At 42.2% G+C, this 51,288-nt stretch overlaps 1 protein-coding gene across 2 annotated transcripts; it reads left to right on the top strand.

The window, feature by feature from the left end:
• The first annotated feature begins 7,125 nt into the window (after positions 1-7,125).
• PNPT1 (polyribonucleotide nucleotidyltransferase 1) lies at positions 7,126-44,306 on the top strand. 2 transcript variants are annotated; one of them, XM_066626082.1, is made up of 28 exons: positions 7,126-7,306; positions 9,184-9,244; positions 9,470-9,544; positions 9,916-10,021; positions 10,929-10,978; positions 11,430-11,493; positions 11,584-11,631; positions 12,025-12,138; positions 13,007-13,193; positions 17,620-17,671; positions 20,659-20,716; positions 21,908-22,004; positions 23,245-23,347; positions 28,057-28,127; positions 29,574-29,610; positions 32,881-32,947; positions 33,038-33,127; positions 33,814-33,867; positions 33,978-34,087; positions 35,157-35,228; positions 35,320-35,383; positions 37,201-37,284; positions 39,952-40,035; positions 40,876-40,982; positions 41,362-41,417; positions 42,482-42,560; positions 43,202-43,249; positions 44,008-44,306. In XM_066626082.1, exons 1-28 carry the CDS (start codon positions 7,128-7,130, stop codon positions 44,161-44,163), a joined length of 2,373 nt encoding a protein of 790 aa, XP_066482179.1. In that variant the 5' UTR covers positions 7,126-7,127; the 3' UTR covers positions 44,164-44,306. The 2 variants fall into 2 exon arrangements, with proteins under 2 accessions (XP_066482179.1, XP_066482188.1); XM_066626091.1 differs by lacking the exons at positions 41,362-41,417; positions 42,482-42,560; positions 43,202-43,249; positions 44,008-44,306 and adding an exon at positions 41,204-41,352.
• The last annotated feature ends 6,982 nt before the right edge of the window (positions 44,307-51,288 follow it).

Below are 51,288 nucleotides of genomic sequence, written 5' to 3'. Positions count from 1 at the left end.
GGTGGGCCTATGGCCTGATCCAGTGGGGCTGTTCTTATGTTCTTAACTTAAGACAGGGGGACAACTCAAATTAGGAAACCACATTGCACTGGGAGAAGTGATCTCCCCCCCTTACATGCACATGCAGACACAAGGTTGCAATCCCAACCCGAATTAACAGTTCTTCTGCAACTGTAGTTTTAAAACACAGGTGATTTTGATCATAGATTTTCCATATCAGGTCTGACAGGGCCTTGTGCAGTGGTGCTCCCAGAAAGGGGCAGAGGGCTAATTTTGCAGGGCATCTCAAGGCGCCATGTGGAACCATGTTGCGCTTGCTGCCTAGAATGGCTCCAACAGCAAGGGGGAGGGACGCTTACAATGAGTGTTGAGGCATCCTGCAAAACATAGCACTGTACCCCACCTCTGTGAATGCCACTGAACAATGGTTCACAGATATGAGATGTAGCTCCCCAAGGGAGCCTCTGTATCTTTGCAAAAAAACCACCACTCTATACAATGTATAGCATTAAAACCCTAGTGGGGAGCCATGGCCAATGGCCCAGTAGGTCAAGGGAGCCATCAGTAGAAAATGTTTGGGAAACTCTGGCCTTGAGAGACCTGTGGGAGGATAAACTGTGGGAGGATAAACACTACCATCGGAGCCATGCTCTGTGTATTGTTTAATCTGCTGTAAGCCACTTTAGAGAACATTTGATCAACAGGTGGGGAATGAATTGTCCAAACAACAGAGATTAAAGGTGTTCCTCCTGCCTTCCATACCTTATTCTTGTCTGGGTTCGGTTCATCTAGCACATCTGCATCCAGTCCCCAGGACCACATGCAGAAAGGTTTTTGAAATCTCAGTTAGCAGTGAAGACAACTGAATGAAGTTAATCAACAGAGAGATTACCTGCAGGCAGTGATACTTTTTTCTTTCCCAGGCTAGATCCAATTAAACCAATATCACAATGGGTGAGATTGACATGACCTCATTGGTCTACCATTAACCAGTGAGCATTTAAAGCAGCCTTTCTATTCTGCAAATGTACCTTATTGATCTCCAAATGTTTTTTACCCAGTACATGGTAGATGGTCATCAGCTTGGATTCCAAGTTCTGCCCTGGAATAGGATTTCAGAATGTGGAGCTGTTGAACTCTGAAGCTGGACAATCATATGTCATTGGGTGGTTGAAGACAACAAAGATCTGCAACCCTCTTAGCGAAGCTGTGAGAAATATCCATCCATGCCTTTCACATTTACAGAACATATATAACATTTCTAGGTGAATGCTATTCTGTCAGAGGAATGATGCTGATCTTGCTTATTCACAGGCAGGCAGTTGAAAAAACACTGTCTATTCATACACATTAGTGAAGCCAGAGGTTGACCACAAGGAATAACATCTAGTGAAGCAGTTCTCAAACTCACAGGGAGTTTGAGAACCAAGATAAGTCTTGGTGGTGGCTGGGGGATGGTGAAGATGTGATAGGAACAATTGTGCCACCAATGGGGACATAGGGACTTTTTTTTTTAACTTATCCCTGTTTGCAGCAGCCTCTGCAGGGCTGCCTGCACTTCAAAACATTTTTTTAATGCTATTGTAACCCATTTCCAGTTTTACTATTGCTTTCCACCCCTGGTCTAGTGGTTAACACTCACTGCATCCCTTTCTGCTCTTTACTTAACCGATTTACTGGGTCAGCATGCAGGGTGACCAGATACAACAGAGGACAGAGCACCTATACCTTTAACCATTGTATAGAAGTACCGGGTAGATGGGACTCGTCAGCCTAGGAAGGCAGCTCATCTAAGAGAAGGAAACTCTGACCTCAAACCTCCACTGCCTTGTGGCTACATCCAGTTCTGGAAAAGGCTTCAGGAGTCAACCTCGAGGCAAATCAGGAGCCGGAGTCCCTGCGGCAGTTCATGGCTGAACACAGTCACGTTCTGGCAACTCCTGCGACGCCGCTGGAACCAACCGTATTGGCTTCTGCCTTTCCATTGGACCATTCCAGCGACGTGGAGAGGGGGGATTTGCTGCATGGGTAACAGCCTATCCTCCATACCTTCTTTACCCAGGCTTCGCGCACTGGAGAGGACACTCCAACTTCGCCATACGGCGTCGGCACAACACGGGAAGCAGCAGTTTACCGGTTATAAGTCTTTGCTCGATTGGCGTAGAGCATGACGCCAGGGGCTGCTTCCGACAGTGGGAGAGATCATTGCATCTCATTGGGCAGCTACCGCCCGCCTTAAGCTGGGCAGTCCCCAGCCAGTAAGGTGTTGCCTCGCCACGGTCCGTTAACCTCATGGGGTGCGTGGGGTTTAGGGTGAAAACCGACAAGCGGATCGACAACTCTGCACCATGCAACAGAAAACAGAAAACTACTGCCCTAAAGCTGGGCACCTGGAACGTTAGGACAATGACACATGGCTTCTCTGATGACCTGCAAGAAATAGACAACGCACGCAAAACAGCTGTCATCGACATGGAGCTGAGCAGACTGCAGATGGACATCGTCGCCCTTCAAGAGACTAGGCTGCCAGATTCCGGATCTGTCAAGGAGAGAAATTTCTCATTTTTCTGGCAGGGAAAACCACCAAACGAAACCAGGGAACATGGCGTTGGCTTTGCGGTCAGAAATACCCTGCTGAAATCCATCATCCCACCTACTGTGGGAAGTGAAAGAATTTTGTCCCTGCAGCTCCAGTCATCAGCAGGACCTATCACTCTCATCAGTGCTTATGCACCGACTCTGTCATCTCCAGCAGAAGCCAAAGACAAATTCTATGATGACCTGGCCACCACTGTCAAGAAAATCCCTGTAAAAGAGCCATTGTTCATCCTCGGCGATTTCAATGCTAGAGTTGGTGCTGATAACAGTTCATGGCCCACTTGCTTAGGTCAGTTTGGCACTGGGAGGATGAACGAAAATGGCCAACGCCTGCTAGAGTTTTGCTGTCATCACGGTCTCTGTGTCAGCAACACATTCTTCAACACAAAGCCCCAACATAGAGTCTCTTGGAGACATCCAAGATCAAAGCACTGGTACCAGCTCGACCTGATCCTCACCAGACGCTCCTGATCCTCACCAGACCTGATCCTCACCAGACGCTCCAGCCTTCCCAGCATCAAGATCACACGCAGTTATCATGGTGCTGCCTGCGACACTGACCACTCCCTGGTGTGCAGCAGAGTGAAACTGCAAACAAAGCGACTGTATCACACAAAAAAGGAAGGAAGACCTCGCATTGATACCAGCAAGACCCGGGATCAGAGAAAAGTGGAGGAATTTGCACAAGCGCTTGAGGAATCTCTTCCAGGCCCGGCCGACGCAAACGCATCCAACAGATGGGAACATTTCAAGAATACCGTTTACAACACCGCCTTGTCCATATTCGGCAAGAAGACCAACAAGGTGGCAGACTGGTTTGAAGCCCACTCTGAGGAGTTGACACCAGTCATTGAGGAAAAGAGGAGAGCTCAAGCAGCATACAAGGCCTGTCCCAGTGAGCGCAACCTGCAGGTCCTCCGAACTGCTCGCAGCAAAGTCCAACAGACTGCCAGGAGATGTGCTAACGACTACTGGCTCCAGCTCTGTTCCGAGATACAGATAGCAGCTGACACGGGCAACATCAAGGGGATGTATGATGGTATCAAGCAGGCCCTAGGTCCAACACAGAAGAAAATTGCCCCTCTGAAGTCTGCCACAGGCGAGGTCATCCAGGATCGGGCGCAGCAGATGGAACGCTGGGTGCAGCACTACTCTGAGCTATATTCCAGAGAAAATGTAGTCACCGAAGAAGCACTGAACAACATTGAGTGCCTGCCTGTGCTGGAAGAGCTTGACAGTGAACCAACCCTAGAAGAACTTCACGTGGCCCTGGACTCCCTTGCCTTTGGCAAGGCACCTGGAAAAGACAGCATCCCTGCTGAAGTCCTAAAATGCTGCAAAGAGATCATCGTCACTGAGCTGCATGAAATCCTCTGTCTCTGCTGGAGAGAAGGTGGAGTACCTCAAGACATGAGGGATGCGAACATCATCACGCTGTACAAGAACAAAGGTGACAGGGGTGACTGCAACAACTACCGCGGCATCTCTCTCCTTAGCGTTGTAGGAAAGCTGTTTGCCCGAGTTGTACTAAAGAGGCTCCAGGTACTTGCAGAGAGCGTCTATCCAGAATCGCAGTGTGGATTCCGAGCCAACAGGTCCACCACTGATATGGTATTCTCCCTTAGACAACTGCAGGAGAAATGCAGGGAACAACGACAGCCACTCTTTATAGCCTTCATAGATCTCACAAAGGCTTTCGACCTGGTCAGCAGAGACGGCCTCTTCAAGATTCTCCCCAAGACTGGATGTCCACCCAGGCTCCTCAGCATCATCAGATCTTTCCACAAGGACATGAAGGGCACTGTTGTCTTTGATGGCTCCACATCAGACCCTTTTGACATCCGAAGCGGAGTGAAGCAGGGCTGTGTTCTTGCACCAACCTTGTTTGGGATTTTCTTCGCTGTCCTGCTGAAGCAGGCCTTTGGAACTGCAACAGAAGGCATCTATCTCCGGACCAGATCAGACGGAAAGCTCTTCAACCTCTCCAGACTGAGAGCAAAATCCAAAGTCCAGCTGAAATGTCTGCGTGACTTCCTCTTTGCCGACGATGCAGCTGTCACTACCCACTCTGCCAAAGATCTCCAGCAGCTCATGGATCGTTTTAGCAAGGCCTGCCAAGATTTTGGACTGACAATCAGCCTGAAGAAAACACAGGTCATGGTTCAGGATGTGGACTCACCTCCCTGCATTACAATCTCTGAGCATGAACTGGAGGTTGTCCATGACTTTGTGTACCTTGGCTCAACGATCTCCGACACTCATTCTCTCGATACTGAGCTAAACAAGCGCATCGGTAAAGCAGCTACCACGTTTTCCAGACTCACAAAGAGAGTCTGGTCCAACAAGAAGCTGACGGAACATACCAAGATCCAGGTCTACAGAGCTTGCGTCCTGAGTACACTTCTGTACTGCAGCGAGTCATGGACTCTTCGCTCACAGCAGGAGAGGAAACTGAGCGCTTTCCACATGCGCTGCCTCCGACGCATCCTCGGCATCACCTGGCAGGACAAAGTTCCAAACAACACAGTCCTGGAACGTGCTGGAATCCCTAGCATGTATTCACTGCTGAAACAGAGACGCCTGCGTTGGCTTGGTCATGTCGTGAGAATGGATGATGGCCGGATCCCAAAGGATCTCCTCTATGGAGAACTCGTGCAAGGAAAGCGCCCTACAGGTAGACCACAGCTGCGATACAAGGACATCTGCAAGAGGGATCTGAAGGCCTTAGGGATGGACCTCAACAAGTGGGAAACCCTGGCCTCTGAGCGGCCCGCTTGGAGGCAGGCTGTGCAGCATGGCCTTTCCCAGTTTGAAGAGACACTTTGCCAACAGTCTGAGGCTAAGAGGCAAAGAAGGAAGGCCCATAGCCAGGGAGACAGACCAGGGACAGACTGCACTTGCTCCCGGTGTGAAGGGATTGTCACTCCCGGATTGGCCTTTTCAGCCACACTAGACGCTGTGCCAGAACCACCTTTCAGAGCGCGATACCATAGTCTTTCGAGACTGAAGGTTGCCAATATATATATGTATAGAAGAGGGAATTTGGGCAGGTGTAGCTTTTTAAACCCTTTCATGTTGAGCTGCACCTGCTAAAATTCCCTCTTGTGTACAGTGGTTGAAGGTATAGGCACAGTGTACTCCATTTTATCTGTCACCATGTCAGTAGGGGGAGGGCATGGGGACTGGTAGAAATATCTGCCATCACCATCCCAGGCTAACGAAAGCAGGCAGAGGAAGCTACCTGGGAAAAGTCTCCCTCCCAAGGGACCACAGAACTCAGTGGTCCTTAGTTAAAACTAAACTGCAGGAGTGTCTGTGAGTGATCGGAGTCAACATCTGAGTTACTAGCGAACATGGACTGGGCAGGTGAGAAGTCTAAATATAACCAGTTTATTAAAAAAGAAAGAAAAACACTTTTAAAATCATGGTATACAGTCTAAAACACAGGTCTTCAACAGGTGGGTCAGGACTTCATGACACTTTTATAAGGCAGTGATGGCAGGGCTGGCCCAAGATCTCCCAGAACCTGTGACCCCATTTTGATCCAATTTTCCAGTGCCAGTGCAGCTGTGCCAATGGGGTGTACACTGCATCTTGTGGTGGAGAAGCAGTCACAGAGGTCTCCTCCAGACAGGGGAATGTTTGTTCCCTTATCTTGGGGCTGCATTGTGGCCACACTGGTGCTAAAAGGTTTGGGCCCTGAGATGGTGTACGAAATACTGCCCCTCTTACTGGTGATATACCAGCCTGTACTCCCTCCACAGTTCAGACTACCACTCTCCTCTCTTCTGCTTCATCTCCCTTTTTCCAATCCAGGGAGTAAGAGGAGGAGGAGTGAAGGTGAGCAGGTGGAGGCGCAGGTGCAACCCCCACCAATTTGCTGCCTGAGGCAACCATCTCCTTTGGTCTTATGGACCATCTCCATTGGCCATCTCCATCGGCCAGCCCTGTTGCACAACGGAGGCAGCAGAAGCCAAATCCACCACATTATACTTTGTGTTAAGTGGAGGACTTGGGGTCCAGTCCTCCTATCCAACTTTCCAGTGCCGGTGCAGCAGTGCCAATGGGGCGTGCACTGCTTCCTGTGTTGGGGAGGCAGCCACAGAGGCCTCTCAAGGTATGGGAACATCGTTCCTTTAACTAGGGGCTACATTGTGGCTGCACCGGTGCTGGAAAGTCGTTCAGGATTGGGCCCTCAGTGCTTTGCACCCCCTCTGGTTACGCCACTGGCTGTGGCCCTGAGGGTGGACCTGGAAGACAAGATCAACGGCCTGATGCTCATTCGAAGTTTTCCCTTAGCCCAATGTGCGTTTCCCACGGTCGGCCACTAGGAGGCGCGCACGCGCCACCACTGCCGCGCTCCCTCCGAACAGCCTCGGAATCGAAAGCGAACCTTCACCTTAGCCCCGCGTCCCGCCTTTCCCATGACGTTCTTTCTCAGGAGACTAATCGCTCTCGAGCTTGTTGCGGAGAGCCAATCAGCTTGTGCCTTGGCGCGAGGGGCAGATTGGCCGGTTGACTCTGGTGTCATGGCCGCCGCGTGCACGGGTTGCTGTCGGTGGCTGCGCTGGAGGGGAAAAGCGGCGCGGGCGGCCGTGGCGATGAGTCCTTGGCTGGCAGGGTCGCGCTCCCTCTGGTGGGGGCCGGCCAGGGGCCTGTGGAGCTCTCCCGGAGGCCGTCAAGCGGTGTCTGTGGAGGTGGGGAGCCGGTAAGAGGCGGGTAGGGTCTGGCTTCCCCCTCGCCTGCAGGGGGCCTGCCTGGGAACTCGGGCTGCAGCCCTGGCACGCTTACCTGGGAGTGAGCCCCGTTGACTATCATGGGACTTACTTCTGAGTAGACACGCAGAGGAGTGGGCTCTGAGGCTGCACTTCTAGCCACACTTACCTGGGAAGAAGCCCTGTTACTATCATGGGACTTACTTGTAGGGTTGGACTCTGAGTCACCTACACCCTTGGAGCCCAGGAAGGCAGTAAGTGGTTCCTGACCATGTGCAGAGTGACTTCATGCTGAGCCTGCTGGTAACTTGGCAATAAAATCGCCTCTGAGCATGTGCAGAGTGTGCATTAGGATGTAGCCAGTACCCTGAAGGTGGTTCCCAAACTGTGACCAAAAGTGTCACACTTTTGGGGTCACAAAAGTGACCCCACTGGTGTCACTGTGGGGCACCAAAAGGTGATGGAAAAATCAGATGACTAATTACCTCAAACATTCAGATTATTCAAAAAATTAGATACTGTAGTTGCTAATTACCCTGCAAAGAGCTCAGCTCCTACAGTTTGCAAGATTGCTGCTAGATGTCTGACAAGAAGCTGAGCTCCTGAAGTTTGCAAGCATATGTAAATATAGGAAGATAAATGTTTGAGGGTCTTTTTTCTGTTTATAATTACTTAGAAATACATTACTATTTCTTTCTAGATCTCCTTTCTTAAAAATCTGTTAAGCCTCAGTGTGTCCTGATAGAGCATTGTTTAAAAAAAGTGGTCCTGGTGCTAAAAAGTTTGGGAACCACTGCCCTAGTACAGTGGTTCCTAAGCCTTTTAGCACCAGGACCCACTTTTTAAAATGACAATCTAAAAAGAAATATTGTATTAATAGTATTAATAATAAAGTATTAATTTATAATAATTAGAGTCCTATGCTCCCAAGGCTGCTAGAGAACTTACATATAGCGTGTGCGTGTGTAGACATTTGCTAGATTTTCCCTAGAAATGGAGTTCAAGAACTGTTCCCCAAAACCTTTACAGTCATTCCAGGGTACCCAGAAGGCTGAGCTGGAGAGCCTTCCAAACCAGAGAAAAGGCTGAATCTGATTCACAAGTGAACTATGGCCCACCAATTACTAGAGAAAATGGAAAAATGTGGCATTTTAATTTGGGGGTATGAACCTCATACCACTGGTTAGCATTCCAGCTAAGAATTTTCTTCTGCAAACCAGGCAACGGCGCTTGCGAAAGTTTTTTTTAAATGTTTCAGAAATTTTTTGTAACCCACCCAAAATTGGCTCACAACCCCACTGGTGGGTCCCAACCACAGTTTGGGAAACGCTGCCCTAAGATCTCTGAGTTTGCTGAAAAGTTGTATAGATCCTTCCCCCACCTCACCAAAACAAAGCAAGAAGTGTTGGTTTTTAAAAAAAAAAAAGTTTTAAAAGTAATATCTGCATCTTTGTATGGAAAGTAGACCTCATTGCAATATCTGGACACAAGCCCCATTAAAATAGTAGAGCCAACTAGAGTTTGTGTTAGGACTCCTTCAAGTGTTTTGTTTGTTCTGTAGGGAAAGAACTTGCAAGGGAATAAAATGTAGGTTATCACATGTGGTGATTGTGCATGTGGACACGCGGCAAAATGCAATGCTTGGAGTTTGGAATCGGAGGCACATACAACAGTGTATCATGCCATTTTTGTTCTTGCGCTATTCTCATGTTTTATAATATAACCTGTACATAAATATTGTTTGTCTGAATGCATTTCCATTCTTTTCTGGAACTGTCTCCCTGTCAGCTTGTACTTCCTTTCTGCTTTCCTCTTGAGGTCAGCTAGTTTGTTCATCCATAAACTTAACTTCTTTTTATTGTTGTTCTAGGAAGTTGGAAATTTCCTCTGGAAAGCTGGCAAGGTTTGCAGATGGATGTGCAGTCGTACAGGTAGCAAATTTCTGTAAATTCCATTTGTGCATACCACTGAGACACAATTCAATTGGGGGTGTGTGTGTGTGTGGGCTGTTTTTGTTTATCTTCAAAGAAATAGAACAACTTTAAAATCAATTGCCATCTCCATGATTTTGCTTGGATAAGTCTGCACTGAGCCAGTAAGATTAAGTCTTTGTCATTTACTTTTCCTCTTTTTTCTTTCTATTTTTTAAAATTAAGCTAGGTGACACATCAGTGATGGTAACAGCAGTTAGTAAAACAAAACCTTCTCCATCTCAATTCATGCCTTTGGTGGTAAGTGTCCTAATGAGTGGCATATAGTGTTAAAATATGTTGTGGGATGTTTTTGGTGAGAGATGCTCAGTGTTTAAGTGGTATGTTTCTGTTTTATCTTGAAACAGAATGACTGTATCTTGTGCACAGATACATAATTCCTATTAACTTTAATGGGGCTTATGAGTATGCAGCCGTACAGGATTGCACTAGTTGGTTGTAAAGCAGGTAGCATGTACACAATGAAATTTGTAGACAAAGACTAAAAAAATGATTTTATAGTAAGTGTACTGGATAAATTGGAATGCTAACTCATATTTTGCAATATAGAATACCTGTCCTAATAAAATAAGAGGAAACAATACTTATACATATCTCTTTAATTGCATAAGGTTGACTATCGGCAAAAAGCTGCTGCTGCTGGAAGAATTCCCACGAATTATATGCGAAGAGAACTTGGTTCCACTGATAGAGAAATTCTTGCAAGCAGAGTAATAGGTATATACACTGTAAAGGCTTTGCAAGCATCCTTGCCTGGTTTGCAGAAGAAAATCTTTAGCTGGAATGCTAATTTGGGGGTACAACGATTATCTCATGCTACAAGTTAAAATGTCACATTTTCTGATTTTTCTCTAGTAATTAGAGTGCTGTAGATCACATGTAAACCCAGTTTCAACTGTTTGTCTGACCTGGAAATTCCTAACTGCATATCTTGCTCTCCACTTCAGACTTCTGGGTACCCTGGAATTGACTGCAAAGGTTTGGGGGAACAGTCTTTAGAGCAGTGGTTCTCAAATGTTAGCACCAGGATCCACTTTTTAAAATGAGAATTTGTCGGGACCCACCGGAACTGATGTCACGACCAGAAGTGACATCATCAAGCAGGAAAATTTTTAACAATCCTAGGCTGCAGTCCTAGGATTGCAATCCACACTTATCCAGGAGTAAATCCCATTTACTATCATTGTTAAAAGCATATACAGAGTAGCCTGCTTAAAAGTACAGATCTGTGACATTTCCCCAAATGTGGTCACATCCCATGGTGGCATTAAATCTAATGTATTTTAAATAAAATTTTGAAATGAAGGGGGACCCAGCAGAAATTGGCTTATGACCCACCTAGTGGGTCCCCACCCACAGTTTGAGAAACAGAGAGTTTCGAGGGGCTCCATTTCTATGGAGAGTCTAGCAAATGTCTGTACACACACGCTATTCATTTGTTTTTTAACACCCTCAGAAGCACAGGATGCCAATTATTATTAATTTATAGTAATAATTCATTCTTCTTTTTTTTTGCCTCATGGGTCGTGATAAACTGTTAACTGTTATTAGTGTGTCCTGGTGCTAAAAAGTTTGGGAAGGACTGATACATGGCATTTTTAAATATTTAAATGCTTTTTTGCAGATCGGTCAATTAGGCCACTTTTCCCAGCAGGCTACTACTATGATACACAGGTGGGTCCCTCCTTACTTCTAGCCTAGACCCTAGCTTCTTTTAGTGTGGAATTACTATTAAATGGGTGCATTGCATACTGCTGTTACATAAGCAGTCACTGGTCATACTTGCCTCCTTGTGAGAAGCAGTAATATTGAAGGGATCATTTTGCTCTTTCCTCTTCACGGTAGATGTAGAAGGTGATGATTAGGTCTAGAAACAACAACTGGGCAAGTTCCATTCTGCAGTCTTGTAAATTTCATCAAGTGGAACCTATTCTTCACTTTCTGTTGAAGATGACATTCTTTGCCATGAAAGATTTTATTTCTATTGTGTGTTCTTGCCCTTCTTTTCTTACCCATCTTAGTGTTGTTGAAATTGGTTTCTATCTTTTCTACGAGTATAAATGTATTTAATATTTTGAATACCATTAAACTAAACTATCACTCATCTTTGTCCTTCTTGCACTAGATCCTTTGTAATCTTTTAGCTGTAGATGGTGTCCATGATCCTGAGGTGCTGGCCATCAATGGAGGTATCTATTTTTGTAAATAATTTTCAAAATATTTAGTGTTCCACTAAACATTATTGCTAGTGTCAAGTAAATGAATCTTATTACTTTTAGCATCTGCAGCCCTTACACTGTCAGATATTCCATGGAATGGTCCCATTGGTGAGTAATGTTAAAATTCATGTATTCTTATGTTAAAGTTCATGACAAAAGTTCAAGAACAAGTAAACAACCTGTTTATTTAAAGTTAGTGTGCTTAAAGGCAGAATAGTCTAGAATTCATAGTTGTTTGAAACCTTAGAGGTCTAATGACACTGTTTCTTATCTGTTAAATCATCTTTCGGTACAATGACAGCTTCCCTCCAAGGGCTAGTAGTAGCTGTAGGGGGTGGTGAGATGGGCTACTTCATTTATTTAAAAGATTTATATGGCATGTCTCCCCTTGTATACAAGGCCTTCAGGGCAGTGTACAATATAAAATAAATGCAAAGCATAATTTTTTTGGATGAGTTTTTTCTTAGTTGCAGACTGCTGTCTGATGGAGTATTTTATTAGGTGCTGTGAGAGTAGGTCTGATTGACGGGGAAGTTATTGTTAATCCCACTCGCAAAGAAATGTCTTCCAGTACTCTGGATATGATTGTCTCTGGAGCACCTCGTAGTCAAATTGGTAAGTAATGAACAATTTTTAAAAAATTAATAAAATGCCCAAAGAATTATTTGAAGCCATAGAATGCTGTTTTAATGCTAAGTGTGTCTCAGCCTGGTTAGTACCTGGATGGAAGGCTACTTGAGAATTCTGCATAAGCCACACTGAATGTTGGATCAGACATGCTGCCACCAGTTTTGACTCATTGATGTGAATTGTTGATCATGCATCAAAACATGTAACTTTCATGTTGTGTCAAATCTTTGTTGTCAGCCTCTGGTGCAGTGTAAATGCAACTTTAAATTACCTGCTTAGTTGAGCCATAGTCTATGTATAGAAGCCGAACCCCTCCATGACGAATTTGTGTTCTTGAATACTCTTAATGTACTATAAATTAGTTTCATGGTGATCTGCCACCAAAGCCAGCCAGACCTTATTCCTGTGTGTTGTGCCTCAGTGCATCCATAGTAGTGGGTGAGTGTATCCAAGTAAATACTGCTGCCCCCGCATGATTTAAGTACTATTTTATATCCATTTTTGTCCAACCTTTCTCTAAGGCTCTGGTGTCTCAGCATTTTGAGATTCTTTGGAAAAATGTTTCTGGTGTATAAAAAGCATGTTCGAACTCTGTAGCATATAACAATTTTTAATTAATACAGTATGTCTTCTGACTGTGAATAGACCTTATTTCCACAGTGTGTTGTGTTTCTACCCTGTCATAATTAATCATGTAATTAAATTATCAGAGTTCATTGTCTAAGGAGTTAGCCTCTATTTATAAAATATATTCCAGCCTCTTTGGGTTCTTCTACAATAAGAGTCAGTAGATACAGTGTAGCCATTGAAGATCATAACACTGGTTGACTTTGGGCTCTTTGTTTGACTCTAGTTATGCTGGAAGCAGCAGCAGAGAATGTGTTACAGCAGGATTTCTGCCATGCCATTAAAGTGGGTGTGAAACACACCCAGCAAATAATTCAAGGCATACAACAACTGGCAAGAGAGCAGGGTGTTGCCAAGAGAACAGTCCAGAAGCTATTCACGGCTCCAGAGGAGATTGTGGAATGTGCAAAGCAGTAAGTACCCTCAAAATTGTCAGATCATGGGACAGTGGCTGAACACGCCTATTATTTATCTAAAAATTCAAGCTCCACCTACACAAATGGTCACACAGTTCTCAAAACATAACTAGGACAGGGGACCCAGTGCGTAATCTGGAAGGTAAGCAGGTGCAAATTAACCAGTTCCCTAAATGGAAAGTTACTGGGAGCTCCCATGTGAAAGTAGGATAGAAAGATAACATTTTTAAAAATATAATTAGGACCAAGTATACGACAAATGATATTTATAATATACAATAAGCAAACAGTATGGATATGTGTGTATATAAAGCTTCATACCAGTAATGTGTTCAAAAGAGCCCAGTTCTCTGTTTTTCTCTCATATGCAGTATGCAAATGTACTTATGCGTCTCAGTGGCTCTGTTAGATAACAGTTGCAGAGAATTGCAGGCAATACAATTCTGTTATAGTCTGGGTGTCTATAGAGGGCTGTTATAGTCGCAGTGTATGTGGTCACTCCCCCTCCCCCATGCTGCCATGATTTCTGGTCAGTTTAGGTGTGCAGGTTTCTTTAGTGTTTCAAGGAGTACCTGGGAAAAGCTAAAGCTAAATCCAGCAGTGCACCTGGCTCTTCTGTATGTTTTGGTGTGACTGACGATTGGATAGTGGCCTCTCCTCTGCCTCTTACTGCTACCAGTCCCTGCCTGAACAAATGTTTGGTACAATTTTGGATTAATTAGGTACACAGTTAACTTGACCAAAGATGCTTTCAATGTGGTCTAGTCCAGTGCTTCCCAAACCCCTACTAGGGAGTTGGGAGCACTGTAAGTGTGTATGGGGGGGGGGGGATGTTGGCAGCAGTGTGATCCCCGGGATTGTGCTGCTGCCAGGGATGGGAGGAGGGGTTTCACTTGCCAGCACTAGAGTCCTAGGGGGTCCTCTGCAGGTCTCCCCACACCTTCAAATGTGTAAAAAAAGAAAAAAATACCTGCACGTTTTACCGCTAAACCAGAAGTGCCTTTTTTCTTTTTTTTACATGTTTAGAGTCATGAGGAGCCCTGTGGAAGGCTACCCAAACCCCCAGGACTCTGGCTGCAGCTGCCAGTAAGTGGGGGGGGGGGGGGAAACGCTTCCCATCCCAGCAGCAGCAGCTTGATCCTAGGGATTGCGTTGCTGCCTCCCCACCTCTTAAAGTGGAAGGGACAAGTGCTTCCCTGTCTGGTGGGTTGTGACCCACCTGTTTGGGAATTACTGGTTTAGTCAGTTTCTCCATATCATTCCCTCTTGTGGAGTTTAGAGAAGCAGCTAGAATTAGGAAAGGAATTTTCCCCACTCCATGACCTTTTTTGAGTGTGCCTATTTTCCCCTCCACCCTATATATAGATGTAGCTAGTTTGTTATCAGGATTGGTGTCATGGTGGTGTTGAAGAGGTTGTATCTTCCATGGTTCTTGAGAAATTATTGTCTGTATGCTGCTTTAGCTTGTGTTCTATTTCTGTGATGTTCGAGGCAGGAAATGGCAGGGGACACATGATGCTGTCCTTTTCATTCTCTTTCTGAAGATAGGAAGTATGAGGTTACAGCAGGACTTTCTGGGCAGCCCTAAGCCACAGTAGTGAAGCCTTTGCTCTCAATAACTTAATATAAAAATGATGAGATGAGAGAAGGGTCTAGCCCCTGATCTAATGGATGGGATGGTTCATATGGAGATTTGTATTCCCTAAATCAGTGCTTCCCAAACTTACCAGGTCTACAGCAGTCTGTTCCTAGTGCTGCTAGTTGCAGAACCCAGAAGTATATGCTGATGAGGTTGCAACATGTGACGTGATGATGTCATGGGTACTTCTGGGTTGAATTTTTTTTAATTAAAATCTTTAATTAAATTTTAATTTTTTTGAATTAAAATCGGCATAAAAGCACTTAGAGAGGCAGGCCTATACCACATCATGTGCATCCCCTCTCCCCAAGCAGAGCCTCAGTATTGTGATCTGCCAAGTGGCTTGGCTGGCACACATACTACAACACCTCTGAAGACTCATCGCAATGCCCAGTTTGTGAACTTTTCCCTAAATTAACACACCTTGCAGTCAGTTCCAGGCTTTGTGTCAGAATTTGTAGGAAATACTCGCTGTATAGGATATTCAGACTGTACTGTACTCTCTTCACTGCCTCTATACCTGACTGGTACTGCTGATGAAATATGAGGGCTTGGGCTTGGTCCTTCCATCTTGGAAATGCAAGCTATGGTCTTGTAGAAGCTATTGACCTTTTGGCTCAATGGAAGCTGCTGCTGCTACTTTTCATCCCTGGTACTCCTTGGCAAGAAAAGGAAAGGAGGAGGAGAAAGGCAAGCAAATGCTTTTATTTTCCCCCTTTTAACTGTGTAGCTTTCTACCACTTACTGGAAAAGGACTCCAGGTAGCTTATGTTTAAAAACAGTAATATAAAATACAAACCTTTCTTAGTGTTCTGCTCCTGAAAAAATCAGGCAAACTTTCTTTTCTGAATATTTCCAGCTGTCGAAATGCTGTAATTAACAAATCAAAATTTCTCAGTTGGGAGTGCATGTGTGGTTTTTTTGTGGTTTTTTTTTAAAAGAAAAGAAAAATAAGGATAATTTTGTGCTGGGTATTTCTAGTGCCAGGTATGATGCAAAAACTAAGCAGAGTGATAGAGGCATTTTTCACATGGCTGCAGACAGGGCAGTGAAGTTCCGCACATGAACTCCTGTAACCTGGTATTAATCTGCTTGGACTCTCACTCTCTCCTTCAGTCACTCACCACATATGCTGGGGATTTTTCTTGAGCAGAGAGGCTTTGAGGTGCTGGAGCCCACCCAATGTCATTTGAATGTTGTGGTAATGAAGAGAAGAGGAAAATTTAATTCTGAATTGAGCATTCAAATAGCAGAGACTGAAAAATGTGTGGGCAGTAGCAACGACAAGTTAGAAGAGTGAACATAAATAAAAGGTGGTGTTACTTCTTGGATGTATAAAATTAAACACCATCAGTCAGTTAATAGCAGCCTTGCAGTATGTTTCCTAATGGGATTTGCCTTCTTGAGTTTTGGCACATGTCATGGTACTTTATTTTGTACTTTCCTACGTGAGTATACAACATTGACTATTGCTATGTAGGCTGCATAGTGAGTGTTGTGATTAAATTAATAAGTTGTGTAAGCTAGGAAGACCCTGATACAAATGTTACCTTTGTTATAAACTTCAGAGGTTGGCCTCGGACAAGCCATGACTTCTGCAGTATGATTCAGTGGTAGACATTAGGGTAGCACTCAGGTGGGCTTATCTTCAAATCTGTCCTAGCGATGCCTCATCTGTACTATGTAGTACTGCTGCATATCTGTACTATGTAGTACTGCTGCATAGCATGAGAGATTGTTGAGCACTATGTAAACCTGCCCGGTTGGAGACTAATGGTCAGGAAGCAGGCACTAATTGGGCCACAATTCATTGTTTCTATTGGGTAGAATGGCTCAGTCATGAGACACCAGGCATGAGGTTCTTCTGTCAGTCAAAAACATCAAACATACTTCCCTAAAAGACAGCTCAAAGAGCACTGTAATAAATCATCAGTGAAAGAATCTCTGTAATATGATGGTAGCAATGCAAATTGCACTGGCTGTTTCCAGCAAAGTGCCATCAGTGCCTACTGCTACACTAGAGCACGTCTGGTTGTGACACTGGCATCTGCATGCAGTGCCATTTCATCTCTCTTCCTTCAAAACCCACCCTATCTTCCTCTTCTCTGATTGGAAATAAGCCTAAATACCTGAGCTGCATTTGTTTGTATTCATCCCTTGTTTACTCTTGTTGCTGCTTCCTCCTTTATCTTTTTTTCTCTTCATTCTCCAGTCTAATTTTAAATTGTATATCCCTTTTTAAAAGAACCTCTCCTTGCTTGTGCTATCCCGTAAAGGGCCATATGCTTTACTGACAAGCAGCAGTTAAGCTGTTGGCTTAGTCTCATGCTTTTTCTGGGGCTCCTGTTTTCACTACAGCAGGATGAAGCAATTTTGTAAACTTTGATATATTGGATTTGGAAAAAAAAGTTACTTCCTGCTATAGAGATCCTGACCATGTGGAACTCAGGTAGGCAAAAGATGTTGGTCTTTTCAGTCGCACAATCTTTTCATCTGAAGTCAGGCACAGCTGTTCTTTTTTGCTGCATTACTTCAAGACAGGTGGGACACTTGGGCAGATGGTCTATATGAAGATCTTGAGAAGGGCTGTCTCTTAGGACCTGCCTCTCCAGCTAAGGTGTATGTGCAGCTCCTGATGTTCTCAAGTGAAAACCTTGCCTGTTCTAGTTGCTGCCGCCTTATTCATAACAATTGAAACTGGTTTCCATTCAAACATAAGTTTCTAATAATTATTCTCTCCTCTCTCCCTGCTCTCCCCCCCTCCCCCGAATTTTCACTTGAAAGGCTTGCATCTGAAAAGGTCACTGCTGTGTTCTCGGACTTCAACCATGATAAAGTGAGTACTCAAAACTCTTCTTGATAAATGGCACTTGAATTACTTCTCAGAGTTCTCAGTGCCAGCCTGCCTTCTACTAATGCATACAAGTTGTTTAGCTACTCATGTTCTGCAATCATTCTATCCTGGTTGACAAGATGTTAATCAGAATGCAAAGAACATTCTCCCTGTCCCAACATCCTGTTCTCTTCTTCCTGAAGATTCCTGAGAATGGCTCTGATCCAGGGAACTTGGGAGTATCTGAGAGGTCTGCTGTGCTCCTAATTGTCATGGAAAACAAAAGCCCCTGATGAGACTAATTAGTGCTAAGGCAGAATAGCAACTGAGATAAGGCTCCTGGACTCTGTCTGAACCCTTCAAGAGCAGTGCCATGAAGGACTTTTGAAAGTCTCTTTCATGTTTATCAATTGATCAGTGCCTTATGGCATATCATTCCAAAAGTCCTTTACAGCATAAATCTTTGAGGGATGGGGAGGAGTGCTGCTGTTAAGTGCGTATGCACAGGTGTGCCTCATGTTCAGACAAACTTCCCTATATAGTAGTCTCTTGTATTCTCACAGCTCCAGAAACACATGCTAAAATGTTTCTGCACATTGATCACTGTGGCTGCATCAGGCACACACTGTTCATTTACTAGTTGACCTTTGAACTTTGAAAGAATGTAAAGATTACTTTACTGCAGTGGGATTTTTAGTAGCTAGGGGAAAACTTGCATCATTATTTGCGGGTGGGAAGTAAGGGAAGCAAGACTTTACATGGCTAATAGCACTAATTCAAAGAATTATACCGTATGGCAGGGATGTCAAACTTGTTTCATACAGAGGGCCAAGGTTAGCATTCATGGTGCCTGCTGAGGGTCAGAAGTTACATCATTAAGCAGAAAGTGACAGCATTAAGCAGATGATGGCCAGAAATAAGCATTGTTCTCAGATAGAAACTCATTAGCTGCAAATGGCAAAGAGAAAATGTGGAAATCATGTTCAGATTTTCAAGATATGAGAGCAACCAATTATTATACTAGGACAGCTCTGTTATAATGGCATCTGAGATATTGCTTCCAGGGGCCACATTTGGCCCATGGGTCTTATGTTTGACACCCCTGCCCTGTGGTGTCCTTTCTTCCAGTGGAAGAGGTCTTTTGTATAGATGGTATTGACTGTTCACCATAGGCCTCTTATCATTTTCCACTCACCAGTTGTTTACCTCATGGCTCTCTGTCAGTGGGTGTAAAATGCATATTTATATTTACACATTATATTTAGCTTACCCGTGTGTTGTTTAGACTTTTCCATCTTCTGCGAACATTTTACATATTGACTTATCTGCCAAGGAACCTCTGAACATCTGCTGCGGACCCCACTGTGTTGCAGCAGAAGATTCTGGAATGTGTTATAGCTCTTAGGGCTTTGGCCAGTCCTGTTGGGCCTTGCTGTTGCACTGCTTGAACTGTGTGTAACTTAGAACAGAGTAACATTTTTTCTCTTTCCAGGGGAGATCAGTAATGGTGAGCAAGCTGTCTTTTAGGGAAGTGTGTTTGCTGTTACTGATTTTATTAACTGACACCCATACCTCACATGCAACTCCAGTAAGTTTCTGAGGCATTCCAGGGCTCCCTTATACAATACTTGAAAGTCACTGTCTTTGCAACTAGTTCCCAACCGGTGATCCGCGAGACCCTGAGAAGTGGTCTACAAAGTCTCAGGAAAAAAATTATTGCCTTTGATCACTTCCAGTGTGCTTCCCTATACCACCAGAGAGGGTGAAGAATGAACTACCTGCAGGCAGCAACAAAAGCATCAACCCACAAACCTTCACTATAAATAATGCATCTAATAAATCTCTAATTATTACAAATTTAATTGATTTTTTTGTGTGAAAATGCAGGTGGGGGTTGCATGTAGGACCCATGAGAGAGGGTAAGGGGGTTAATTTGTACCTGGGCCTAGTGTCAAAAAGGGGGCCTAGGAGCTAAAGGAGGGCCAGAAATTTCCTGGGATCTTATATTTACCAATCTTACCTGGACTTGCTGCCCACTTGGGATGCTAAGTATAAGGTGGCTGTGGCTGCCGCAAACCATATGTGCTGGACCAAGGAATGCATACATGACACTCCAGAACACTCAAATCTGGGTGGAAACAGGCCTACTGCAGTAGCTCTTTTCACCTCTGCTTACGGTGAAGGGATGTATCAAGGACACAGCTGTGGAACTACAGCTGTTGCAGAAGTATGTTTTGGTACACACAGGTACCATTCTTTCCATTCTTGTGTGAAACTAAATAGGATGATCTAATTTTCTGCAAGGATTTTCTCTATTTAAAAAATTTTAGGGACTTAGGAGTGTGTTTGGTTTTCTGTATTCCTGTATCTAGCTGCTGACACTGTGTGCGCAGGTAGACCTTGGCTCCACATTGGGAAGCACAGTAGACTAGGACTCCAAAGACGCTTTGTGCTGCTGCAACCCTGCCCTGATTTGCCCACCTCTGTGGGCACCCTCTCCCACTTTTTCACCTCCTCCCCTCCCCCTTTGGGAAGGGACCCAAAATGAACATTGTACCCCCTAATAAACTTCCTCTTGAAGGCTCTGGTTGCATGTGGTTCACTTCAATTCCAATTTTTGTCTCAATGGTCCATGGCTCCTAAAGGATAGGAATCTCTGGTCTTAGTGTATCATATAAAATATTTGAACTTCTTCATTTAAAAGTGAGAGCCAGCATTAAATATTACAGCCCACATTTTGAAATAGTGAAACGTACTCTCCTTCATAGCACTTGCAACATGAAAAAAATACAGATTTCGGACTGTGTATGGGGCAAGAAGTTTTAAAATATTTTGTCTGCCTTGTGGCGAGCCTCTAGGAGGTTGTAATTTTCTGTGGTCTCCACTTGTGGTTGTCACTTTTAAATCTGCTCTTAGTCCTAGGTTGTGCAAGAGATTAAAAAATTCATCTTAATAAAATTAAAATGGATTATATTTATTTTATATTCCAGATTTCAAGAGATGACGCAATAAACAAAATAAGGCTTGAAACAGAAGAACAACTGAAGGGTAATAAATTATTATTTAGCTCACTGGTTGCCAAACTGCACTCTGGTGGCAAACTCACAAGGGTGCTGTGGGACGTCTCCAGCAGCCTTTTCTTACCAGCTTTCCTGGCGCTGCCATCTTGGACCACACAAGTTCTCACAAGATCTTGCACAATCCAAAATGGTGGTGCTACTGCAACAGGGCTCCTTGATGGAAGTGCACTATAACCACGGTGAGTTTGGGTGTCACCTAGCAGATTCTGATTTAAAATCTCATTTCATAGGTTTTGAGATACAGGTGGTATAATGGACCAGTTCTTACTGAGCCAGTAAATCTGTTCCATTTCAGACGACAGGGGAATGCTTACATAATTTGAACATTTCTCCATAATAAGCAGAAAAGTTCCTTCATGTAGAGAACTGATCTAGACCCCTTCTCTCTTTCTCATTTTAGGGTTCTATGAGAAGGGCTTTTTGTTAGGGAGTCATTCAGTCTTTAATCCCCAGGCTTCAGGCTCAGCTATACCTTCTCAGTGAAAACTGTGCCCTTGTTGAAACTTTTTTGTGCTCTGTCTGATGATCACGATCAGGGGTATCAAACATAAGGCCCGGGTTCCTGATGTGGCCTGCGGAAGCTTTTTATATGGCCCTCAGGCTTTCAGCTGCTAAGTAGCGCTGAGGTGTTACTGAAAAGGTGTTACTTGAAAATTGGGCTCTCCCATTTCTTGAAATATGATCAAGATTCATATATTTTCTCTTTCGTTATTTGAAGCTAATGAGTTCCTAAGTGAGAAAAAGGTGTTTATTTTTGGTTATGACCTGTTTAATGACATTACTTCTTGCCTAATGACATCACTTCCGACCCTCATCAGGCACCATGAATGCTGTGTGGCCCTCCATATGAAAGGTGTTTGACACTCCTGATCAAGATCCTTTCTTCTGTTTCCATCCTTTAAAGGCATGGAGGATGCTTTTTGCTTACTCTGTGTACCTTGTAAGAAGCACAACTGACCCAGCTGTCTGTCATCAAAGGTGCACAGAGCACATCTCCTGACAATGGCTAAATTTCTAAGAATGAGAGAGAGAAAAATTGGCAAGTCCTTCAGATTGGGGAGTGTTCTTTGATGGCATCTCTTACTTTCCTTCAGATCATATTATGGGGAAAATGACTCTGCATTTAGCTTGCATTTTTTGTTCTGTGTCTTATGTCTAGAAAAGTTCCCAGAAGCTGAACCTTATGAAGTCATGGAGTCATTTAATGTTGTTTCCAAGGAAATCTTTAGAAATCTTGTTCTGAATGAATACAGAAGGTAAATATGGAATTTATTGTTTTGTTGTGTTTAAGCAGATTAATGCATAGAGCTAAAAAGGCTAAAGACCAGTCTCTTTTGCTGCACTTTTACAAAAGCTTCACGTATTTGTTTGTATGTCTCTAACCCACCTTCCCATCTTAAAATAAAATGCCTATGGTGACTCACATCAGAATTTTAAAAACAATGTTACAAATTAAATATAAAGAATGGGACGCAGAAGAGGTGATGAGAACAGAAGTTAATTGGCAGAAAATGGCACAAGCCAGGTAGAATACAGTCAGCCCACATCGTACATGAGGTTTACATTCATTCTAGAGTCAGCATGTCAAGCTAAAATTGTGTATATTCAAAATTACCTTGGAATGCCCTTACATCTGAAAAATATATTCTCTTTAAAAACAATGTGAGGCACACAAAAACTGGGGCAACAGCAGCTTCACTCTCCGATGTCAGGTTTGTTTTGGCGCATTTAGTAAGTTCAGTGGTGGGCAGTACCACCTGTGCTATTTAAATTGTTGTTCTGTCTTTGTTTACCAAGCACATGTAGTTGAATTCATGCAAGTAAAGTGTGCATAAGATCCAGGCTGACTATATTCATCAGGCCAAAGGGTCTGGTGATTGACGTCGGCATACTGTTGAGGAAGCAGGAGGTAGTCTTTGGAAGCAAGGAGTTTCACAGCCTGAGCCCAGCAACAGAGAAGCCCTCTCCACATTCCTGCCATCCCAGATGGAGGCAAGATGAGCAGAAGAACTTCTCCATCTGATCAAAATAGGCTGGCAGGCTCTATGTGGGGGAATGATTCTTACAGATCTGTTTCCTTTTAGGACACAGTGAGTCAACAGAATCCTGCTTGTCCCACCTCTGCTTGACTGTTCTTTTTGCATGTTTGCATTCAGATAGGAACTCTATGTGTAGAACCCAAAAGTGTGTGGGCTTGATCTGTGCAATGCTGTATTGTAGTCTACAGATAGAACAGGAGTTAGGTCATGACATCCAATATGCATAAGGGCACAATCCTAACCAGGTCTACTCAGAAGTATGTCCTATTTTGTTCATTGGGGCTTACTCTCAGGAAAGTGTGGTTAGAATTGCAGCATATGTCAGGTGAGGTCAAGAGGCCTGGTTGTCAATCATGATTTTGCTCTCCCTATTAAAGAAATGCCTGCATGTATGTATACTTCAGACTTCAGAAAATTCTGCCGTCTTTGACACCATTCTTTGACTTTACTCCGATAGGTGTGATGGACGAGACTTGACTTCACTTAGAAATATCAGTTGTGAAGTGGACATGTTCAAAACCCTGCATGGATCTGCATTATTTCAGAGAGGTCAAACCCAGGTATTCACTCCCCACCCACTTTATTTTTTCATTTTAGATACTGATACAGAGGTGCTTGGAATACCAAACACTTAAATTACTTTCAGTGTTTCTAGGAATCTTAATTTATATCTTAACCTGTCAGTCCAATGGTTGGTGCATGAATATTGCAAATAATAAAGGTTTTTAAAAATATTAAGAGTAGTGTGCTCCCTGGGGCATTTGGTGGGCCGCTGTGAGATACAGGAAGCTGAACTAGATGGGCCTATGGCCTGATCCAGTGGCGCTGTTCTTATATTCTTATGTTTAGTAGTAGAACACATGCTTTGCATACAGAAGTTCTCAGGTGTTGTTTCCATCAACTACAGTGAGATCTGTGGTAGCAGAATAGGGGCAAGCCTTGGAGAATTACTGCCTGACACACTAGGTAGTACTAAACTAGGATCCCAGTGGCCCAACTCAGCATAAGTACGGAGCTTATATATTTATTACATTATTTATGTACCGCCTTTCTCAATAGACTCAAGGCAGATTGCATAGGCAGGCTGATCATAAATCCATTTTTCAATGAGATTTTAACAAATATTAGTTCATGAGCTATATGGCACAGTTCAGTGGGAAAAGTGTAAGCATTTTATCATTCACCTTAGCTACCTCAGAGGGAAAAATAAGACAACAGGGCTTTCTTTTCTTCCTGTTTCCCTTTAGCATTGTGTCTTTCTAAATTGCAAGCCATTATGCCAGGGGTGTTCTGAACTTTTTTGGCAGGAGGGCCACATTATCTCTCTGCCACTATTTTTGGGGACCAGGAAAATAAAGAATATTTAAAATTTACATAAATTTACATAAATCACTATATTAGAGATGGAACATATGAATGAAGGTTTTGCGTTAGCTCAAGGCCAATACAAGGCCATGCGCAAAGCAAGGCTGGCCTTTCCTTCACTGCTGCTGCTTCACAGACATGAAACAGCAAGCAGAGGAGGGAGCCCTCAGCCCCCAGCTCATACAAGAGGTTGAACAGTCAGCCCTCGTGCTGACAGCAGTGCGAGCCCATTATGGGCTCCAGCAAGTGCCCGGCGGGCCAGAGGCACATTGGAGACTAGGAGCTCCTTGTGGGCCAGATTGGGGGTCCCCAAGGCCTGCAAACGGCCCCTGGGCCTGGGTTTGGGCACCCCGGATTAGACTAATCATCTTATGTGCATATGCAAGTAGGTAGTATGGGAACATAGTATGGAAGTAAATACATTAAAATAGCTCTTCCCTGAAAGTTTTCATTTGGCTGTCTTAGAATCTTCTATAGTGTCTCATGTTTATACAGCAGTTAGTGTGTATGTTTTATGTAAGAGACAGATCTTAGAGTCTGGGTCTAGAACGGGCGTGTCCAACGTGGTGGCTGTGACCTTTGCTCTGACCCTTTTGAATATTCCCAATGTTGTATCTGACCCTGACTACTACACTTCACACAAATTACTGAATTATATTCAGGACTGAATAGCACATTCCTGCAATGGGCAAGAGGACTGACTCGCTAGTCTCTGCTGCTGGGGAGAGAACTCTTTTGTGCAGCCCCTAGATATCTACTAGGTGGGGAACTTGCCTTCACTCAGCAATGCAAAATGAGGATTGGGGGTGAGGGAAGTTGGAAATTTATACCTGGTGCAGTGGACTTGTCTAGGTAATTGACCTAGAGAAGCTGAGAGCTATATAGGCAAGACCATCTGGCACATTGTACAGAGATCTTGCTCTGCACCTGATGGCTGTGGTGTTGTAACAGGGAATGAGGGCCTTGTCAGGAGAGAATTGTACTGAGGGAGAGAGACTTGCTTCCAAACCAGGGGTTCTTGACCTTTTTACGATTACAGACCACCCCCCCAATAGATTGCCCAATATGTCCCCATTCCCTCTTAGCCATACTGTCGAAATCATCATCATCACTCTTAGGTACCAGAATGACTTCCAAAGATGTCAATAGCTTGGTTTAACATATGATTAGCTAGGAACAGAACACCTCAATCCATATTGGTTATGGTAATAGTTAATATTCTAATCTAACAACAATTTTTTAAAATTGTTCAGAGATTGAGTCCCATATCCCCATCATTTGGTTCCCATGCGGTTGGATATGAATCTCTGTTCTAAGGTGTTCAACTGTTATTTTCTGACCTTGAGGATAGACCTCTAGGGATGCAGCATTCTTTTATATTCAATAACTTGGAACACAGAGATGCTGTAGGTACTATATGCTGGATGCTATATACTATTGGTCAGCTTGTTTTATGAACAAACTTACTGAAATGCTGCTTCTTTTTTGTACTAAGTTCCTGCAAATTAATTGAAATAAAGTTCATGGCTTCACTGTAGACGTACATTCTTAACTTCCTCTGTATATGTGCTTATAAAATGAGAGTACATATGTTCTGTATCACTATTAAAAACTCTGCTGCATGTGTGGGATGTGTGTGTGGGCGAGTGGCTTGAAATAGCAGCATCTCTGAATCAGACCTGCTGCTTCAGCTTAAATTGGGGGTGGCAAACCTTTTTTACGTTTGCTGAAAAATTTTGCAGAGGGCGTGTATATAGATTTGACTGCAGCTTCTTCTAACATACAGGAAGTTTACATCAGTGACTTGCCCAGCTGAATAGAGTGGGTGTCTTTATTCGTATTCTTTGCTTTGGCCAAGACCAGCTTCCACAGCAATATCCTTAGGAACATAGTTGTTCCTGGCAATCATTGACATAGTCCAGGCTCTTCTATCTAGCAGGAAGGGGGCAAACAAAGCTGCAGCTGAACTTAAGGCTAGCTGGTAGTAGGGAGAACATTTTAATCCACTTTTTCTAGGAAATCTTTAGCACCAATCCTGCATTGATCCTTGCCTCAATCTCCTTGTCTCCCTTGAGTCACTTTCTAAATTATAAGCCCCTTGGGCAAGCGTGTGCCTTCTTTACTCTTATTTAAAATGTTGAGTACATTGATGACACAGTGTACATAACACAAGATATGTCTGCCACTTAGTCCTCTAGGTTACTTCTAAAGAAAGTACTTCTTTCTCTGTCTTGAGTTGGGACACGACTGCCCTCATGGGCCCCAAGCCATTCTAGTCACTTGCCAGGATAATGGGGGCGGGGTATGTATGTGGTGGTGGTTTGAAATAGTCCTGTTTCTGAGCTTCACCTTGCAAAGAAATCAGAAAATTTCCTGGCTCCTTTGTGGCACATCAGCATACTGAAAGGTGAAGGGAAAATAACATCAGCTTGGTTGCAAAAATGTCCCTGCCTAGTGTTACCAGCCCTGGAGGCAATTCTTGCTTGACATGGCTGAATGGCTATTTACCAGTCTGTCTTGAGTGCATTACCAGTATTACTACAGTGTTTAGCACATAGTTTGCCAAACATAGTGAATACACCAGTAACAAGCATCTTGTGTGAAGAGTGTTGGATTTAAGGTTTTTAAGATCTTTCTATTTCTTTGACATTTCACCAGAGTTGAACAATTCCACCAGTCTGACTTTTTGTATGCTGCAGTGATGTTTGCTGCTCTTGTGTTACATTTTAGACAACTTACGTTATATTGCTGCTGTTCATACAGTTATCATTTGTGAGCTACTTTAAAAGGCCTTTGCATGGAAAAACTAAAATACTAATGAATTTGAGATACCTGGATTCAAATCTCTACTCAGCCATAAATCATACAGAGTAACCTTAAGTCAGTTGTGATCTCTCAGCCCAATCAACTGCATAGGGATTGTTAGGGAAGATGGGGGGGGGGGTAGGACCTCAATGCCGAATACTCAACCCCACTCTCCTACCCCAGTTAGACTGAATTTAAACTGAAACAGTAACTTCTGTAGGGAAGGTAGGGAGTTCCAGACAGAAGGAATCCACCTGGAAAACCTCCTCCATAAGTTTAGTAGAGAACCCTAAAATGTAGGTGTTCCCTCAATACCAGACAGTAGCTGAAGGTAGTCTGACTTGGGAGGTGCCACAAGCAGCTCCTTCTTGAATTAATGGTGACCAGGAAGTAAAACAGTAAAGTAAAACAATAAAATAAAGGAATTTTGTTAAAAGGGGTTGAAAACACTAAAAACAATGAAAGAAGGGTAAAAGGGATGGCACTTGCAGGAATGAAGTAGATGCAGTGGGCAGCAAGATGGAGGAGTTGGACAAAGAGTAGGCACAGAGGTTAAAAAACAAGCTGAAATCAAATCAACACAAATGTCTTTCTTACTTCCTTACCCTAAGTGCTTGTGCCAGTCCAGTATCTCAGCTCTTACACACATTCCTTGCCAGGCAACTGGGCGACCAATGTCAATACATTCTATGTTCCGGATAAAAAACCATGGCAAATGTACCAAGAGGTGCATGCATGACCCTGCTGTTTGTAACCTTAGCTTCACCTCTTGGATTGGGTACTTGGGGGTCACCTGAGCCCTTAGACTTTTCTGTGCTGTGAAATCTGGTACGCTTCTCCATCCAATGAATGAACCAAGAGTTAAGTCTTTGGTTGAATATGTTGACTGTCATTAATGCAGAAAGTCACTTGGCAGAAAAGCTAGTGGTAGAGTGAAGGGAGACTTAGAACTGTAGGTTGAGTTTTAAAGCAGTGCTTTTGAAACATTTCTCTTTTAAGTTGCTGTTGCTGATTTGTAGACCATTTAATACTGCCCCCTCACCTCCCCCTCCCCAAAAACAAACCTCTATATTTTCATAAAACCTTTCTTTTGTTGTAGGTCCTCTGTACAGTAACGTTTGATTCCTTGGAATCCAGTGTAAAGTCTGACCTTATCACAACAGCCATAAGGTATGTGCCACTCTTCTCCACTCACCCTCCACCCCTCTTCTGGGCTTGGCACCTGTTGAATCTTCAGAATAATGCACTTGGCTGATCTTTTGAAGACAGGCTTGATCAAACATTATTTAAAATTTAGATATAATCTCTTAAAAGAGTTAAGGCTGTTCACCCTATTTCATGTTAATTAAAATAATTTCACCCTGTTTAAAATGTTACTACAAAAAAGAAAAACTGGAAGGCTCCATAAACCAATATTAGAGATAATTGTCATTAATACTGGTACTGTTGGCCATCAACAATTTTCCTAAGAAGAAAGGGCTTGCATCTTTTCTCAAGGTGTGCTTTTCTGTCAATAGATCTGTCGACTAAACTGCTGATTGCTTGATACATTAGGGTAAATATTAATTGGAGGGATTGGAAGCTAAGGGTGTGGTCGGTTTTGACCTAAGTTATAGTTTATTTTATAACTGCAAGTGGTAGCTTATTTTGTATGACCTTAGATTTAAAGACCCACTTTCAGGTTTCTTGCCCCTCTATTGCTCTCAATGGAATAAGGTCTTGCCTCAACATCCACAGGAGTTTGATACTGGAAGTCCCTGCTGATACCAAAAAATGTGTTAAATAAAATCAGTTTAAAAAAATAAAAAATGTATCCCTTTACAATTGTGGTTTAAAAACAGCTTTTCTTACTGTTGTAGAGAGGCAGTTAGCAATTAGAAATGCAAAGGATCCCCTGCCTTTGCCTGGCTCTGCTGAAGAATGGAATGATCACTTGCATGACTGTCTCTCTACAACAGTAAGAGAAGAAGTTTATTAAATTGTGATTTTTAAAAGGGATGGATTTTTCCCCCTTCACCAGGGATGAGCACATTCTTTCTCATTTGCAGTGGCCATTCGTGTTGAGTTAAACTATTGGTTCTTTTTTTTGTTAAGTGAATAAACTTGAATTTTTGAAAGTAAAATGCTCATATGATGCAATCTAACTATATGTATATTTATTAATTTAGCCTTGCATCTGGTTTATCCAGGCAGACTCCCAGCATATTTAAATGTCAAGAATTGATATCATTTGCCTCAATCTCATTTAAGAAATTATTAAAAAGTCATAAAATTTTCTTGTTCTGTCAGTTAGCCTGTTTATGTACTGCTGGACTTCTTTTTCTTCCTGTTCTAGGTTAACTCTGTATCTGACTCTTTCTTTCATTCCTTCCCAATTTGGGTGAAGTTTTCTCTTTACCTTCAACCTCCTTCCTCTTTTGCAACATGCTTTTAGATTGTAAACCTATAGACAGGTTCTTATTTATTATGGTTTTGTGCAGTATGTAGTCTGTATTACGTGCTTTTGTAATTATATTAAATGATGGTGAGGATAGACAGGGATGATAGAGCCTTATTAAAATTAATATATTACTCACCAAATTATAAGTATCATTTCTGCTTATTTTCTATTTTCAGTGGAATAAAAGAAAAAAACTTCATGCTCCATTATGAGGTACAACAGCTTGCCTTGCATAACTTGAGCTTTTTTTAAGCATTTGAGTTTAATCATTAGACTTAATTATTATAAAACATAGGTCTGATTCTCACATTGCACTTAAGTAAAAAAGTTCTTTGTATCAGAAGTCCTTTCCTGGGCCCTGAAGTCTATATGCAAGCTATTACAAGGCTCCTGCAGGGAAGGCTAGCTGATCAATGACCTAAAATTGTTTGCATTTTGATTTTTAGGGTCATCTTACTCCATAGGATTATAAATTGATTCTGTTGGATTGAATTTGTTTTGAAATGATTCATGCATGATTTTACTGTTGTAAGCTGCTTTGGGGACTTTATTTAGAAAAGTGGCCAATAAGTATGCTAAGAAAAAGCCTGTACTGGCCTCTGAAAGAATGCCCCCTTTCCACATACCCCCATGCCTACTGTCCTTGGCAAGGACAGAACTCCTCCTGTTACTGCTGATGTACCTCATGCCACTAGTGTTCCCTTTCCATTCTGGTGACAGCCATTTTCATTTTACTAAACAAATAAGAGGGCACCTGTCTTCCTGTGTGTTGGGCAGGGAAGATATTAGCCCATTTTGTCTGGTCAGGGAAGAGCAGCTGCCACAAGAGTGAATGCTGAGGGGAAAGTTCAGTCATGGAGTGAGTGTGTGAGAGCAGCTAGGATCTGTCCCTTCCAGAAATGCAGACTATTCAGCTGCTCAAGGATGTGATATTGCTAAAAGTCCTCTGCAGCCTGTTGGTCACTGATGAGGGAACAGCCCCACTGGATCAGGCCATAGGCCCATCTAGTCCAGCTTCCTATATCTCACAGCGGCCCACACACGCTGAGTAAAGAAATATTTTCTTTTGTCTGTTCTAACTCTCCCAACACTCAATTTTAGTGGATGTCCCCTAGTTCTGGTGTTATGTGAGAGTGTAAAGAACATCTCCCTATCCACTCTGTCCATCCCTGCATAATTTTGTATGTCTCAATCATGTCCCCCCTCAGGCGTCTCTTTTCTAGGCTGAAGAGGCCCAAACGCCATAGCCTTTCCTCATAAGGAAGGTGCCCCAGCCCCGTAATCATCTTAGTCGCTCTCTTTTGCACCTTTTCCATTTCCACTATGTCTTTTTGGAGATGCGGCGACCAGAACTGGACACAATACTCCAGGTGTGACTTTACCATCGATTTGTACAACGGCATTATAATATTAGCCGTTTTCTTCTCAATACCTTTCCTAATGATCCCAAGCATAGAATTGGCCTTCTTCACTGCCGTCGCACATTGGGTCGACACTTTCATCGACCTGTCCACCACCACCCCAAGATCTCTCTCCTGATCTGTCACAGACAGCTCAGAACCCATCAGCCTATATCTAAAGTTTTGATTTTTTGCCCCAATGTGCATGACTTTACACTTACTGACATCGAAGCGCATCTACCATTTTGTTGCCCATTCTGCCAGTCTGGAGAGATCCTTCTGGAGCTCCTCACAATCACTTCTGGTCTTTACCACCCGGAAAAGTTTGGTGTCGTCCACAAACTTTGCAACCTCACTGCTCAACCCTGTCTCTAGGTCATTTATGAAGAGGTTGAAAAGCACTGGTCCCAGGCCAGATCCTTGGGGCACACCGCTTTTCACTTCTCTCTATTGTGAAAATTGGCCATTGACACCCACTATCTGTTTCCTGGCCTTCAACCAGTTCTCAATCCATGAGAGGACCTGTCCTCTAATTCCCTGACTGTGGAGTTTTTTCAGTAGCCTTTGGTGAGGGACCGTGTTGAACGCCTTCTGAAAGTCCAGATATATAATGTCCACGGGTTCTCCCACATCCACATGCCTGTTGACCTTTTCAAAGAATTCTATAAGGTTCGTGAGGCAAGACTTACTCTTACAGAAGCCATGCTGATTCGCTCTCAGCAAGGCCTGTTCATCTATGTGTTTTGAGATCCTATCTTTGATGAGCATTCCACCATCTTACCCGGTATAGATGTTAGGCTGACCGGCCTATAGTTTCCCGGATCTCCCTTCTTTCCCTTTTTAAAGATAGGCGTGACATTTGTTACCTCCAATCTGGCACCATGGCCGTTTTGAGGGACAAGTTGCATATCTTAGTCAAGAGATCTGCAACTTCATTCTTCAATTCCTTAATAACTCTTGGGTGGATGCCATCAGGGCCCGGTGACTTATTGATCTTTAATTTATCAATGAGGTCTGAAACATCTTTTAACTTCTATCTGACTTAACTCCTTGGTCAGGAGGGGCTGTTCGGGCAGCGAGGTCGTATCTGCCCGAGGCCGTATCTGCCCGAGGTCTTCTGCCGTGAAGACAGATGCAAAGAACTCATTGCTCTTGCTGTCTTGTGTGTTCCCTGGGGCATTTGGTGGGCCAATGTGAGATACAGGAAGCTGGTCTAGATGGGCCTATGACCTGATCCAGTGGGGCTGTTCTTATGTTCTTAATATCCCTAAACACCCAAATTTTTTAAACTGTGGAGCATAGTAGTCTATTGGAGATAATGGAACATTATGAAAGCTGATTCAACTTGAGTATTATAGGTATGTAAGGTATTGAAAACTTGAGAGTTCTTGGTTTCAAAAGAGAAACATCTTTCATACTTCAACTCACTTGTGTTTTTAATGATTATTGTAAGCTGCCTTGGGTCTCTTTGGGGAGAAAGGCTGGGTACAAATGAAGTAAAATAAATAATATACACTTTCATACTTTGAAATTCCAAAATACTTTCAAACCTTAAAACTTGGTATTAATTTAAACTCCTTGTATACAAAGCAGAAGATTTTTTTTCGCGTTAACTGCTTATTTGAAGTAAAGATAATTTAATGGAAATTGAAAACTAATGGATAGTTAAATAGACTGGAAATGGATAGTTTTATCTTCACTTGAAAGTATATAAATACTCAATTTGATCCTATGCAGAACTAAGTGTCCTGAAATCAGTTCAGTGAGTTGCGGTATGCATAAGAACATAAGAGCCCCTCACAGTGTCCAGAGTTTTTAAAGATTCTCTTTTCTAAAAAAAATTACAGTGAAAGTGAACTACTGAAAATATGTGGCTCAACATTTTGAACCAAGTATTTTTAGTAGGTTTTTTTAAAGTTCCATAAAGGAGTTTAATTATTACATCTGCAAATGATTCACTGTTCTACAGTCTATATTTTTATACTTCTGGGTAATTTTCATGGACTTTGCTTTAAAATAAATGTTAACCCATTAAGAGAGCATGTTGTGCTGACTTGAATTTGGAAATGTTGCACTTTTACAGTTCCCTCCATATGCAACTAATGAAATCGGCAAAATTACAGGTGTAAACAGAAGAGAACTTGGTCATGGTGAGTAAAAGCTAAAGAAGTTGGAATAGTTGTACTGAAAAAAAAAAACTCATGCTGCTTGTATTCATGACATTACATTTTTACTTGTAGGTGCACTTGCAGAAAAGGCTTTGAAGCCAGTGATTCCCAGCGAATTCCCTTTCACAATACGGGTTACTTCAGAAGTATTGGAGTCCAATGGTATTGACTCTTTTCCTTCTTAAGCTACACTTACTGTTACGTATTTAGGGTTTAGAAAAAGGGGCTGGTAGTGTTTTGAAATCTGCAATTAATTTATTACTGCAGAAGCTTGGGTGAAGTTTCTGAAATGTGGCAGATATTTTGGATAGTAATGTATAACCCCTATCTAGAAGGGAAAGTTATCTATAGCTGGGAAAAATACAAATCAAAAGATAACAGTTGTATTTTCAGGAGAATGAGACTATAGCTCAGCTGTAGAACACCTGTTTTTCATGCAGAAGGTCCCAAGTTCAATCCCTAGTATACCCAGATAGGGTTGAGAAAGACCCCTCCCTGTCTGAAACATTGGAGTGTTGTTGCCAGTCATCAGACAGTACTGAGCTAGATGGACCAATGGCCTGACTCTGTACCAGGAGGTTTCATGAGTTCCACATCTTCGTATTGCTCGAAAACTTTCTCACTTGAAGGTGTCCTTTAGAAAGGCACAAATTACTTCCTGAGCTTTTACTAGATGATAGATTTGTTTTCTTTTTTCTGCTGTTATATTGTCGTGTGGTATTTAATATTTTTAATTTAATAGTGTTGATCTGTTTTGTTAGCTGACTTGGAAACATTCACTTGATCGAAAACCTTTAAATAAATCCATTTTAAAGCAAAGGTTAAGTTTCCTTTTGCTTTATATCTAGGGTCATCATCAATGGCTTCTGCATGTGGTGGAAGTTTAGCACTGATGGATGCAGGTATGCTGTCTACATAACTTACGAAGCTGGTGTTTGGAGCACGTTGATTTGAGAATTTTTCAATTTGAAAGTGGTATCATACCTCAGAAATATGTTGCCTTTATTTTTAGGAGTCCCAATATCTTCTGCTGTAGCAGGTGTTGCTGTGGGTTTGGTTACTAGATCCAATTCAAACAAAAATGGAGACATTGAGGATTATCGCTTGCTAACAGACATTCTGGTGAGAGTTCTTAACTTTCTCTATTTCTTGATACTAAATGTTATTGGTCTAGAAAATATGTGTATTGTATATTTATAACTGTTAAAATTCTTCACTAAGATCATCAGAATTGAGTGCTAAGAAAAGCTTGACTCTATGACCTTATTCACAAATTCATAGTGACAGTGGGTGATTTTGCATATTTCCACATCATTATGGTCAACTGATGCGTGGTGTTAACAGTATAAAAACCACTATATAGATTGGCACTGCCAACAGAAAATGTGAATGGATACAAATGATATAATTTTTCAGTTACTGTTCAGAGCTTCCACCTAGCACATCCTCCATTTTATACACATAGTTCCACACCATTAGTGAACATATACAGGTTTACCTTTCTCATCTGCGGTTTGACCATTTACAGATTTGACCCAACGCAGATGACCACCACAGATGAAAAGAATCCTGCCAATCTGCTGAAAGAAAAAAGCCATGTCTCTTTAAATTGCAGTTTAGAAACCTCCTTTCTTATCATTGTAGCATGGCAGAGCAGAAAGCAGGCAGTCTCAAAGGCTTTGAACAACTGTTTCTGGGTCACGCCAAGGCAAGCGACCCCCTCCCTTTGCCTTAATTGCCCCTGAATGCAACACAGAAGCATTTAATCACTTCTGCGTTGTATTCTTTTGCACTCCAGGGCCAAGGAGGGGGTCATTTGACTTGGTGTGACCTGAAAGTAGTTGTTCTAAATCTCTGAGACTGCCTGCCTGCCACTCTACCATGCTAAGAAAAACTTTTTTTAAACTGCTCTTTAAAGGGATACTTTAAAAAAATTAAGCAGATTTGACTATCCATGGTTTTCAGCATTTGTGGGGGTTCCAGGATGTTTGGGAAGCACTGCACTACAACGTCCTGGCTCATTTTGTGAGAATATGCTTTAGTGTTGCATTTGCTCTGAGGAAATTGATCTACCAGCTGCAGCAGAACATCCATCCATCCAGAATGTTCTGAACAGAAGCAGGTGATTTGGTTCTGAGGATGGGATTTCTGTAGCCTTGGAAAATGATGGGAATGTGCTTATTTTGTGCAGGGGATTGAGGACTATAATGGTGATATGGACTTCAAAATGGCTGGAACGAATAAAGGAATAACTGCCTTACAGGTAGCCTCTTAATTTCATCAGCCGTTTCAAAAACGTGGCACTGTTGATATACTTAAGTGACTTTGTATTTTTTTCACTTATGCATTGTTAGGCTGATATCAAGCTCCCGGGAATACCCCTAAAAATTGTAATGGAAGCTATTCAGCAAGCCACAGGTGAGTGCAAAACCCACATTGTTCAATCTTGTCCCTCCTAAACTTAATAGATCTCCTGCATCAACTTCTCCTGCCCCTATCAGAGAAAGTTCATTGGTGCATTAGGAATAAATATTTAAGTTATGTGGGGAAGATATGTGTTGGTAAAGTTTATGGATCTTTTGAGCAAGGTAAGTTTATTAGAATTAAATGAAAGAAAAATTTAAAATCTATATCCCCCCCAAGTAGTAATTTGATTAACAATATACAAAGAAACTGCAATATAAGATGCCCGACGACATTTGAGAGGTTATTAATCTCAAAAGACCTGTATCTAAAAATATACATAATATTGAACCACAGGATCATAAATAGAAGAGCAGCAAGGGGAAAAGATGTGCAAATTATATATGTTCAGTAGATCTATATTTAGTAGGGAAAGTCTTTGGTATTTTGGGGGCACAATGTTGAAGAGAAAATTTGTGAGAGATGTTCCCTGCATATTAAGACTGCCAGAATTCTAGAATTCCTTCTAGGATTCTAGGTGATTGATTCCCTCTGTTCTAACCAATTGACTAATTATACAGTGCACAATTTTTCTGAGAAGTTCGTTGTCACGTGATGTGGTGGTGGTCACTAGCTTGGATGACTTTAAAAGGGAATTAGACAAATTATTTCAGTGAGCCTTGGCCTGATCGAGCAGGGATTTTCTTATGTTCTTATTTATGTCATAAGGAAGTGAAAGACCTTACATTAATAAACAATACCTACCACTCATCATTGGAAGGAAAGCTCAGCTTCTTCATATTCTTTCTTAACAAAGTTTAAACCAAAATAGGCTCAAGTGAATCACCAAGAGTTCCTTTAATGGAGCAGCCAAACTGATTGATGAGAGTTTTAATTGGTCTACTAATTTAAACCAGTTAAAGGATGCAGGCATTCATCATATGTCTAGCACATCCATTTTTGATCATCTGCTTTTGAAGATCTCCAATCTAAACATTAGTTGTGTTTCTTCTTCCATGCAAACCATTTTTAATGGTCAATGTTGTGGCTGCTCAGTATGCTTTCTCCTTATAAAGAAGAAAGATGGATGCCTCTTGGTGCTCTTGGGAAAATGTTTCTGCTTCTCATGCATCAGATAACCTTCCTGACAAAATTTAAAACAGTCTTAAGTAAGTAGTTCTTTGTGATCAAATGTAATTAATTCTAATCTAAGTAGGAATTCACTGAAATAAATGTTGAGCTTTTTCTTTTTCTTTTTTCCTTTTCAGATTTTTAGATGCAGAGGGTGGGAAACGATGATTCACCTCACTAGGTGGTATGTGAGTTGACAATGCAGAACCAACACGAACAGTCACCGATACACAATCAACAAGACCACCTAGTTGAGGTGAATCATCTCTAGCTTAACATTCCTACACAAAACATAATGGAATAAAACCTGTGTGGTGATGCACAGCAGTTATAGCTCTTTGCAATGTTGTGTCATCACTCCACTGCAGGGAGGTGGAGGGGTTTTAAAGTGCACTGGAAATAATACACTAAGCTGGACACAAGAACTGGGTGGATACACTATATGGATTTCTGCCTGAATGTCCTTGCCAAGCATAAGGCTGGAAACAAATCTGCTTTTAGTTTAACCAAATGACTACCCAAGTCTGCCTCAAGCCCTAGCTGTGGTGCAACAGTGCAAAAAGTTTTCTTGATTAGTCATGTTAGAAGCATTACGAAAGAGAGGCAACTTTCCCCTGTAACCAAACAGGTTTTTTTGTTTTTAAAACAAAATGCTAACATATGTGTTCTATATTTAAACTGGATTTTTTTCTCTCTTCTAGTGGCAAAGAGAGAGATCTTGCAAATTATGAACAAAGCAATTGCAAAGCCTAGAGCAAGCAGAAAAGAGAATGGACCACTTGTAGGTAATAGCTTATCCACCAGACTGCATGAATATGGTGTTGGGGGGGGGGGGCTGTCTCTCCTTTTCAAATTTGCAAAACCTGCTCCCTGCTTTTAAGAGCAGTGGCTGAAGGTTACCAGTCACAACCTGCAATGACTGATTTATTTTTCAATACTTCAGGGCCCCCCCAAAAATGTTGGAGTGCTGTAGCATCCTTATGAGACTACCTGGCATCCTAGATGTAGTATTGCCCTGAGATGTTCATCTGAGATTCAGTGTTTTCACATGTGCTGCCTGTTCAAGATGTTCAAGACATGTCTGTTCAAGATGTTTTTCTTTATACCTGCAATCCACTGAGGACAATACCTCCTAGCCCTGTTACATGAAAATCCCCTTTTCCCTTTTAAGTTGTGATTTTATATCTGGTTATGTTATTATGGACTAAAATATCATACAGGCCAAACCTCTCATACAGGCCACAAAGGAGTCAAGTCACAAGCTCATGGTGACAACATCCCCCTCCCTAGGGTTAACAAGTCTGGCTTAGTAAATCGTTGCTTAAGTGTCTCCTATTGTTGTATTGTTTAACTCAATCACTGCTTATTGTGTAAGTTCTCCCAGCTAGGAAGCCAGCCATTAGACCCATTGGATTTTGCTGATAACTGACAGATCCACTTCCCTATGATCTTATTCCCAAGTACCACCCAGCTCAGCTCTGGCAGGAAAACCCCCTTCTTTTAAGGGAGGGCTGGGTGGCACATGCTCTCTCTCTCTCTGGCTGCCCCTCCAAGGCAGAGGTCCTCCTCCCAGGACTCCCCCCCCCCCCCACATCCATCTGCTCCTCAGGATATTGCGTTCTGGAACTCTTTCCCCTCTTTCTTTCCCACCTATTTCTCCCCTTCTCTCCCCATCTTTAGTTAGCAACTGAGTTTGGCAGACCAGGGACCCCTAAAATGCTTCCCTACAAATTTCCCTTTTCCTAATTTCCTCGGATGCACCAAATATATGTCACGTGCAACCACCATAAGCTAGGTACACTTTTCAAGTACTAGAACCAAGAAATGTGCATTATGTTTACCTTTGTGCTTTTGTAATAAAATTATAATCTTTTATTAGAAGTCATCTTTCTCCCAGTCTCCTTCTTAAGCTAAAAAAGGAATTTCTCTGCATTACACCGTCTTGTTATCCAGCCTGTGATCCTGAGGTTCCAATAAGGGCACTGTAATTATTCCCCTATGTAAAGCAGCCCTTTTGGTAACAGCCCATTCTCCTGCTGGCGTGGCATGTGTCCACCAGTCAGGAAAGCAGAGGAACACTCTTTATCAAGATGGAGCAGCCAGCTGCTGTGGAGTTTTTGGTTCTGATACTTGCAGGATCAGCCTGCATATTGTGGGATTCAGCCCATCTCCCAGAAGATGTTGAAAGAATGTGGGAATGGCAGTAAGTGAGGAATTCTCTAGCCAGGGGTTCTGCCTAGTTATGCTGCATTATTTTATTGTCATTTTGTCTTTAACCACAAGACCTGTCTTTTGCCTAATTCCAAGAGCTGGATTAGTTTAATGGCATGTGCCTAGTTTTACCACCACTCTCTTTCATTTTGTGGTTGTGCAAGTTTTTTGCCCATGCTTTCTGCCAAGAGCTAAAGGTGATCACTTTTCAGGGTTAATGTTATCCAAGGGTAAATAGGGGTGTCTAGGAATTAGAATTAGCCCAGCAGTTGGCTTCCATGCTGATGGAAGCCTGGTCTTTGGGTACTTACTCAGATGGAAGGTAAGGTAAGTTTTTCCTCACTTTGATGGGGGGTGGGTGGCAAAGTTACCTTCCTGATGGTAGAAATTTACCCAGATTTTCAAAATTATTCCCCCACCAAATGGGTCACAATGTTGCTTGCATCGCCACAGAAGGGTGCATGCCTTGATGAGTATAGCAACACTTGTTCTGGTGTTCCTCTAGTCGGTAAACTAAAAAGATTTTAAGGTCTGCTTGTAAATGACTTCTGAAGTGGTCACGTCACGTGTAGTGAGGGAGAATTGTTTATAGCTTACCAAGTAGGGAGAAAGCTTTTGTAAATTGTAAACAAATGTATTATTGTAAACCTCCAATGTGCCACAGGTACCCAAGCATAGCTATTTTTAACAGGCAGACGACTTCCTGTTTTGTAGGCTGGTATCTCATATACAAAGTAGCTATGAGGTTTGCTGGTATTGTTAGTTGCACTATCGCTGCACATGGTGCCTTGCAGAATTAACACAGACAAAATATAAACTTTGTAAAATACAGTATTTTTTCAATAAGCATAGGCAAAATAGACAGGAAAGTTCATGCTTTGATATAATATTTATGAACCTTATCAATATTTTAAAAGAGAGCCAGGATAATGTAGTGGTTCTGGAGTTAGACCTGGAAGATCCAGGTTCAAATCCCCACTTAGTTATGAAGCTTCCTTGATGATCTTGGGCCAGTCACTGTCTCTCTGCCTAGCCTACCTCACAGGGTTGTTCTGAGGTCAAAAGGAAGACGTTAACTATGTACACCACCCTGAGCTCCTTGGAGGAAGGGAGGTATTAAAGTGAAATGAAATGTGAAATAAAAAAACATCTGGCACTGTATGTAATCATCTTTTAAAATTTGGCAAAAATGCCATCTAATTGGCAGAAAGTGCTCATGACTTGAATACTCTGCATTTCAGAAACTGTTCAGGTGCCATTATCAAAAAGGGCAAGATTTGTTGGTCCTGGAGGTTATAATTTAAAGAAACTTCAAGCTGAAACTGGTGAGTTGTTTTGCTTTAGATGCAATTCATAATGTGCGTTATTTTCTAAGTGTGGGCCAATTTACCTTTTGTGGGCCAATTTACCTTTTGTAAATTGCTGCACATGAACCATGCCTGGAATAGAAGAAGTAATACGTCTGACTAAACTCCACTTTGGTTGCATGTGCTATGGGCTGCCATACAAAATAATTTTGACCATGTATCATCAGTGGAGTGGGGCATCCAAAAAAGGTCTGCTGTTACATTCTATATTGTGTCTTACAGTTGACAATTTAGACTGAAAGTGTTAAGAACAAATAAAGATTCATTGTGTGGGCATAGGAATAGACCATAAAAGTATATCTTCCCTACCTCTCTTGCCTTTGTGCAAATTAGTAGTAGTCATAGTTATATTTCTTTCACACCCATGCTCCAAGAGGAGCAAGCCTGTAAAAGGGGTATGATGGTTGCACTACTTCAGTGCAGAGTTGTGTTAGAAGCTATAGTCCGCATTTCTCAAAGTGTGCTCCTAGGAGCTCCCTGAGACCCTTTCAAGGTCTTCATGAGTTTACCATTAGTGGCTAATATCTGCTCAGTGTTGCAGGATTCTGTGCACGCACCAGTGCTCTGATGCTCCCTGATACTTGAACCTTGCACCAGCGGGACTCCCTAAGATTGTTTAGGTGTATAAAGGGCTCTGGGGACCAATTCATTCAAGAACCTCTGCTATAGTTTCTTTGGGGGTAGAAAGGTGGGGTATAAATGTGTTAAATAAATATTGTATATTGTTAAAACTCTCCTGTACAAAATGAGCCAATTTTCTGCCTTAAATGTTAATTGTACCCTCATTGTATTCCAAAGGGGTAACTGTTAGCCAAATAGATGAAGAGTCATTTTCTGTATTTGCTCCGACACCAGCTGCTATGCAGGAAGCACGAGAATTTATTACCGAAATCTGCAAAGATGATGTAAGGGCATATTTTAATCATTTTAAATTGCTCTATTGTGCATAATTTTGTATACCTTTCTGGTGCAGGGATCCCTTTCTTAATAATAACTACTAAGATTTTTGGATGGGGTGGGCTCTTATAATCAAATAAAATACAACAGCCAGTATCCAAAGAGCTACAGTAGGCAAGTGCAAGGGTTTATATGTATCCAGCGTAAATTTCAACTATTTTTTTCACAGCAATGCCATATCACTGCCTACTTTTGAAACATATCCTACTCTCAGAAGCAGACACACCTGCTGTGTGGAACAGTTTTGTTGTTCTTTGGATCTTAACTACAATATTTTCTGCCTGTTTTATATGGTGGTCTTTCGGTTTCTTTTTTATTTTCCTATAGCAAGAATATCAGTTGGAATTTGGAGCTATTTATACAGCTACAGTAACTGAACTAAGGTGAGAAAAACTCCATCTCCTGAAGCTGATGAGGTTTGGGGAGAGAGAGAGAGGGTGTTTTATATATATATTAATAGCAAGAAGTTGCAATTCAGTAGCTGTGATGCCCATAGTATAGGGACTTCTCTCTTCTTTCTAGAACAGTAACTTTCAACCTTTTTCATCTCATGACACAATGACAAGGCTCTAAAATTGTCAGGGCACACCACCAGTTTTTTGTCAATTGATAAGGCACACTAATAAGGCAATTGATAAGGGGAGCTTACATCCCCTAATGGCCCTACTAATAAATGATCCACCCCAAACTCCCATGGCACACCTGAGGACCATTCATGGCATACCAATGTGCCATGACACAGTGGTTGAAAATAGCTGCTCTAGAAGTAGGGAAATATGGTGGCAAATAAAAAACTATCTTCATGCCAAGATAAAGGGCACAATCAAGAGGCTTGCGCTGTATCCAGCGCAGGATAGGGGCCCAAAGTGGCTCAGCCAGAGGTAAGGGGGAACTTTCCCCTTGCCATCGGGTAAGGCACTTTGGCCTCTATGGGTCTTCTCAGACTTATGCTGCTCCAAACTCCCTGGGGATTGGGATGCGGCATAACTGCCGCTTCCCCCAGCTGCCCACCGCCCGCCCGCCCTCTAGCCTCCTTCCTTCCCACCCCAGAGCCTTGCGTTGGCCCATCGTCGGCCCTTTGTTGATGCAGAGGCTTGTGTCAGCCTCTGCAGGCCAGCCCACCTCTGCGCTCCGGCTTTGCCAACTCCCGAGAAGATTTCTTTGGGAGTAGAAAGGGACTTGCGCCAGCCCAAAGGCACCTCTGGATTGCACCCAAAGTTATTTAAAACTGGAATTTTGGAAGAATTGTGATCACATCTTCAAAATTGCCATGAGATACAGATGTAGAGCTGTTTGCACTTCAAAAGAGGTCAGAAAATAAGTAGCAAGTGAAATAAAGTACATACTCTATTGAATGAAATGAGATTCCTTGAAAGCAAAGGAAGAGGAAAGGGAAGAGGTGGAATCATTGTGCATAATAAGTCAAGTTTGATTGTTTTTACTGCAGAGATATTGGAGTGATGGTAAAATTGTATCCAAACATGACTCCTGTTCTACTTCACAATTCACAACTGGATCAAAGAAAGGTATTTCTGTTTCTTTCCATTCCAATGATAGTGGCAAAGTATCCCTTCTCTGCTGCTGTTTTTCCATTAGTGGAGAGTTGGTGCTAAGTAGGTGACCTTGTGTGGGAGGGGAGCACTTTCTCTTTGAAATGCTCAGTATGTTGGGTTTACTCTATGTTCAACTCCAAATACAATCACCATATTTGGACTAGAAGGAAATTATCGGGCTGGTGTGAGACAAGTTTGACTTGTCTCAGCCATTTGCACCCAAGATCAGATATTTGATAGTTCATTCTTGAGTGTTTGTCAATTTCCTTTTCCTAAGACCTGGTGAGCATAAGCAGCTGCTAAGAACATCTTTTTTAGAGAGGCAAATTGTAACTACAACTGGAAAGTAAATGAAGGCTATAGAACAAGCATTTGAGGCAGGACTTATCTAACTGATCATCTTTGAGCACTTCCACTGATGTGTGCTGTCTTGCATAAATGAGATCTGCCCGTGATGTTCGCTAGCCAATCACAAGCAAATGGGAGATGGGAAGTTTGCATATGAATTCTAATAAGAGATTTTTTTAACAAATGCTTGAATACACATTTCAGTCATTCTGAAAATATTATCAAACTGTAAACACAAAATTAACAATGTGTGCATTCTATTTTAGATTAAACATCCTAGTGCTCTTGGACTGGAAGTTGGCCAAGAAATTCAGGTAATTCTAGAATATATGAAAAAACATCCAGATCATTTTGAAAACTTGTTTAAGGGGATAATGTGCGTCACACAGCACTGTACAACTGACACTCAATTGGGGCTGGTGATTGATCAAGGAGTAGGGTATATTGTGCATGCCTGATTTATGCCTTTATGATGCACATTACAGGGTGATGTGGGATTGTATGAAACATTGTCTCTCCACTTCTTATAGGCCTCTTCTACCTTGAGCCATCTTCTCACTTGGACAATAAACTTATGTCTATGTCTTATGTCTATGAACTATACCAGTTCAGTCTGCAAGTGGGGATTTACATGACTAAGTGGTCCTCCATATGGAAGGAAAAAATAATCCCTGCTTGAAAAAAAGTAGTGTGACGGCAAAAAAGACTACCCTAGAACAATTCTCCTTGACGTTTTAAGTTTTCTGTGTGTAGGTGTGCCCTTGATCTGGTTGTTTTGATATATCCATATAGTTCTGTCTGCAGAAGGACTGTTTTCTGTTAAACAGGGACTATTCAGTATAGATTTCAGGAAACCCTGTACATACAGAGTATATCTCTTCATAGAAGAACAGAAGAAGTGCTTGCATCAGAGGCCTTCAGTCATTCTCAGATGTCTGATCTCTAAAACATTGCCTTGATGCAGAAAGCATTAACCTTGTCTCTCTTAATGTTGTTCACATAATTTCTAAAATAACCTTTACTATTGCACCTTACTACAGGTTGATTTCAATCCTATTTCTTTCTTCAACAGGTGAAATATTTTGGGCGTGATCCAACTGATGGCAGAATGAGACTTTCACGGAAAGTGCTTCTGTCTCCAGCTACTTCTGTTGTAAAAACACTAAGTGACAAAAGCAGTATAGTAATGGGAGATGCTGTTCCAGAGTCTGCCAGTTCACCATCTTAGCAACTTGTGGAAACGCTGGGACACTTTTTGTCTTACTAGTACTGTACTGTGATTCTTTGGAAAAGATTGAACTGTTGCGAAATGCAGGTTTGCAATACCGCACAGCCATGTTTTAAATTTTATATAAATATTATTGGATACTATTTGGGCTTTAGTTTTGTTTTTCGCCCTCCCAAGCAAAATTGGCAGACTTCTTCCCTACAAAAAGCATACGTTGATAACAGGATTGTTTATAAATCATGTAGAACTTGGAAGATGGAGATTTCCAGGCAAATGGAATGAATGTTTCCAGATGGCATCAAAGGAACCATGCCCACAATGCGTTATCTCTGTTGCTATAGAGGTGTGTCAAGCCACACACGCACAGTCACTCATATGCATGCACTCACAGTTTCTTTCCATGTGCTGATCTGCTTCCAAGGATGTTAAAAAAAAATCTAGCTGTTTCTCACATAATAATGTTTTCATAAACTTGAGAGCAGGAAATGGCTTTCCAAAAGATATTTGACTTTACAGTAGTTTGAAGCCCCATTTAGTGGAATTTTAACTGCATCTTTTCAATAAGAACCTAATGAAAAAACTGACAGTTATAATATTAAGAGAACTGAACTTCATGGTTTGCTAATAGGTTTTCCATCTGAATTCAAGGAATTCTCTGGACTGGTGGAGCTTCAGGAGCAATTGCAGAATAAATGTATTCATTTTGGGTTTTTTTTAGAAATTTCTGAAAAAGGAGCTTTTTAGGTAGGTAATTTTTTACTGTCTGAGCTTGTCCACACTGAACAGCTGAAGATGGCTGAAGAACAGGATGAGCCATGGTATTCCCTCACTGGCCATTCCACACAGGCAGAGATAACCCCAAGTTCCAAACCCCGGAACTGCCATCTGAAACAGCTAGTTGGAGGAGTTGCTAGGAGTTGTGAGGTGTTAGTGTTGGAAGATGGAGCCTGTGGCCTACCACCCATTCTGAAAATCAATAAATAGGCATAAGTATATGCAAAATGAAATGGGTACATTAAAACAAAAACCAGCCAAGTCTTAGAATTTTGAAAAGCTTCTTGAAAACCTGGAAATGTTGCTGTAAAATCTTTTGGGTTATTAAAATTGGAAAAGTTGCGAATACACCAATGTGGGATGGTAGAAGGGGAAAAAGATTAGATGGTCGTCCCTCTAGGGTCCCTTTATAAAAAAAATTAAACTGGCAATTGATGTCAAGATAGGAATATAATATTGCATAATGTAGCTATGAAGAAACTCATCTATGAAGAAACTCATGTGTAAGGAACAATTTGGAAATTACTTTAAAAATGAAATAGAGCAAAACATTTCAGGGTCTGTGGAATCTGCGGTCGTATTTGTATAAATGGTAACATCGTATGCTATTCTCACACTGAAATACTATGTAGCTTTTAGATCTGCACTTCTTGGTAATGGTGTTCAACCTAAATGCAAAAATGAAAAATGGCTAAGAGAAGTAAAAAGCAGAATCTAATCAATTTTTTCTTGAATCCAGATTAAAACGTAAATATTCAGAACTGTGTCAAAACTTGATAGGCAAATGAATTATTTTAGCTGAGGCCAAGTCTGCCCTGTCTAGTCAGTGTGTATTAATGAAAACACATCACAGTAAATATGACTTGCAGTACCATGGAATCAAATGTTATATAATAAAATAGGTTTGTTCAGGACTAGGCATACGAATTTCAAAACTTAAATAATGAAAATTGTTTTGTACTCATGCTGGCTTCTAATCTGAAAGGTACTATATGTGTTGAATAGAGACGGGTGAGAGCCTTTCCTTCAATATGTGATCCTTAATGTTATGATGATGGAAAAGTGAAAGCGATGTAACAATCATGACCACAACCTAACACAGACCAAGTGCCAATTAAATCACTGGGTTTATGTCTCTGTGTTGAATTGTGACCAGTGTGTCTAAGCAGAACTTCAGCTAGGCTGAGAGAGTGCAAATGTGAATACATCAGTGTTTGTCATATGCTTTTGCTAATTAAGCTATTAAAATATTCTGTCTACACTTGTGGCTGTTTCATCTCTTTCCTAATAAGCATCTCTGATATGCAGGCACCAGAATCTAGATAAGGTCTGTCAATTAAATTAGTGGCGCTGCATTCAGAAAACGTGGTCCCCGTTTGGACCACAGCTTTCCATTCCTCTCCCGCATGGCTTGTTGCCCTGGAAGACCTGGGCACCAGGACGCTCTGGGACGTCGTATCTATTGCTGGCATCCCAGAAGGCTGTGTGACAGGATTCCAGGCAGACTGGACTCTATAGACTCTATGAACCACTTGAGAAAAGACATATATAAATATTCTTAATAATAATATGTCCCAATGCAGGAACCGTTATGTTATTCCTAGAGCTGTTGCTCAATTAAATACATTTTTGTCAATTGGTTAAACTTGAAAAACTGTTGTAAAGAAAAACATAGTTTTACAGATGATGCACCAATTTGTCACAGCAAGTATGATCTTAGAGGCATTCCTCAATCTTCCTCATATAGGAGAAGGTTCTTTTTAAGTGGTACTTCCAATCTGCAGTTCTTTAAAATGTTTTATTAAAACATTTAAATCCACAGTCTGATGTAATTAGGTCACCTTTTTTGTTTAACAATATATGCTTAATGACTTTAACTCAGTGTTGCATTTGTATTTATCAATTGTTTTTGTCTTGTTTGTCTGGCGATTGACTGGCGCATGTTGCTTACATCACCCAACACATGCATTATAGCCCACGAGTGTTGTGTGGAATGTGATTGTGCATGCACCAGCAACACAGTAGTAAGCAACAAAATTTCTCAAAATGCCTGTTCCACTTCTTTAAATGCTCCCATGTTATACTTCTCAAGTGTAATATTGTGCAGTATTGTATTGTAAGTGCAGTATTGTAGCAATATCCTCCCATTTTAAGAGCATTTTACTTTTTAATGTTTCTTTTACAGTTTAGAAACCAAAAGCAGCAAACATAAGGACAGCCATTTCCCTTGCAAAAAGGCTATTTTTCTACCCCTGTCCCTAATACATAGGAAAGAATTGTATTGATCAGTGCTTGATCAAGGCTAATGTGAGAGACAGTATAGCACAGTATAGGGAAGTGTAACTAAAAGTGTAGTGCTAGGGGAATTCTAAGTATTAGGAAAGGGCCTGTGAATGGCTTCTTAATTACTACATCTGTGCATACTGTTTAGGCATCAAGGTCAGGCTCGGAGGTTATTCTCAGGAACTAGAGACCTGCCCAAACTGGAGTCTCTTGCCTAAGTGATGCAAGATCTTCCTCTGTTGGGGCTTGTGCTTTGAGCTTGTGGTTTAAGCTTTTAGTAAGTTGATTTTTCATTAGTTTCATGTTCAGATATGTGGAATCAAGTTATTTGAAGGATCATGTCCTGTATGATCTGCCTGTCACTCTGTTCTATATCTGAAGCATTGTCTCTGCTCCCAGCGTCAGAGGTTTCACCAGATATGACAGGGAACTGAGTCTTGCATTGTGGAACCCCTTGCCCTGAAGGTCTATTTGGCCCTTGTGCTATTTTTTTTTTTTTTTTTTTTTTTTGGGGGGGGGGCATCTAGCTAAGATGTTTCTGTTTTGCCAGACCAACTTTTGGGACAATTTCTTCATCCTATGATCCTGTGCTAAAACACTTGAGGAGCGCTGAAGTTTTTGATGTGGGATATATTTCTGAATAGTTCTGCATGTAAGCAACCTCTAACATTTGACCATAATCGGGGAATGACACTCCTTCAATGAAAGTTCATTGTTAATGAACAATGAACTTTCATTGAAAGAGTGTCATTGTCCTGGTAAGAGAGCACAAGTACTGCAGTCCGAAGAGCATTTTCTTAAATGCTCACAAGTGTCTATTGCATTGCTTTAGACCTTTGGAGAACAGGGATTTTGAGGATTGGGTTGGGTGTTAAGAGTGTTTCCTATTGTCTTTGATGTTTCTTAAGAGTGCAAGAACAGGTGCTAGTTCCCATGGCAGATGATTGGCCTGGCTTCCCTTGTCAATTTGCATAGGAAATAATGGTGAAAGTGTTTTCTGACAACTCAATTTGGAAATTCTCTTGAGAGTGGTAATGTTTTGTGAGTCTCTAATAATTTGGTAACAATCAGTGTGATTGAGAAATGTTTTATGGGTTAGGATTGACACCAGTGCAACCTGTAGATGTAGATGAGGCCACTGTATGGGAAACCAAATGTCATGGACACTTGCTCTTCTAGGAGGTGGTGCAAGAATTATTTAGCAGTTATTTGGCAGGCAGCTATCTCCCGTATTTCTGGGGATGCGATTTGATTTCTTTCAGTGGCCACCCAGGACATATAGACTCAGTTTTAAAGGGGAGTACTAAAGAAGTAATTAGTAGTAAAAAAAGTTTGTGCTGGGCTAGCACCAGTGGAAAGCCAGTGCTCCACCCCTTGGCAGTCATCTGAACTGTGGGCTGGGGGAGATGTAGGTGGGGGCATGAGGGGAGGGGGAGGAGGTGATCTGAGGTGGGGGAGGGCAGGAAGACAGAAGGGAGAAGGCATGCTAGAGGAAGGAGTGGGACGGGAAGAGGGCGGGACTTGTGGAGCTCAGCTCTACTGCATCCTGAGCTCTGTGTCGGGTCACACAGGCCAACACAGAACCCCTTGGTGCTGCAGCAGCTCCAAAGCTGCCGCAGAATCAAGTAACCCCATTGTAGGGCTGCTTTCCTTAGGGGAAGGGGACGAATGTCCCCTTCCCCTGAGGAGCCAGCAGTCGCTTCCTGGTTGTTTTCAGGATGCCACAGCAACCATTGTTGGCACTGCAGCAGCCCCACACTCCAGGCAGCTCAAGGTTGGGCTGTCAGGTTGGTCCTTACTGGATCAAGGAGCTTCAGCATTGTTAATTTTCTTTTGAAATTTCAGATTTGGAGCTTAAGCCTGTGTGTACCACATCAACATGCTTAAGTCCATTTCCTCTAACTATGAATGAGGCGGATGCATTAACATGTCCAGTGGACCTGTGCACTGAAAGCTGCAGTAGGGGAAACATGGAGACCTATTGCAATCAGATGGCAGAAGTGTGCAAATTGTACATCTGCTTAACCTTTCAATTTTCCATGCTGTTGGGGTAGACAACTCAGTCCTAGTATGCCATCTATACAGTGGATCATTTTTTTCATAATTTCTGATCTCTACAAGGTCTTGAATGACAAAACAAAGTACTGCATATTAAGGGACAGGTGAAGGAAGCTTTCTTTGGCGGTGATTTGCCTTGGTCATTGACCTAATCACCTGGAGATGAAAGCGCCTGGTGATTTCCAATAGCATTCATCCTTAAACTGGAAGATCTGACTATCACCAGCTCAGTGCATTAATTCACTCACTGTTGCTTGAGAACGTGCTGGAGAAACTGGGGAGAGTCTATTTCTATGTTGGGCTTAACCAAAGGCAATCTCAGCAGATGCTGCTCAGAAGCCTGCCTAGGAATGTTCCCTTTTTATCATCCTCTTGGGCTTGTTTGAATTTAATGTGTTCTCCTTTGATATATGGAATCCTTCCATCTACTTCCAAAGACTGGTTTGCAGTGACTTATCTAGATCATATTGGAGAATATCTGGGAGGCTCATATGAAACACCTAAGGGTCATCTTGCAAAGAAGCCAAGAGTTTGGACTAATGGTGATGGCCAAGAAAGTGTCTGACCGGCCTTAATCAGGTTACCTGCCTATGGCATAAGGTGAGTCAGGCTCAATACGCTCTCTACAGACCATATTTGAGGCCATCCATAACTGACTTGTACTAAAGATTAAGAAACAAATGCAGACCTTGGGACTGGTGGCATACTACTGGGAATTTATGTAACTTTGTTGCTCTCTGAACTGTCCAAAAGAATGCAGCAGTAAGCATGTCCAGTGGTCAGCAGTGTATCAGCAAGTGTTCAGTCAGCTAGAGGCTGTTTTCATCATTTGCACTGTTCTCCAAATCCCAAACCTTTACAAGCTGTTCATCCTGAGCACAGATGCTTCCAACAGGATTGATGCCATACTGAAGGAGGGACTAAACAAGGAGTTACACACAGTAAAATGTACCCAGGTGTGGAGCTGACCCAGAGGGAATCACACTGGTGTGTGTCAGAGAAAGGTTGCTTTGTCATCAACCATACTATGGAGAAGTTGTGCCTCCTATTGTGGGAATAGCATTCCATGCTGCAGGCAGATCATTGTTCTTTGTGGTTACAGAACAGCATCCAAGGCTCCAACAGAAAGTTTTGATGGAGCCTAGGGCTCCAAAACTGTAAGGCCAACCATATCACTGGAAAGAACAATACCATAGCGGATGATCTCACCCAGGTGGTCTTCAAAGATTAAGAACCAAATTGAATTTGTTTTGCTTTTATGCTGTTTCTTCTCAGGATTTTCCCAACTGCTGTACTTCGTTCCTAAATATTCTATAGCTTCTATAAGCCTATTTCCTGTTGCCTAGTTACTCTTCCCTTGTGTTGATCTGGAGAGTTAGCCATTGGCTCTCCCCTCAATATTTATCTAAGAGAAAATTCTTGACTCCCCACTATATTTTGCCTATCTTTCCAGCTATTTTTGGTTTTCCTTTCTCCTCAAGCTCCTGTGGCTTGAGGAGCTCCTCAGGCTCCTGCGTTGGCTCGGTCATGTCGTGAGAATGGATGATGACCGGATCCCAAAGGATCTCCTCTATGGAGAACTCGTGCAAGGAAAGCGCCCTACAGGTAGACCACAGCTGCGATACAAGGACATCTGCAAGAGGGATCTGAAGGCCTTAGGGATGGACCTCAACAAGTGGGAAACCCTGGCCTCTGAGCGGCCCGCTTGGAGGCAGGCTGTGCAGCATGGCCTTTCCCAGTTTGAAGAGACACTTTGCCAGCAGTCTGAGGCAAAGAGGCAAAGAAGGAAGGCCCATAGCCAGGGAGACAGACCAGGGACAGACTGCACTTGCTCCGGGTGTGGAAGGGATTGTCACTCCCGGATTGGCCTTTTCAGCCACACTAGACGCTGTGCCAGAACCACCTTTCAGAGCGCGATACCATAGTCTTTCGAGACTGAAGGTTGCCAATACAAAAGCTCCTGTGATGCCTTAGCACCCTGAAAAGACTACTGTGTAATTCAGATGCAGT

Source organism: Tiliqua scincoides, chromosome 1 (assembly GCF_035046505.1).
Source record: "Tiliqua scincoides isolate rTilSci1 chromosome 1, rTilSci1.hap2, whole genome shotgun sequence".
Classification (NCBI taxonomy): domain Eukaryota; kingdom Metazoa; phylum Chordata; class Lepidosauria; order Squamata; family Scincidae; genus Tiliqua; species Tiliqua scincoides.
Note: the sequence above shows the minus strand (reverse complement) of the source record. Positions and strands in the feature narration are given on the sequence as shown.

What these genes read in the sequence shown, in the direction of transcription:
- PNPT1 (XM_066626082.1), top strand. Translation starts at nt 7,128, where the DNA reads ATGGCCGCCGCGTGCACGGGTTGCTGTCGGTGGCTGCGCTGGAGGGGA. An exon ending in GCTACTACTATGATACACAG is followed by an intron (nt 10,979 to 11,429) that starts GTGGGTCCCTCC and finishes TTCTTGCACTAG; the next exon opens with ATCCTTTGTAATCTTTTAGC. An exon ending in CAGAAGAGAACTTGGTCATG is followed by an intron (nt 32,948 to 33,037) that starts GTGAGTAAAAGC and finishes TTTTACTTGTAG; the next exon opens with GTGCACTTGCAGAAAAGGCT.